This window comes from Struthio camelus, chromosome 22 (assembly GCF_040807025.1).
Source record: "Struthio camelus isolate bStrCam1 chromosome 22, bStrCam1.hap1, whole genome shotgun sequence".
Lineage (NCBI taxonomy): Eukaryota > Metazoa > Chordata > Aves > Struthioniformes > Struthionidae > Struthio > Struthio camelus.
In genome coordinates, this window is record NC_090963.1 from 9012987 (window position 1) to 9078702 (window position 65716).

Here is a 65716-nt window from a genome sequence, read left to right on the forward strand (position 1 = left end):
CGAAGTTGAACAAGCTTCTGCAGAAGCTGGAGCCAGCAGCAAACCCAAGAGTCTGTGAGACCCAAGAGCCATCTCTGACGTGGCCATGTTGGGAACCAGATGTCAAGGTGTCCCTCCCGAGGTGGTCAGAACAGAGAGTCGGGGGCCTGGTTACACTGGGGAAATGAAGTGTCCTGATGGCTCTGATGCCACCCAAGCCCTTGGAGTGATGCTCCAAGCTGAATGGCTGAGCCCAGTCCCCCACCCTGAGAAAGGACCATCCTTGCCACCATGGATTGAGGTTGCTGGTGGCTCTCAGCCTGGCCATGGCCCTCAGCTGTCCTCACTGCTGTCTTCTCCACAGGCATGGCTGGCAGGGAGCACAAGGGCTTGCAGGCCTGGGCTGAAGCAGCTCAGCTGGGAGAGTGTTAGACTGAAGATATAAAGGTCCCTGGTTGAAGCCCTGGGCTGAAGTAGCTCAGCTGGGAGAGTGTTTGAAGATATAAAGGTCCCTAGTTGAAGCCTGGGCTTTAGCAACAGGAGGTTCTTGCTGATTCTTCTTGGTCTTTCGCGGAACTGCTCTGTCTTCTCCCAGCCTGCCCCAACCCTGGTCATATCCCACACAGAATGGAGATGGTCATGTGCCACCCCACAGCTGGGGGGAGAAGGCAGGGCCCAGCGGGATGGGGTTTACCCTTGCTCTGCCCTTTCCCCATCCTGATGTACCTTCGGCCAATGGAGGGGTTTGGGGGGACCATGGAGGATCTTGAAGGGGGAGGAGGACCCAGGTGTCCGCCCCCCTCCACCTGCCATCCCACCTTACACTGTCTATAGCGAACCCAGGTGTTTGGGGACCTTTCTCAATAGTCAACCTCCCCACAACCTGTGTCCCAAAGGACTGAGGCATCCTGGGGACAAGGACATCGAAGGACCTCTGGAGATCAACCTCCTAAGATGAGCGTGCTGGCTGGGGAAGAAATCCCACACAGAGGACGTTTTCTCCCCTGAAATTAAGGGGAAGGGTGGGGGGTGGCCCAGCTGCCTGAGAGCCTGGTAGATGGAGTTGGGTGGGGGCAGCAGGGACACCCGGGTCCTTTGTATGCGGGGAGGAACATTGGGCGGGGTGGGGGGGAGGTGCGCAGAGGCCTGGGTGCCCTGCACAAGCGCTGAGGAAGGGCTGGTGAAGTGCGTGGGCGTCTGCTTGGAGGTGAAGTGCTTGCTCACAGGGCGAGGGGACTTACCCAGATGGGGGTGCCCAGAGCCCTGGGTGCCTGAGGCGCCTGGCTGCCTCATACACAAGAGGAGGGTGTTCAGCTGCAGAGTGCCACCGGGTCGCCTGGGTGCGTCATAGAAGAAAGGGCCGGGGGAGGGGGGCGTTGTCTGGAGACCAGCAGCTGGATGTCCTTGTCCCCAGGATGCCTTCAGGCAGAGGTTGTGGGGGGAGGGGGGTTTGGCTATGGGGGGAGGTGCGCAGACGCCTGGGTCCTCCATAGACAAGGGCAGGTGGGAGGGCGGGGCGGGCCAGGGTGGTCAGACAGCTGGGTGCCCTGGACACAGGTTGCAGGGGAGGTTGGCTATTTGGGGTGGGGTGGGGGGGTGCCGGAGGCCTTGGTCCTGCTGTGGATGAGAGGCTTCACGCCTGGAGGCACCCAAGAGCATGGAAGAGCCACCAGCATGGCCAGCGGTGGGGAGAGCTGGAGGAGGGCTCCAGGGAGGCGGTGAGGGGAGGGAGGCAGGTGGAGAAGGCTTTGTGGCATCCATAAGACAGGCAGGAAGGCGCGGGCGGGCGGGCGGGTGGGCGGCTCACTGGGTGGAGGAAAGAGGCCTGGTGTCCCTGAGGGAGGTGGCCATGGATTTGGGGAGAGTGTTGGAGAGGGAGGCAAGGTGGAGGAGGGGGAAGTGCACAGGGGTAGGGAGGCAGTGGTGAGATGGGCAGAAGGAGTGAGAAGGGCAAGAGGTGCAGGTGGCGCATGGCCGGGACGCCCGGCTCCGCAAAAGAGGCGGGGAAGAGGGGGGGCAGCCCAGTGCCGAAGCCCGGGCTTGAACCAGGGACCTTTAGATCTTCAGTCTAACGCTCTCCCAGCTGAGCTACTTCGGCCTGTCGTGAGCACCAAGCGTGATGGAAGCCGCGGCAGATGCCTGCAGCAGTCCCCGCTCTGCCCGGGGTATGACTGAAACAGCTACAGCTGCTCCGTCGTCCACACAAATACACGAGTCGCCCCATAAGTGCCTTGCAATAGCTGCAGCCGTGGGGAATGGCCAAGGACGGCCAAGAGAGGCATCTGCAGAGCGCGGCTTCCTCCCGTAGGCGTGCTGGGGAAGAAATCCCGCCCAGAGGAGGTTTATGCCCCGAAAGGAAGAGCTCTGAAAGGACGAGCTCACGCCAGTGCCCGTCTGAGACGCGGCGTGGGTGTCGCGGTACAAGGTGGGGAGGAATCCGGCAGTGCCGGTGTGCTGGGCTTGGTCGGTTCTTGCTGTTGAGAGGGACGTGGAGGGTCTGGAGAGGGCCAGAGAGGAACGCCCTGAAGTTGAACGAAGGGAAGGGCCGAGTCCTGCCGCAGGGCAGGGGTAAGCGCAGGCACCGGGCCAGGCTGGGGGGCACGTGGTGGAGAGGAGCTGTGCAGAGAAGGACCTGGGGGGGGTCCTGGTGGACACCAAGCTGGTGACGGAGCACTGGAGCACTGGAGCGGAGCAGGTTGCCCAGCGAGGTGGTGGCAGCTCCAGCCTTGGCGATGTTCCAAAGGCACCTGGGAAACGCGGTGCTGGGCCACCTGCTGTGGGTGACCGTGCTGGAGCGGGAGGTTGGAGGAGGTTGGTCTCCAGAGGTCCCGTCCCACCTGGACGCTCCGGAGATCCGGGGGAGCGGGTGGAGGCTGTGGGGACACGAAGGGGACACGTGGGGACGAGGTTAGGAAGACAGAGGACACAGGGGCCACATGGGGATTGGGGTCAGGCTGAGAGGGACACATTGTGGACGTGTGGGGAGCGGGGGAAGGATGCGGGGACAGGCAGGGGAGCCATGGGGGACACGGGACGAGGCTGAGGACGGGGGGACATGTGGAGACGCGGGGGGAGACTGGGGACAGGGGAGGGGACTTTGGGCAGACTGGGAGGCATTTGGGGTCCCTTCAGCCCACCGCAAAGGCACCGCTGCCCCCCACCCCCGACAGCCTGAGCCGGGGCGCACTCTGGGTGGGGGGCACACCCGCAGGTGTCCTCCTGCACCTGCGGTCACCCAGTGCCCGCTCTGGGTGCCTCCAGTGTGTGGCCGCCGAGGCCCCGGGCCACGGCCACCCAGCGCGAGGTGAGCCCCAGCACATGGGGGTGGCACACACGTGACTCCCGGGGCTGGACCTGCTGGCACCGCCTGTGACACATGGGAGAGGGGCAGGCCGCAGGGGCGACAGGCATGGGATATGGGCGTGACACGGGTGTGCAGCACCTGACCCGCCCCCAGCACCCCGAGGTGACCCTGCCGCGTGCCCTGGGACCCCCTCGAGAGCCAATAAAGAGCCACCCCTCCCCTGCCCAGACACCTGGGCCCTCGGTGTGTGGGGGAAGGGCGGGGGGTGGCCCAGCTGCCTGAGAGCCTGGTAGATGGAGTTGGGTGGGGGCAGCAGGGACACCCGGGTCCTTTGTATGCGGGGAGGAACATTGGGCGGGGTGGGGGGGAGGTGCGCAGAGGCCTGGGTGCCCTGCACAAGCGCTGAGGAAGGGCTGGTGAAGTGCGTGGGCGTCTGCTTGGAGGTGAAGTGCTTGCTCACAGGGCGAGGGGACTTACCCAGATGGGGGTGCCCAGAGCCCTGGGTGCCTGAGGCGCCTGGCTGCCTCATACACAAGAGGAGGGTGTTCAGCTGCAGAGTGCCACCGGGTCGCCTGGGTGCGTCATAGAAGAAAGGGCCGGGGGAGGGGGGCGTTGTCTGGAGACCAGCAGCTGGATGTCCTTGTCCCCAGGATGCCTTCAGGCAGAGGTTGTGGGGGGAGGGGGGTTTGGCTATGGGGGGAGGTGCGCAGACGCCTGGGTCCTCCATAGACAAGGGCAGGTGGGAGGGCGGGGCGGGCCAGGGTGGTCAGACAGCTGGGTGCCCTGGACACAGGTTGCAGGGGAGGTTGGCTATTTGGGGTGGGGTGGGGGGGTGCCGGAGGCCTTGGTCCTGCTGTGGATGAGAGGCTTCACGCCTGGAGGCACCCAAGAGCATGGAAGAGCCACCAGCATGGCCAGCGGTGGGGAGAGCTGGAGGAGGGCTCCAGGGAGGCGGTGAGGGGAGGGAGGCAGGTGGAGAAGGCTTTGTGGCATCCATAAGACAGGCAGGAAGGCGCGGGCGGGCGGGCGGGCGGGCGGCTCACTGGGTGGAGGAAAGAGGCCTGGTGTCCCTGAGGGAGGTGGCCATGGATTTGGGGAGAGTGTTGGAGAGGGAGGCAAGGTGGAGGAGGGGGAAGTGCACAGGGGTAGGGAGGCAGTGGTGAGATGGGCAGAAGGAGTGAGAAGGGCAAGAGGTGCAGGTGGCGCATGGCCGGGACGCCCGGCTCCGCAAAAGAGGCGGGGAAGAGGGGGGGCAGCCCAGTGCCGAAGCCCGGGCTTGAACCAGGGACCTTTAGATCTTCAGTCTAACGCTCTCCCAGCTGAGCTACTTCGGCCTGTCGTGAGCACCAAGCGTGATGGAAGCCGCGGCAGATGCCTGCAGCAGTCCCCGCTCTGCCCGGGGTATGACTGAAACAGCTACAGCTGCTCCGTCGTCCACACAAATACACGAGTCGCCCCATAAGTGCCTTGCAATAGCTGCAGCCGTGGGGAATGGCCAAGGACGGCCAAGAGAGGCATCTGCAGAGCGCGGCTTCCTCCCGTAGGCGTGCTGGGGAAGAAATCCCGCCCAGAGGAGGTTTATGCCCCGAAAGGAAGAGCTCTGAAAGGACGAGCTCACGCCAGTGCCCGTCTGAGACGCGGCGTGGGTGTCGCGGTACAAGGTGGGGAGGAATCCGGCAGTGCCGGTGTGCTGGGCTTGGTCGGTTCTTGCTGTTGAGAGGGACGTGGAGGGTCTGGAGAGGGCCAGAGAGGAACGCCCTGAAGTTGAACGAAGGGAAGGGCCGAGTCCTGCCGCAGGGCAGGGGTAAGCGCAGGCACCGGGCCAGGCTGGGGGGCACGTGGTGGAGAGGAGCTGTGCAGAGAAGGACCTGGGGGGGGTCCTGGTGGACACCAAGCTGGTGACGGAGCACTGGAGCACTGGAGCGGAGCAGGTTGCCCAGCGAGGTGGTGGCAGCTCCAGCCTTGGCGATGTTCCAAAGGCACCTGGGAAACGCGGTGCTGGGCCACCTGCTGTGGGTGACCGTGCTGGAGCAGGAGGTTGGAGGAGGTTGGTCTCCAGAGGTCCCGTCCCACCTGGACGCTCTGGAGATCCGGGGGAGCGGGTGGAGGCTGTGGGGACACGAAGGGGACACGTGGGGACGAGGTTAGGAAGACAGAGGACACAGGGGCCACATGGGGATTGGGGTCAGGCTGAGAGGGACACATTGTGGACGTGTGGGGAGCGGGGGAAGGATGCGGGGACAGGCAGGGGAGCCATGGGGGACACGGGACGAGGCTGAGGACGGGGGGACATGTGGAGACACGGGGGGAGACTGGGGACAGGGGAGGGGACTTTGGGCAGACTGGGAGGCATTTGGGGTCCCTTCAGCCCACCGCAAAGGCACCGCTGCCCCCCACCCCCGACAGCCTGAGCCGGGGCGCACTCTGGGTGGGGGGCACACCCGCAGGTGTCCTCCTGCACCTGCGGTCACCCAGTGCCCGCTCTGGGTGCCTCCAGTGTGTGGCCGCCGAGGCCCCGGGCCACGGCCACCCAGCGCGAGGTGAGCCCCAGCACATGGGGGTGGCACACACGTGACTCCCGGGGCTGGACCTGCTGGCACCGCCTGTGACACATGGGAGAGGGGCAGGCCGCAGGGGCGACAGGCATGGGATATGGGCGTGACACGGGTGTGCAGCACCTGACCCGCCCCCAGCACCCCGAGGTGACCCTGCCGCGTGCCCTGGGACCCCCTCGAGAGCCAATAAAGAGCCACCCCTCCCCTGCCCAGACACCTGGGCCCTCGGTGTGTGGGGGAAGGGCGGGGGGTGGCCCAGCTGCCTGAGAGCCTGGTAGATGGAGTTGGGTGGGGGCAGCAGGGACACCCGGGTCCTTTGTATGCGGGGAGGAACATTGGGCGGGGTGGGGGGGAGGTGCGCAGAGGCCTGGGTGCCCTGCACAAGCGCTGAGGAAGGGCTGGTGAAGTGCGTGGGCGTCTGCTTGGAGGTGAAGTGCTTGCTCACAGGGCGAGGGGACTTACCCAGATGGGGGTGCCCAGAGCCCTGGGTGCCTGAGGCGCCTGGCTGCCTCATACACAAGAGGAGGGTGTTCAGCTGCAGAGTGCCACCGGGTCGCCTGGGTGCGTCATAGAAGAAAGGGCCGGGGGAGGGGGGCGTTGTCTGGAGACCAGCAGCTGGATGTCCTTGTCCCCAGGATGCCTTCAGGCAGAGGTTGTGGGGGGAGGGGGGTTTGGCTATGGGGGGAGGTGCGCAGACGCCTGGGTCCTCCATAGACAAGGGCAGGTGGGAGGGCGGGGCGGGCCAGGGTGGTCAGACAGCTGGGTGCCCTGGACACCGGTTGCAGGGGAGGTTGGCTATTTGGGGTGGGGTGGGGGGGTGCCGGAGGCCTTGGTCCTCTGTGCATGGGGGTGAGGGGGTTTGGCTGGGGGTGGCACGTGGATGCCTTCAACCCTCGGATGCCGGGGTTCCCCCAGACTGCTGGGTCCCTGCCAAAGGAGGGCAGTGGGTGAGCTCTTGGGGGTTGTTTGGATGCACGGTTCCTCCATCCCTGGGGCAAATGGGGCTGGCAGGGGGGGCCGCGGATGCCTGGGTCCCTGCAGCTCCTCGTTCCTCCTGCTGTGGATGAGAGGCTTCACGCCTGGAGGCGCCCAAGAGCATGGAAGAGCCACCAGCATGGCCAGCGGTGGGGAGAGCTGGAGGAGGGCTCCAGGGAGGCGGTGAGGGGAGGGAGGCAGGTGGAGAAGGCTTTGTGGCATCCATAAGACAGGCAGGAAGGCGCGGGCGGGCGGGCGGGCGGGCGGCTCACTGGGTGGAGGAAAGAGGCCTGGTGTCCCTGAGGGAGGTGGCCATGGATTTGGGGAGAGTGTTGGAGAGGGAGGCAAGGTGGAGGAGGGGGAAGTGCACAGGGGTAGGGAGGCAGTGGTGAGATGGGCAGGAGGAGTGAGAAGGGCAAGAGGTGCAGGTGGCGCATGGCCGGGACGCCCGGCTCCGCAAAAGAGGCGGGGAAGAGGGGGGGGCAGCCCAGTGCCGAAGCCCGGGCTTGAACCAGGGACCTTTAGATCTTCAGTCTAACGCTCTCCCAGCTGAGCTACTTCGGCCTGTCGTGAGCACCAAGCGTGATGGAAGCCGCGGCAGATGCCTGCAGCAGTCCCCGCTCTGCCCGGGGTATGACTGAAACAGCTACAGCTGCTCCGTCGTCCACACAAATACACGAGTCGCCCCATAAGTGCCTTGCAATAGCTGCAGCCGTGGGGAATGGCCAAGGACGGCCAAGAGAGGCATCTGCAGAGCGCGGCTTCCTCCCGTAGGCGTGCTGGGGAAGAAATCCCGCCCAGAGGAGGTTTATGCCCCGAAAGGAAGAGCTCTGAAAGGACGAGCTCACGCCAGTGCCCGTCTGAGACGCGGCGTGGGTGTCGCGGTACAAGGTGGGGAGGAATCCGGCAGTGCCGGTGTGCTGGGCTTGGTCGGTTCTTGCTGTTGAGAGGGACGTGGAGGGTCTGGAGAGGGCCAGAGAGGAACGCCCTGAAGTTGAACGAAGGGAAGGGCCGAGTCCTGCCGCAGGGCAGGGGTAAGCGCAGGCACCGGGCCAGGCTGGGGGGCACGTGGTGGAGAGGAGCTGTGCAGAGAAGGACCTGGGGGGGGTCCTGGTGGACACCAAGCTGGTGACGGAGCACTGGAGCACTGGAGCGGAGCAGGTTGCCCAGCGAGGTGGTGGCAGCTCCAGCCTTGGCGATGTTCCAAAGGCACCTGGGAAACGCGGTGCTGGGCCACCTGCTGTGGGTGACCGTGCTGGAGCAGGAGGTTGGAGGAGGTTGGTCTCCAGAGGTCCCGTCCCACCTGGACGCTCCGGAGATCCGGGGGAGCGGGTGGAGGCTGTGGGGACACGAAGGGGACACGTGGGGACGAGGTTAGGAAGACAGAGGACACAGGGGCCACATGGGGATTGGGGTCAGGCTGAGAGGGACACATTGTGGACGTGTGGGGAGCGGGGGAAGGATGCGGGGACAGGCAGGGGAGCCATGGGGGACACGGGACGAGGCTGAGGACGGGGGGACATGTGGAGACGCGGGGGGAGACTGGGGACAGGGGAGGGGACTTTGGGCAGACTGGGAGGCATTTGGGGTCCCTTCAGCCCACCGCAAAGGCACCGCTGCCCCCCACCCCCGACAGCCTGAGCCGGGGCGCACTCTGGGTGGGGGGCACACCCGCAGGTGTCCTCCTGCACCTGCGGTCACCCAGTGCCCGCTCTGGGTGCCTCCAGTGTGTGGCCGCCGAGGCCCCGGGCCACGGCCACCCAGCGCGAGGTGAGCCCCAGCACATGGGGGTGGCACACACGTGACTCCCGGGGCTGGACCTGCTGGCACCGCCTGTGACACATGGGAGAGGGGCAGGCCGCAGGGGCGACAGGCATGGGATATGGGCGTGACACGGGTGTGCAGCACCTGACCCGCCCCCAGCACCCCGAGGTGACCCTGCCGCGTGCCCTGGGACCCCCTCGAGAGCCAATAAAGAGCCACCCCTCCCCTGCCCAGACACCTGGGCCCTCGGTGTGTGGGGGAAGGGCGGGGGGTGGCCCAGCTGCCTGAGAGCCTGGTAGATGGAGTTGGGTGGGGGCAGCAGGGACACCCGGGTCCTTTGTATGCGGGGAGGAACATTGGGCGGGGTGGGGGGGAGGTGCGCAGAGGCCTGGGTGCCCTGCACAAGCGCTGAGGAAGGGCTGGTGAAGTGCGTGGGCGTCTGCTTGGAGGTGAAGTGCTTGCTCACAGGGCGAGGGGACTTACCCAGATGGGGGTGCCCAGAGCCCTGGGTGCCTGAGGCGCCTGGCTGCCTCATACACAAGAGGAGGGTGTTCAGCTGCAGAGTGCCACCGGGTCGCCTGGGTGCGTCATAGAAGAAAGGGCCGGGGGAGGGGGGCGTTGTCTGGAGACCAGCAGCTGGATGTCCTTGTCCCCAGGATGCCTTCAGGCAGAGGTTGTGGGGGGAGGGGGGTTTGGCTATGGGGGGAGGTGCGCAGACGCCTGGGTCCTCCATAGACAAGGGCAGGTGGGAGGGCGGGGCGGGCCAGGGTGGTCAGACAGCTGGGTGCCCTGGACACAGGTTGCAGGGGAGGTTGGCTATTTGGGGTGGGGTGGGGGGGTGCCGGAGGCCTTGGTCCTCTGTGCATGGGGGTGAGGGGGTTTGGCTGGGGGTGGCACGTGGATGCCTTCAACCCTCGGATGCCGGGGTTCCCCCAGACTGCTGGGTCCCTGCCAAAGGAGGGCAGTGGGTGAGCTCTTGGGGGTTGTTTGGATGCACGGTTCCTCCATCCCTGGGGCAAATGGGGCTGGCAGGGGGGGCCGCGGATGCCTGGGTCCCTGCAGCTCCTCGTTCCTCCTGCTGTGGATGAGAGGCTTCACGCCTGGAGGCGCCCAAGAGCATGGAAGAGCCACCAGCATGGCCAGCGGTGGGGAGAGCTGGAGGAGGGCTCCAGGGAGGCGGTGAGGGGAGGGAGGCAGGTGGAGAAGGCTTTGTGGCATCCATAAGACAGGCAGGAAGGCGCGGGCGGGCGGGCGGGCGGGCGGCTCACTGGGTGGAGGAAAGAGGCCTGGTGTCCCTGAGGGAGGTGGCCATGGATTTGGGGAGAGTGTTGGAGAGGGAGGCAAGGTGGAGGAGGGGGAAGTGCACAGGGGTAGGGAGGCAGTGGTGAGATGGGCAGGAGGAGTGAGAAGGGCAAGAGGTGCAGGTGGCGCATGGCCGGGACGCCCGGCTCCGCAAAAGAGGCGGGGAAGAGGGGGGGGCAGCCCAGTGCCGAAGCCCGGGCTTGAACCAGGGACCTTTAGATCTTCAGTCTAACGCTCTCCCAGCTGAGCTACTTCGGCCTGTCGTGAGCACCAAGCGTGATGGAAGCCGCGGCAGATGCCTGCAGCAGTCCCCGCTCTGCCCGGGGTATGACTGAAACAGCTACAGCTGCTCCGTCGTCCACACAAATACACGAGTCGCCCCATAAGTGCCTTGCAATAGCTGCAGCCGTGGGGAATGGCCAAGGACGGCCAAGAGAGGCATCTGCAGAGCGCGGCTTCCTCCCGTAGGCGTGCTGGGGAAGAAATCCCGCCCAGAGGAGGTTTATGCCCCGAAAGGAAGAGCTCTGAAAGGACGAGCTCACGCCAGTGCCCGTCTGAGACGCGGCGTGGGTGTCGCGGTACAAGGTGGGGAGGAATCCGGCAGTGCCGGTGTGCTGGGCTTGGTCGGTTCTTGCTGTTGAGAGGGACGTGGAGGGTCTGGAGAGGGCCAGAGAGGAACGCCCTGAAGTTGAACGAAGGGAAGGGCCGAGTCCTGCCGCAGGGCAGGGGTAAGCGCAGGCACCGGGCCAGGCTGGGGGGCACGTGGTGGAGAGGAGCTGTGCAGAGAAGGACCTGGGGGGGGTCCTGGTGGACACCAAGCTGGTGACGGAGCACTGGAGCACTGGAGCGGAGCAGGTTGCCCAGCGAGGTGGTGGCAGCTCCAGCCTTGGCGATGTTCCAAAGGCACCTGGGAAACGCGGTGCTGGGCCACCTGCTGTGGGTGACCGTGCTGGAGCAGGAGGTTGGAGGAGGTTGGTCTCCAGAGGTCCCGTCCCACCTGGACGCTCCGGAGATCCGGGGGAGCGGGTGGAGGCTGTGGGGACACGAAGGGGACACGTGGGGACGAGGTTAGGAAGACAGAGGACACAGGGGCCACATGGGGATTGGGGTCAGGCTGAGAGGGACACATTGTGGACGTGTGGGGAGCGGGGGAAGGATGCGGGGACAGGCAGGGGAGCCATGGGGGACACGGGACGAGGCTGAGGACGGGGGGACATGTGGAGACGCGGGGGGAGACTGGGGACAGGGGAGGGGACTTTGGGCAGACTGGGAGGCATTTGGGGTCCCTTCAGCCCACCGCAAAGGCACCGCTGCCCCCCACCCCCGACAGCCTGAGCCGGGGCGCACTCTGGGTGGGGGGCACACCCGCAGGTGTCCTCCTGCACCTGCGGTCACCCAGTGCCCGCTCTGGGTGCCTCCAGTGTGTGGCCGCCGAGGCCCCGGGCCACGGCCACCCAGCGCGAGGTGAGCCCCAGCACATGGGGGTGGCACACACGTGACTCCCGGGGCTGGACCTGCTGGCACCGCCTGTGACACATGGGAGAGGGGCAGGCCGCAGGGGCGACAGGCATGGGATATGGGCGTGACACGGGTGTGCAGCACCTGACCCGCCCCCAGCACCCCGAGGTGACCCTGCCGCGTGCCCTGGGACCCCCTCGAGAGCCAATAAAGAGCCACCCCTCCCCTGCCCAGACACCTGGGCCCTCGGTGTGTGGGGGAAGGGCGGGGGGTGGCCCAGCTGCCTGAGAGCCTGGTAGATGGAGTTGGGTGGGGGCAGCAGGGACACCCGGGTCCTTTGTATGCGGGGAGGAACATTGGGCGGGGTGGGGGGGAGGTGCGCAGAGGCCTGGGTGCCCTGCACAAGCGCTGAGGAAGGGCTGGTGAAGTGCGTGGGCGTCTGCTTGGAGGTGAAGTGCTTGCTCACAGGGCGAGGGGACTTACCCAGATGGGGGTGCCCAGAGCCCTGGGTGCCTGAGGCGCCTGGCTGCCTCATACACAAGAGGAGGGTGTTCAGCTGCAGAGTGCCACCGGGTCGCCTGGGTGCGTCATAGAAGAAAGGGCCGGGGGAGGGGGGCGTTGTCTGGAGACCAGCAGCTGGATGTCCTTGTCCCCAGGATGCCTTCAGGCAGAGGTTGTGGGGGGAGGGGGGTTTGGCTATGGGGGGAGGTGCGCAGACGCCTGGGTCCTCCATAGACAAGGGCAGGTGGGAGGGCGGGGCGGGCCAGGGTGGTCAGACAGCTGGGTGCCCTGGACACAGGTTGCAGGGGAGGTTGGCTATTTGGGGTGGGGTGGGGGGGTGCCGGAGGCCTTGGTCCTCTGTGCATGGGGGTGAGGGGGTTTGGCTGGGGGTGGCACGTGGATGCCTTCAACCCTCGGATGCCGGGGTTCCCCCAGACTGCTGGGTCCCTGCCAAAGGAGGGCAGTGGGTGAGCTCTTGGGGGTTGTTTGGATGCACGGTTCCTCCATCCCTGGGGCAAATGGGGCTGGCAGGGGGGGCCGCGGATGCCTGGGTCCCTGCAGCTCCTCGTTCCTCCTGCTGTGGATGAGAGGCTTCACGCCTGGAGGCGCCCAAGAGCATGGAAGAGCCACCAGCATGGCCAGCGGTGGGGAGAGCTGGAGGAGGGCTCCAGGGAGGCGGTGAGGGGAGGGAGGCAGGTGGAGAAGGCTTTGTGGCATCCATAAGACAGGCAGGAAGGCGCGGGTGGGCGGGCGGGCGGGCGGCTCACTGGGTGGAGGAAAGAGGCCTGGTGTCCCTGAGGGAGGTGGCCATGGATTTGGGGAGAGTGTTGGAGAGGGAGGCAAGGTGGAGGAGGGGGAAGTGCACAGGGGTAGGGAGGCAGTGGTGAGATGGGCAGGAGGAGTGAGAAGGGCAAGAGGTGCAGGTGGCGCATGGCCGGGACGCCCGGCTCCGCAAAAGAGGCGGGGAAGAGGGGGGGGCAGCCCAGTGCCGAAGCCCGGGCTTGAACCAGGGACCTTTAGATCTTCAGTCTAACGCTCTCCCAGCTGAGCTACTTCGGCCTGTCGTGAGCACCAAGCGTGATGGAAGCCGCGGCAGATGCCTGCAGCAGTCCCCGCTCTGCCCGGGGTATGACTGAAACAGCTACAGCTGCTCCGTCGTCCACACAAATACACGAGTCGCCCCATAAGTGCCTTGCAATAGCTGCAGCCGTGGGGAATGGCCAAGGACGGCCAAGAGAGGCATCTGCAGAGCGCGGCTTCCTCCCGTAGGCGTGCTGGGGAAGAAATCCCGCCCAGAGGAGGTTTATGCCCCGAAAGGAAGAGCTCTGAAAGGACGAGCTCACGCCAGTGCCCGTCTGAGACGCGGCGTGGGTGTCGCGGTACAAGGTGGGGAGGAATCCGGCAGTGCCGGTGTGCTGGGCTTGGTCGGTTCTTGCTGTTGAGAGGGACGTGGAGGGTCTGGAGAGGGCCAGAGAGGAACGCCCTGAAGTTGAACGAAGGGAAGGGCCGAGTCCTGCCGCAGGGCAGGGGTAAGCGCAGGCACCGGGCCAGGCTGGGGGGCACGTGGTGGAGAGGAGCTGTGCAGAGAAGGACCTGGGGGGGGTCCTGGTGGACACCAAGCTGGTGACGGAGCACTGGAGCACTGGAGCGGAGCAGGTTGCCCAGCGAGGTGGTGGCAGCTCCAGCCTTGGCGATGTTCCAAAGGCACCTGGGAAACGCGGTGCTGGGCCACCTGCTGTGGGTGACCGTGCTGGAGCAGGAGGTTGGAGGAGGTTGGTCTCCAGAGGTCCCGTCCCACCTGGACGCTCCGGAGATCCGGGGGAGCGGGTGGAGGCTGTGGGGACACGAAGGGGACACGTGGGGACGAGGTTAGGAAGACAGAGGACACAGGGGCCACATGGGGATTGGGGTCAGGCTGAGAGGGACACATTGTGGACGTGTGGGGAGCGGGGGAAGGATGCGGGGACAGGCAGGGGAGCCATGGGGGACACGGGACGAGGCTGAGGACGGGGGGACATGTGGAGACACGGGGGGAGACTGGGGACAGGGGAGGGGACTTTGGGCAGACTGGGAGGCATTTGGGGTCCCTTCAGCCCACCGCAAAGGCACCGCTGCCCCCCACCCCCGACAGCCTGAGCCGGGGCGCACTCTGGGTGGGGGGCACACCCGCAGGTGTCCTCCTGCACCTGCGGTCACCCAGTGCCCGCTCTGGGTGCCTCCAGTGTGTGGCCGCCGAGGCCCCGGGCCACGGCCACCCAGCGCGAGGTGAGCCCCAGCACATGGGGGTGGCACACACGTGACTCCCGGGGCTGGACCTGCTGGCACCGCCTGTGACACATGGGAGAGGGGCAGGCCGCAGGGGCGACAGGCATGGGATATGGGCGTGACACGGGTGTGCAGCACCTGACCCGCCCCCAGCACCCCGAGGTGACCCTGCCGCGTGCCCTGGGACCCCCTCGAGAGCCAATAAAGAGCCACCCCTCCCCTGCCCAGACACCTGGGCCCTCGGTGTGTGGGGGAAGGGCGGGGGGTGGCCCAGCTGCCTGAGAGCCTGGTAGATGGAGTTGGGTGGGGGCAGCAGGGACACCCGGGTCCTTTGTATGCGGGGAGGAACATTGGGCGGGGTGGGGGGGAGGTGCGCAGAGGCCTGGGTGCCCTGCACAAGCGCTGAGGAAGGGCTGGTGAAGTGCGTGGGCGTCTGCTTGGAGGTGAAGTGCTTGCTCACAGGGCGAGGGGACTTACCCAGATGGGGGTGCCCAGAGCCCTGGGTGCCTGAGGCGCCTGGCTGCCTCATACACAAGAGGAGGGTGTTCAGCTGCAGAGTGCCACCGGGTCGCCTGGGTGCGTCATAGAAGAAAGGGCCGGGGGAGGGGGGCGTTGTCTGGAGACCAGCAGCTGGATGTCCTTGTCCCCAGGATGCCTTCAGGCAGAGGTTGTGGGGGGAGGGGGGTTTGGCTATGGGGGGAGGTGCGCAGACGCCTGGGTCCTCCATAGACAAGGGCAGGTGGGAGGGCGGGGCGGGCCAGGGTGGTCAGACAGCTGGGTGCCCTGGACACAGGTTGCAGGGGAGGTTGGCTATTTGGGGTGGGGTGGGGGGGTGCCGGAGGCCTTGGTCCTCTGTGCATGGGGGTGAGGGGGTTTGGCTGGGGGTGGCACGTGGATGCCTTCAACCCTCGGATGCCGGGGTTCCCCCAGACTGCTGGGTCCCTGCCAAAGGAGGGCAGTGGGTGAGCTCTTGGGGGTTGTTTGGATGCACGGTTCCTCCATCCCTGGGGCAAATGGGGCTGGCAGGGGGGGCCGCGGATGCCTGGGTCCCTGCAGCTCCTCGTTCCTCCTGCTGTGGATGAGAGGCTTCACGCCTGGAGGCGCCCAAGAGCATGGAAGAGCCACCAGCATGGCCAGCGGTGGGGAGAGCTGGAGGAGGGCTCCAGGGAGGCGGTGAGGGGAGGGAGGCAGGTGGAGAAGGCTTTGTGGCATCCATAAGACAGGCAGGAAGGTGCGGGCGGGCGGGCGGGCGGGCGGGCGGCTCACTGGGTGGAGGAAAGAGGCCTGGTGTCCCTGAGGGAGGTGGCCATGGATTTGGGGAGAGTGTTGGAGAGGGAGGCAAGGTGGAGGAGGGGGAAGTGCACAGGGGTAGGGAGGCAGTGGTGAGATGGGCAGGAGGAGTGAGAAGGGCAAGAGGTGCAGGTGGCGCATGGCCGGGACGCCCGGCTCCGCAAAAGAGGCGGGGAAGAGGGGGGGGCAGCCCAGTGCCGAAGCCCGGGCTTGAACCAGGGACCTTTAGATCTTCAGTCTAACGCTCTCCCAGCTGAGCTACTTCGGCCTGTCGTGAGCACCAAGCGTGATGGAAGCCGCGGCAGATGCCTGCAGCAGTCCCCGCTCTGCCCGGGGTATGACTGAAACAGCTACAGCTGCTCCGTCGTCCACACAAATACACGAGTCGCCCCATAAGTGCCTTGCAATAGCTGCAGCCGTGGGGAATGGCCAAGGACGGCCAAGAGAGGCATCTGCAGAGCGCGGCTTCCTCCCGTAGGCGTGCTGGGGAAGAAATCCCGCCCAGAGGAGGTTTATGCCCCGAAAGGAAGAGCTCTGAAAGGACGAGCTCACGCCAGTGCCCGTCTGAGACGCGGCGTGGGTGTCGCGGTACAAGGTGGGGAGGAATCCGGCAGTGCCGGTGTGCTGGGCTTGGTCGGTTCTTGCTGTTGAGAGGGACGTGGAGGGTCTGGAGAGGGCCAGAGAGGAACGCCCTGAAGTTGAACGAAGGGAAGGGCCGAGTCCTGCCGCAGGGCAGGGGTAAGCGCAGGCACCGGGCCAGGCTGGGGGGCACGTGGTGGAGAGGAGCTGTGCAGAGAAGGACCTGGGGGGGTCCTGGTGGACACCAAGCTGGTGACGGAGCACTGGAGCACTGGAGCGGAGCAGGTTGCCCAGCGAGGTGGTGGCAGCTCCAGCCTTGGCGATGTTCCAAAGGCACCTGGGAAACGCGGTGCTGGGCCACCTGCTGTGGGTGACCGTGCTGGAGCAGGAGGTTGGAGGAGGTTGGTCTCCAGAGGTCCCGTCCCACCTGGACGCTCCGGAGATCCGGGGGAGCGGGTGGAGGCTGTGGGGACACGAAGGGGACACGTGGGGACGAGGTTAGGAAGACAGAGGACACAGGGGCCACATGGGGATTGGGGTCAGGCTGAGAGGGACACATTGTGGACGTGTGGGGAGCGGGGGAAGGATGCGGGGACAGGCAGGGGAGCCATGGGGGACACGGGACGAGGCTGAGGACGGGGGGACATGTGGAGACGCGGGGGGAGACTGGGGACAGGGGAGGGGACTTTGGGCAGACTGGGAGGCATTTGGGGTCCCTTCAGCCCACCGCAAAGGCACCGCTGCCCCCCACCCCCGACAGCCTGAGCCGGGGCGCACTCTGGGTGGGGGGCACACCCGCAGGTGTCCTCCTGCACCTGCGGTCACCCAGTGCCCGCTCTGGGTGCCTCCAGTGTGTGGCCGCCGAGGCCCCGGGCCACGGCCACCCAGCGCGAGGTGAGCCCCAGCACATGGGGGTGGCACACACGTGACTCCCGGGGCTGGACCTGCTGGCACCGCCTGTGACACATGGGAGAGGGGCAGGCCGCAGGGGCGACAGGCATGGGATATGGGCGTGACACGGGTGTGCAGCACCTGACCCGCCCCCAGCACCCCGAGGTGACCCTGCCGCGTGCCCTGGGACCCCCTCGAGAGCCAATAAAGAGCCACCCCTCCCCTGCCCAGACACCTGGGCCCTCGGTGTGTGGGGGAAGGGCGGGGGGTGGCCCAGCTGCCTGAGAGCCTGGTAGATGGAGTTGGGTGGGGGCAGCAGGGACACCCGGGTCCTTTGTATGCGGGGAGGAACATTGGGCGGGGTGGGGGGGAGGTGCGCAGAGGCCTGGGTGCCCTGCACAAGCGCTGAGGAAGGGCTGGTGAAGTGCGTGGGCGTCTGCTTGGAGGTGAAGTGCTTGCTCACAGGGCGAGGGGACTTACCCAGATGGGGGTGCCCAGAGCCCTGGGTGCCTGAGGCGCCTGGCTGCCTCATACACAAGAGGAGGGTGTTCAGCTGCAGAGTGCCACCGGGTCGCCTGGGTGCGTCATAGAAGAAAGGGCCGGGGGAGGGGGGCGTTGTCTGGAGACCAGCAGCTGGATGTCCTTGTCCCCAGGATGCCTTCAGGCAGAGGTTGTGGGGGGAGGGGGGTTTGGCTATGGGGGGAGGTGCGCAGACGCCTGGGTCCTCCATAGACAAGGGCAGGTGGGAGGGCGGGGCGGGCCAGGGTGGTCAGACAGCTGGGTGCCCTGGACACAGGTTGCAGGGGAGGTTGGCTATTTGGGGTGGGGTGGGGGGGTGCCGGAGGCCTTGGTCCTCTGTGCATGGGGGTGAGGGGGTTTGGCTGGGGGTGGCACGTGGATGCCTTCAACCCTCGGATGCCGGGGTTCCCCCAGACTGCTGGGTCCCTGCCAAAGGAGGGCAGTGGGTGAGCTCTTGGGGGTTGTTTGGATGCACGGTTCCTCCATCCCTGGGGCAAATGGGGCTGGCAGGGGGGGCCGCGGATGCCTGGGTCCCTGCAGCTCCTCGTTCCTCCTGCTGTGGATGAGAGGCTTCACGCCTGGAGGCGCCCAAGAGCATGGAAGAGCCACCAGCATGGCCAGCGGTGGGGAGAGCTGGAGGAGGGCTCCAGGGAGGCGGTGAGGGGAGGGAGGCAGGTGGAGAAGGCTTTGTGGCATCCATAAGACAGGCAGGAAGGTGCGGGCGGGCGGGCGGGCGGGCGGGCGGCTCACTGGGTGGAGGAAAGAGGCCTGGTGTCCCTGAGGGAGGTGGCCATGGATTTGGGGAGAGTGTTGGAGAGGGAGGCAAGGTGGAGGAGGGGGAAGTGCACAGGGGTAGGGAGGCAGTGGTGAGATGGGCAGGAGGAGTGAGAAGGGCAAGAGGTGCAGGTGGCGCATGGCCGGGACGCCCGGCTCCGCAAAAGAGGCGGGGAAGAGGGGGGGCAGCCCAGTGCCGAAGCCCGGGCTTGAACCAGGGACCTTTAGATCTTCAGTCTAACGCTCTCCCAGCTGAGCTACTTCGGCCTGTCGTGAGCACCAAGCGTGATGGAAGCCGCGGCAGATGCCTGCAGCAGTCCCCGCTCTGCCCGGGGTATGACTGAAACAGCTACAGCTGCTCCGTCGTCCACACAAATACACGAGTCGCCCCATAAGTGCCTTGCAATAGCTGCAGCCGTGGGGAATGGCCAAGGACGGCCAAGAGAGGCATCTGCAGAGCGCGGCTTCCTCCCGTAGGCGTGCTGGGGAAGAAATCCCGCCCAGAGGAGGTTTATGCCCCGAAAGGAAGAGCTCTGAAAGGACGAGCTCACGCCAGTGCCCGTCTGAGACGCGGCGTGGGTGTCGCGGTACAAGGTGGGGAGGAATCCGGCAGTGCCGGTGTGCTGGGCTTGGTCGGTTCTTGCTGTTGAGAGGGACGTGGAGGGTCTGGAGAGGGCCAGAGAGGAACGCCCTGAAGTTGAACGAAGGGAAGGGCCGAGTCCTGCCGCAGGGCAGGGGTAAGCGCAGGCACCGGGCCAGGCTGGGGGGCACGTGGTGGAGAGGAGCTGTGCAGAGAAGGACCTGGGGGGGGTCCTGGTGGACACCAAGCTGGTGACGGAGCACTGGAGCACTGGAGCGGAGCAGGTTGCCCAGCGAGGTGGTGGCAGCTCCAGCCTTGGCGATGTTCCAAAGGCACCTGGGAAACGCGGTGCTGGGCCACCTGCTGTGGGTGACCGTGCTGGAGCAGGAGGTTGGAGGAGGTTGGTCTCCAGAGGTCCCGTCCCACCTGGACGCTCCGGAGATCCGGGGGAGCGGGTGGAGGCTGTGGGGACACGAAGGGGACACGTGGGGACGAGGTTAGGAAGACAGAGGACACAGGGGCCACATGGGGATTGGGGTCAGGCTGAGAGGGACACATTGTGGACGTGTGGGGAGCGGGGGAAGGATGCGGGGACAGGCAGGGGAGCCATGGGGGACACGGGACGAGGCTGAGGACGGGGGGACATGTGGAGACGCGGGGGGAGACTGGGGACAGGGGAGGGGACTTTGGGCAGACTGGGAGGCATTTGGGGTCCCTTCAGCCCACCGCAAAGGCACCGCTGCCCCCCACCCCCGACAGCCTGAGCCGGGGCGCACTCTGGGTGGGGGGCACACCCGCAGGTGTCCTCCTGCACCTGCGGTCACCCAGTGCCCGCTCTGGGTGCCTCCAGTGTGTGGCCGCCGAGGCCCCGGGCCACGGCCACCCAGCGCGAGGTGAGCCCCAGCACATGGGGGTGGCACACACGTGACTCCCGGGGCTGGACCTGCTGGCACCGCCTGTGACACATGGGAGAGGGGCAGGCCGCAGGGGCGACAGGCATGGGATATGGGCGTGACACGGGTGTGCAGCACCTGACCCGCCCCCAGCACCCCGAGGTGACCCTGCCGCGTGCCCTGGGACCCCCTCGAGAGCCAATAAAGAGCCACCCCTCCCCTGCCCAGACACCTGGGCCCTCGGTGTGTGGGGGAAGGGCGGGGGGTGGCCCAGCTGCCTGAGAGCCTGGTAGATGGAGTTGGGTGGGGGCAGCAGGGACACCCGGGTCCTTTGTATGCGGGGAGGAACATTGGGCGGGGTGGGGGGGAGGTGCGCAGAGGCCTGGGTGCCCTGCACAAGCGCTGAGGAAGGGCTGGTGAAGTGCGTGGGCGTCTGCTTGGAGGTGAAGTGCTTGCTCACAGGGCGAGGGGACTTACCCAGATGGGGGTGCCCAGAGCCCTGGGTGCCTGAGGCGCCTGGCTGCCTCATACACAAGAGGAGGGTGTTCAGCTGCAGAGTGCCACCGGGTCGCCTGGGTGCGTCATAGAAGAAAGGGCCGGGGGAGGGGGGCGTTGTCTGGAGACCAGCAGCTGGATGTCCTTGTCCCCAGGATGCCTTCAGGCAGAGGTTGTGGGGGGAGGGGGGTTTGGCTATGGGGGGAGGTGCGCAGACGCCTGGGTCCTCCATAGACAAGGGCAGGTGGGAGGGCGGGGCGGGCCAGGGTGGTCAGACAGCTGGGTGCCCTGGACACAGGTTGCAGGGGAGGTTGGCTATTTGGGGTGGGGTGGGGGGGTGCCGGAGGCCTTGGTCCTCTGTGCATGGGGGTGAGGGGGTTTGGCTGGGGGTGGCACGTGGATGCCTTCAACCCTCGGATGCCGGGGTTCCCCCAGACTGCTGGGTCCCTGCCAAAGGAGGGCAGTGGGTGAGCTCTTGGGGGTTGTTTGGATGCACGGTTCCTCCATCCCTGGGGCAAATGGGGCTGGCAGGGGGGGCCGCGGATGCCTGGGTCCCTGCAGCTCCTCGTTCCTCCTGCTGTGGATGAGAGGCTTCACGCCTGGAGGCGCCCAAGAGCATGGAAGAGCCACCAGCATGGCCAGCGGTGGGGAGAGCTGGAGGAGGGCTCCAGGGAGGCGGTGAGGGGAGGGAGGCAGGTGGAGAAGGCTTTGTGGCATCCATAAGACAGGCAGGAAGGCGCGGGCGGGCGGGCGGGCGGGCGGCTCACTGGGTGGAGGAAAGAGGCCTGGTGTCCCTGAGGGAGGTGGCCATGGATTTGGGGAGAGTGTTGGAGAGGGAGGCAAGGTGGAGGAGGGGGAAGTGCACAGGGGTAGGGAGGCAGTGGTGAGATGGGCAGGAGGAGTGAGAAGGGCAAGAGGTGCAGGTGGCGCATGGCCGGGACGCCCGGCTCCGCAAAAGAGGCGGGGAAGAGGGGGGGCAGCCCAGTGCCGAAGCCCGGGCTTGAACCAGGGACCTTTAGATCTTCAGTCTAACGCTCTCCCAGCTGAGCTACTTCGGCCTGTCGTGAGCACCAAGCGTGATGGAAGCCGCGGCAGATGCCTGCAGCAGTCCCCGCTCTGCCCGGGGTATGACTGAAACAGCTACAGCTGCTCCGTCGTCCACACAAATACACGAGTCGCCCCATAAGTGCCTTGCAATAGCTGCAGCCGTGGGGAATGGCCAAGGACGGCCAAGAGAGGCATCTGCAGAGCGCGGCTTCCTCCCGTAGGCGTGCTGGGGAAGAAATCCCGCCCAGAGGAGGTTTATGCCCCGAAAGGAAGAGCTCTGAAAGGACGAGCTCACGCCAGTGCCCGTCTGAGACGCGGCGTGGGTGTCGCGGTACAAGGTGGGGAGGAATCCGGCAGTGCCGGTGTGCTGGGCTTGGTCGGTTCTTGCTGTTGAGAGGGACGTGGAGGGTCTGGAGAGGGCCAGAGAGGAACGCCCTGAAGTTGAACGAAGGGAAGGGCCGAGTCCTGCCGCAGGGCAGGGGTAAGCGCAGGCACCGGGCCAGGCTGGGGGGCACGTGGTGGAGAGGAGCTGTGCAGAGAAGGACCTGGGGGGGGTCCTGGTGGACACCAAGCTGGTGACGGAGCACTGGAGCACTGGAGCGGAGCAGGTTGCCCAGCGAGGTGGTGGCAGCTCCAGCCTTGGCGATGTTCCAAAGGCACCTGGGAAACGCGGTGCTGGGCCACCTGCTGTGGGTGACCGTGCTGGAGCAGGAGGTTGGAGGAGGTTGGTCTCCAGAGGTCCCGTCCCACCTGGACGCTCCGGAGATCCGGGGGAGCGGGTGGAGGCTGTGGGGACACGAAGGGGACACGTGGGGACGAGGTTAGGAAGACAGAGGACACAGGGGCCACATGGGGATTGGGGTCAGGCTGAGAGGGACACATTGTGGACGTGTGGGGAGCGGGGGAAGGATGCGGGGACAGGCAGGGGAGCCATGGGGGACACGGGACGAGGCTGAGGACGGGGGGACATGTGGAGACACGGGGGGAGACTGGGGACAGGGGAGGGGACTTTGGGCAGACTGGGAGGCATTTGGGGTCCCTTCAGCCCACCGCAAAGGCACCGCTGCCCCCCACCCCCGACAGCCTGAGCCGGGGCGCACTCTGGGTGGGGGGCACACCCGCAGGTGTCCTCCTGCACCTGCGGTCACCCAGTGCCCGCTCTGGGTGCCTCCAGTGTGTGGCCGCCGAGGCCCCGGGCCACGGCCACCCAGCGCGAGGTGAGCCCCAGCACATGGGGGTGGCACACACGTGACTCCCGGGGCTGGACCTGCTGGCACCGCCTGTGACACATGGGAGAGGGGCAGGCCGCAGGGGCGACAGGCATGGGATATGGGCGTGACACGGGTGTGCAGCACCTGACCCGCCCCCAGCACCCCGAGGTGACCCTGCCGCGTGCCCTGGGACCCCCTCGAGAGCCAATAAAGAGCCACCCCTCCCCTGCCCAGACACCTGGGCCCTCGGTGTGTGGGGGAAGGGCGGGGGGTGGCCCAGCTGCCTGAGAGCCTGGTAGATGGAGTTGGGTGGGGGCAGCAGGGACACCCGGGTCCTTTGTATGCGGGGAGGAACATTGGGCGGGGTGGGGGGGAGGTGCGCAGAGGCCTGGGTGCCCTGCACAAGCGCTGAGGAAGGGCTGGTGAAGTGCGTGGGCGTCTGCTTGGAGGTGAAGTGCTTGCTCACAGGGCGAGGGGACTTACCCAGATGGGGGTGCCCAGAGCCCTGGGTGCCTGAGGCGCCTGGCTGCCTCATACACAAGAGGAGGGTGTTCAGCTGCAGAGTGCCACCGGGTCGCCTGGGTGCGTCATAGAAGAAAGGGCCGGGGGAGGGGGGCGTTGTCTGGAGACCAGCAGCTGGATGTCCTTGTCCCCAGGATGCCTTCAGGCAGAGGTTGTGGGGGGAGGGGGGTTTGGCTATGGGGGGAGGTGCGCAGACGCCTGGGTCCTCCATAGACAAGGGCAGGTGGGAGGGCGGGGCGGGCCAGGGTGGTCAGACAGCTGGGTGCCCTGGACACCGGTTGCAGGGGAGGTTGGCTATTTGGGGTGGGGTGGGGGGGTGCCGGAGGCCTTGGTCCTCTGTGCATGGGGGTGAGGGGGTTTGGCTGGGGGTGGCACGTGGATGCCTTCAACCCTCGGATGCCGGGGTTCCCCCAGACTGCTGGGTCCCTGCCAAAGGAGGGCAGTGGGTGAGCTCTTGGGGGTTGTTTGGATGCACGGTTCCTCCATCCCTGGGGCAAATGGGGCTGGCAGGGGGGGCCGCGGATGCCTGGGTCCCTGCAGCTCCTCGTTCCTCCTGCTGTGGATGAGAGGCTTCACGCCTGGAGGCACCCAAGAGCATGGAAGAGCCACCAGCATGGCCAGCGGTGGGGAGAGCTGGAGGAGGGCTCCAGGGAGGCGGTGAGGGGAGGGAGGCAGGTGGAGAAGGCTTTGTGGCATCCATAAGACAGGCAGGAAGGCGCGGGCGGGCGGGCGGGCGGGCGGGCGGCTCACTGGGTGGAGGAAAGAGGCCTGGTGTCCCTGAGGGAGGTGGCCATGGATTTGGGGAGAGTGTTGGAGAGGGAGGCAAGGTGGAGGAGGGGGAAGTGCACAGGGGTAGGGAGGCAGTGGTGAGATGGGCAGGAGGAGTGAGAAGGGCAAGAGGTGCAGGTGGCGCATGGCCGGGACGCCCGGCTCCGCAAAAGAGGCGGGGAAGAGGGGGGGGCAGCCCAGTGCCGAAGCCCGGGCTTGAACCAGGGACCTTTAGATCTTCAGTCTAACGCTCTCCCAGCTGAGCTACTTCGGCCTGTCGTGAGCACCAAGCGTGATGGAAGCCGCGGCAGATGCCTGCAGCAGTCCCCGCTCTGCCCGGGGTATGACTGAAACAGCTACAGCTGCTCCGTCGTCCACACAAATACACGAGTCGCCCCATAAGTGCCTTGCAATAGCTGCAGCCGTGGGGAATGGCCAAGGACGGCCAAGAGAGGCATCTGCAGAGCGTGGCTTCCTCCCGTAGGCGTGCTGGGGAAGAAATCCCGCCCAGAGGAGGTTTATGCCCCGAAAGGAAGAGCTCTGAAAGGACGAGCTCACGCCAGTGCCCGTCTGAGACGCGGCGTGGGTGTCGCGGTACAAGGTGGGGAGGAATCCGGCAGTGCCGGTGTGCTGGGCTTGGTCGGTTCTTGCTGTTGAGAGGGACGTGGAGGGTCTGGAGAGGGCCAGAGAGGAATGCCCTGAAGTTGAACGAAGGGAAGGGCCGAGTCCTGCCGCAGGGCAGGGGTAAGCGCAGGCACCGGGCCAGGCTGGGGGGCACGTGGTGGAGAGGAGCTGTGCAGAGAAGGACCTGGGGGGGGTCCTGGTGGACACCAAGCTGGTGACGGAGCACTGGAGCACTGGAGTGGAGCAGGTTGCCCAGCGAGGTGGTGGCAGCTCCAGCCTTGGCGATGTTCCAAAGGCACCTGGGAAACGCGGTGCTGGGCCACCTGCTGTGGGTGACCGTGCTGGAGCAGGAGGTTGGAGGAGGTTGGTCTCCAGAGGTCCCGTCCCACCTGGACGCTCCGGAGATCCGGGGGAGCGGGTGGAGGCTGTGGGGACACGAAGGGGACACGTGGGGACGAGGTTAGGAAGACAGAGGACACAGGGGCCACATGGGGATTGGGGTCAGGCTGAGAGGGACACATTGTGGACGTGTGGGGAGCGGGGGAAGGATGCGGGGACAGGCAGGGGAGCCATGGGGGACACGGGACGAGGCTGAGGACGGGGGGACATGTGGAGACGCGGGGGGAGACTGGGGACAGGGGAGGGGACTTTGGGCAGACTGGGAGGCATTTGGGGTCCCTTCAGCCCACCGCAAAGGCACCGCTGCCCCCCACCCCCGACAGCCTGAGCCGGGGCGCACTCTGGGTGGGGGGCACACCCGCAGGTGTCCTCCTGCACCTGCGGTCACCCAGTGCCCGCTCTGGGTGCCTCCAGTGTGTGGCCGCCGAGGCCCCGGGCCACGGCCACCCAGCGCGAGGTGAGCCCCAGCACATGGGGGTGGCACACACGTGACTCCCGGGGCTGGACCTGCTGGCACCGCCTGTGACACATGGGAGAGGGGCAGGCCGCAGGGGCGACAGGCATGGGATATGGGCGTGACACGGGTGTGCAGCACCTGACCCGCCCCCAGCACCCCGAGGTGACCCTGCCGCGTGCCCTGGGACCCCCTCGAGAGCCAATAAAGAGCCACCCCTCCCCTGCCCAGACACCTGGGCCCTCGGTGTGTGGGGGAAGGGCGGGGGGTGGCCCAGCTGCCTGAGAGCCTGGTAGATGGAGTTGGGTGGGGGCAGCAGGGACACCCGGGTCCTTTGTATGCGGGGAGGAACATTGGGCGGGGTGGGGGGGAGGTGCGCAGAGGCCTGGGTGCCCTGCACAAGCGCTGAGGAAGGGCTGGTGAAGTGCGTGGGCGTCTGCTTGGAGGTGAAGTGCTTGCTCACAGGGCGAGGGGACTTACCCAGATGGGGGTGCCCAGAGCCCTGGGTGCCTGAGGCGCCTGGCTGCCTCATACACAAGAGGAGGGTGTTCAGCTGCAGAGTGCCACCGGGTCGCCTGGGTGCGTCATAGAAGAAAGGGCCGGGGGAGGGGGGCGTTGTCTGGAGACCAGCAGCTGGATGTCCTTGTCCCCAGGATGCCTTCAGGCAGAGGTTGTGGGGGGAGGGGGGTTTGGCTATGGGGGGAGGTGCGCAGACGCCTGGGTCCTCCATAGACAAGGGCAGGTGGGAGGGCGGGGCGGGCCAGGGTGGTCAGACAGCTGGGTGCCCTGGACACAGGTTGCAGGGGAGGTTGGCTATTTGGGGTGGGGTGGGGGGGTGCCGGAGGCCTTGGTCCTCTGTGCATGGGGGTGAGGGGGTTTGGCTGGGGGTGGCACGTGGATGCCTTCAACCCTCGGATGCCGGGGTTCCCCCAGACTGCTGGGTCCCTGCCAAAGGAGGGCAGTGGGTGAGCTCTTGGGGGTTGTTTGGATGCACGGTTCCTCCATCCCTGGGGCAAATGGGGCTGGCAGGGGGGGCCGCGGATGCCTGGGTCCCTGCAGCTCCTCGTTCCTCCTGCTGTGGATGAGAGGCTTCACGCCTGGAGGCACCCAAGAGCATGGAAGAGCCACCAGCATGGCCAGCGGTGGGGAGAGCTGGAGGAGGGCTCCAGGGAGGCGGTGAGGGGAGGGAGGCAGGTGGAGAAGGCTTTGTGGCATCCATAAGACAGGCAGGAAGGCGCGGGCGGGCGGGCGGGCGGGCGGGCGGCTCACTGGGTGGAGGAAAGAGGCCTGGTGTCCCTGAGGGAGGTGGCCATGGATTTGGGGAGAGTGTTGGAGAGGGAGGCAAGGTGGAGGAGGGGGAAGTGCACAGGGGTAGGGAGGCAGTGGTGAGATGGGCAGGAGGAGTGAGAAGGGCAAGAGGTGCAGGTGGCGCATGGCCGGGACGCCCGGCTCCGCAAAAGAGGCGGGGAAGAGGGGGGGCAGCCCAGTGCCGAAGCCCGGGCTTGAACCAGGGACCTTTAGATCCCGGGCTTGAACCAGGGACCTTTAGATCTTCAGTCTAACGCTCTCCCAGCTGAGCTACTTCGGCCTGTCGTGAGCACCAAGCGTGATGGAAGCCGCGGCAGATGCCTGCAGCAGTCCCCGCTCTGCCCGGGGTATGACTGAAACAGCTACAGCTGCTCCGTCGTCCACACAAATACACGAGTCGCCCCATAAGTGCCTTGCAATAGCTGCAGCCGTGGGGAATGGCCAAGGACGGCCAAGAGAGGCATCTGCAGAGCGCGGCTTCCTCCCGTAGGCGTGCTGGGGAAGAAATCCCGCCCAGAGGAGGTTTATGCCCCGAAAGGAAGAGCTCTGAAAGGACGAGCTCACGCTAGTGCCCGTCTGAGACGCGGCGTGGGTGTCGCGGTACAAGGTGGGGAGGAATCCGGCAGTGCCGGTGTGCTGGGCTTGGTCGGTTCTTGCTGTTGAGAGGGACGTGGAGGGTCTGGAGAGGGCCAGAGAGGAACGCCCTGAAGTTGAACGAAGGGAAGGGCCGAGTCCTGCCGCAGGGCAGGGGTAAGCGCAGGCACCGGGCCAGGCTGGGGGGCACGTGGTGGAGAGGAGCTGTGCAGAGAAGGACCTGGGGGGGGTCCTGGTGGACACCAAGCTGGTGACGGAGCACTGGAGCACTGGAGCGGAGCAGGTTGCCCAGCGAGGTGGTGGCAGCTCCAGCCTTGGCGATGTTCCAAAGGCACCTGGGAAACGCGGTGCTGGGCCACCTGCTGTGGGTGACCGTGCTGGAGCGGGAGGTTGGAGGAGGTTGGTCTCCAGAGGTCCCGTCCCACCTGGACGCTCCGGAGATCCGGGGGAGCGGGTGGAGGCTGTGGGGACACGAAGGGGACACGTGGGGACGAGGTTAGGAAGACAGAGGACACAGGGGCCACATGGGGATTGGGGTCAGGCTGAGAGGGACACATTGTGGACGTGTGGGGAGCGGGGGAAGGATGCGGGGACAGGCAGGGGAGCCATGGGGGACACGGGACGAGGCTGAGGACGGGGGGACATGTGGAGACGCGGGGGGAGACTGGGGACAGGGGAGGGGACTTTGGGCAGACTGGGAGGCATTTGGGGTCCCTTCAGCCCACCGCAAAGGCACCGCTGCCCCCCACCCCCGACAGCCTGAGCCGGGGCGCACTCTGGGTGGGGGGCACACCCGCAGGTGTCCTCCTGCACCTGCGGTCACCCAGTGCCCGCTCTGGGTGCCTCCAGTGTGTGGCCGCCGAGGCCCCGGGCCACGGCCACCCAGCGCGAGGTGAGCCCCAGCACATGGGGGTGGCACACACGTGACTCCCGGGGCTGGACCTGCTGGCACCGCCTGTGACACATGGGAGAGGGGCAGGCCGCAGGGGCGACAGGCATGGGATATGGGCGTGACACGGGTGTGCAGCACCTGACCCGCCCCCAGCACCCCGAGGTGACCCTGCCGCGTGCCCTGGGACCCCCTCGAGAGCCAATAAAGAGCCACCCCTCCCCTGCCCAGACACCTGGGCCCTCGGTGTGTGGGGGAAGGGCGGGGGGTGGCCCAGCTGCCTGAGAGCCTGGTAGATGGAGTTGGGTGGGGGCAGCAGGGACACCCGGGTCCTTTGTATGCGGGGAGGAACATTGGGCGGGGTGGGGGGGAGGTGCGCAGAGGCCTGGGTGCCCTGCACAAGCGCTGAGGAAGGGCTGGTGAAGTGCGTGGGCGTCTGCTTGGAGGTGAAGTGCTTGCTCACAGGGCGAGGGGACTTACCCAGATGGGGGTGCCCAGAGCCCTGGGTGCCTGAGGCGCCTGGCTGCCTCATACACAAGAGGAGGGTGTTCAGCTGCAGAGTGCCACCGGGTCGCCTGGGTGCGTCATAGAAGAAAGGGCCGGGGGAGGGGGGCGTTGTCTGGAGACCAGCAGCTGGATGTCCTTGTCCCCAGGATGCCTTCAGGCAGAGGTTGTGGGGGGAGGGGGGTTTGGCTATGGGGGGAGGTGCGCAGACGCCTGGGTCCTCCATAGACAAGGGCAGGTGGGAGGGCGGGGCGGGCCAGGGTGGTCAGACAGCTGGGTGCCCTGGACACAGGTTGCAGGGGAGGTTGGCTATTTGGGGTGGGGTGGGGGGGTGCCGGAGGCCTTGGTCCTCTGTGCATGGGGGTGAGGGGGTTTGGCTGGGGGTGGCACGTGGATGCCTTCAACCCTCGGATGCCGGGGTTCCCCCAGACTGCTGGGTCCCTGCCAAAGGAGGGCAGTGGGTGAGCTCTTGGGGGTTGTTTGGATGCACGGTTCCTCCATCCCTGGGGCAAATGGGGCTGGCAGGGGGGGCCGCGGATGCCTGGGTCCCTGCAGCTCCTCGTTCCTCCTGCTGTGGATGAGAGGCTTCACGCCTGGAGGCGCCCAAGAGCATGGAAGAGCCACCAGCATGGCCAGCGGTGGGGAGAGCTGGAGGAGGGCTCCAGGGAGGCGGTGAGGGGAGGGAGGCAGGTGGAGAAGGCTTTGTGGCATCCATAAGACAGGCAGGAAGGCGCGGGCGGGTGGGCGGGCGGCTCACTGGGTGGAGGAAAGAGGCCTGGTGTCCCTGAGGGAGGTGGCCATGGATTTGGGGAGAGTGTTGGAGAGGGAGGCAAGGTGGAGGAGGGGGAAGTGCACAGGGGTAGGGAGGCAGTGGTGAGATGGGCAGGAGGAGTGAGAAGGGCAAGAGGTGCAGGTGGCGCATGGCCGGGACGCCCGGCTCCGCAAAAGAGGCGGGGAAGAGGGGGGGCAGCCCAGTGCCGAAGCCCGGGCTTGAACCGGGGACCTTTAGATCTTCAGTCTAACGCTCTCCCAGCTGAGCTACTTCGGCCTGTCGTGAGCACCAAGCGTGATGGAAGCCGCGGCAGATGCCTGCAGCAGTCCCCGCTCTGCCCGGGGTATGACTGAAACAGCTACAGCTGCTCCGTCGTCCACACAAATACACGAGTCGCCCCATAAGTGCCTTGCAATAGCTGCAGCCGTGGGGAATGGCCAAGGACGGCCAAGAGAGGCATCTGCAGAGCGCGGCTTCCTCCCGTAGGCGTGCTGGGGAAGAAATCCCGCCCAGAGGAGGTTTATGCCCCGAAAGGAAGAGCTCTGAAAGGACGAGCTCACGCCAGTGCCCGTCTGAGACGCGGCGTGGGTGTCGCGGTACAAGGTGGGGAGGAATCCGGCAGTGCCGGTGTGCTGGGCTTGGTCGGTTCTTGCTGTTGAGAGGGACGTGGAGGGTCTGGAGAGGGCCAGAGAGGAACGCCCTGAAGTTGAACGAAGGGAAGGGCCGAGTCCTGCCGCAGGGCAGGGGTAAGCGCAGGCACCGGGCCAGGCTGGGGGGCACGTGGTGGAGAGGAGCTGTGCAGAGAAGGACCTGGGGGGGGTCCTGGTGGACACCAAGCTGGTGACGGAGCACTGGAGCACTGGAGCGGAGCAGGTTGCCCAGCGAGGTGGTGGCAGCTCCAGCCTTGGCGATGTTCCAAAGGCACCTGGGAAACGCGGTGCTGGGCCACCTGCTGTGGGTGACCGTGCTGGAGCGGGAGGTTGGAGGAGGTTGGTCTCCAGAGGTCCCGTCCCACCTGGACGCTCCGGAGATCCGGGGGAGCGGGTGGAGGCTGTGGGGACACGAAGGGGACACGTGGGGACGAGGTTAGGAAGACAGAGGACACAGGGGCCACATGGGGATTGGGGTCAGGCTGAGAGGGACACATTGTGGACGTGTGGGGAGCGGGGGAAGGATGCGGGGACAGGCAGGGGAGCCATGGGGGACACGGGACGAGGCTGAGGACGGGGGGACATGTGGAGACGCGGGGGGAGACTGGGGACAGGGGAGGGGACTTTGGGCAGACTGGGAGGCATTTGGGGTCCCTTCAGCCCACCGCAAAGGCACCGCTGCCCCCCACCCCCGACAGCCTGAGCCGGGGCGCACTCTGGGTGGGGGGCACACCCGCAGGTGTCCTCCTGCACCTGCGGTCACCCAGTGCCCGCTCTGGGTGCCTCCAGTGTGTGGCCGCCGAGGCCCCGGGCCACGGCCACCCAGCGCGAGGTGAGCCCCAGCACATGGGGGTGGCACACACGTGACTCCCGGGGCTGGACCTGCTGGCACCGCCTGTGACACATGGGAGAGGGGCAGGCCGCAGGGGCGACAGGCATGGGATATGGGCGTGACACGGGTGTGCAGCACCTGACCCGCCCCCAGCACCCCGAGGTGACCCTGCCGCGTGCCCTGGGACCCCCTCGAGAGCCAATAAAGAGCCACCCCTCCCCTGCCCAGACACCTGGGCCCTCGGTGTGTGGGGGAAGGGCGGGGGGTGGCCCAGCTGCCTGAGAGCCTGGTAGATGGAGTTGGGTGGGGGCAGCAGGGACACCCGGGTCCTTTGTATGCGGGGAGGAACATTGGGCGGGGTGGGGGGGAGGTGCGCAGAGGCCTGGGTGCCCTGCACAAGCGCTGAGGAAGGGCTGGTGAAGTGCGTGGGCGTCTGCTTGGAGGTGAAGTGCTTGCTCACAGGGCGAGGGGACTTACCCAGATGGGGGTGCCCAGAGCCCTGGGTGCCTGAGGCGCCTGGCTGCCTCATACACAAGAGGAGGGTGTTCAGCTGCAGAGTGCCACCGGGTCGCCTGGGTGCGTCATAGAAGAAAGGGCCGGGGGAGGGGGGCGTTGTCTGGAGACCAGCAGCTGGATGTCCTTGTCCCCAGGATGCCTTCAGGCAGAGGTTGTGGGGGGAGGGGGGTTTGGCTATGGGGGGAGGTGCGCAGACGCCTGGGTCCTCCATAGACAAGGGCAGGTGGGAGGGCGGAGCGGGCCAGGGTGGTCAGACAGCTGGGTGCCCTGGACACAGGTTGCAGGGGAGGTTGGCTATTTGGGGTGGGGTGGGGGGGTGCCGGAGGCCTTGGTCCTCTGTGCATGGGGGTGAGGGGGTTTGGCTGGGGGTGGCACGTGGATGCCTTCAACCCTCGGATGCCGGGGTTCCCCCAGACTGCTGGGTCCCTGCCAAAGGAGGGCAGTGGGTGAGCTCTTGGGGGTTGTTTGGATGCACGGTTCCTCCATCCCTGGGGCAAATGGGGCTGGCAGGGGGGGCCGCGGATGCCTGGGTCCCTGCAGCTCCTCGTTCCTCCTGCTGTGGATGAGAGGCTTCACGCCTGGAGGCGCCCAAGAGCATGGAAGAGCCACCAGCATGGCCAGCGGTGGGGAGAGCTGGAGGAGGGCTCCAGGGAGGCGGTGAGGGGAGGGAGGCAGGTGGAGAAGGCTTTGTGGCATCCATAAGACAGGCAGGAAGGCGCGGGCGGGTGGGCGGGCGGCTCACTGGGTGGAGGAAAGAGGCCTGGTGTCCCTGAGGGAGGTGGCCATGGATTTGGGGAGAGTGTTGGAGAGGGAGGCAAGGTGGAGGAGGGGGAAGTGCACAGGGGTAGGGAGGCAGTGGTGAGATGGGCAGGAGGAGTGAGAAGGGCAAGAGGTGCAGGTGGCGCATGGCCGGGACGCCCGGCTCCGCAAAAGAGGCGGGGAAGAGGGGGGGCAGCCCAGTGCCGAAGCCCGGGCTTGAACCAGGGACCTTTAGATCCCGGGCTTGAACCAGGGACCTTTAGATCTTCAGTCTAACGCTCTCCCAGCTGAGCTACTTCGGCCTGTCGTGAGCACCAAGCGTGATGGAAGCCGCGGCAGATGCCTGCAGCAGTCCCCGCTCTGCCCGGGGTATGACTGAAACAGCTACAGCTGCTCCGTCGTCCACACAAATACACGAGTCGCCCCATAAGTGCCTTGCAATAGCTGCAGCCGTGGGGAATGGCCAAGGACGGCCAAGAGAGGCATCTGCAGAGCGCGGCTTCCTCCCGTAGGCGTGCTGGGGAAGAAATCCCGCCCAGAGGAGGTTTATGCCCCGAAAGGAAGAGCTCTGAAAGGACGAGCTCACGCCAGTGCCCGTCTGAGACGCGGCGTGGGTGTCGCGGTACAAGGTGGGGAGGAATCCGGCAGTGCCGGTGTGCTGGGCTTGGTCGGTTCTTGCTGTTGAGAGGGACGTGGAGGGTCTGGAGAGGGCCAGAGAGGAACGCCCTGAAGTTGAACGAAGGGAAGGGCCGAGTCCTGCCGCAGGGCAGGGGTAAGCGCAGGCACCGGGCCAGGCTGGGGGGCACGTGGTGGAGAGGAGCTGTGCAGAGAAGGACCTGGGGGGGGTCCTGGTGGACACCAAGCTGGTGACGGAGCACTGGAGCACTGGAGCGGAGCAGGTTGCCCAGCGAGGTGGTGGCAGCTCCAGCCTTGGCGATGTTCCAAAGGCACCTGGGAAACGCGGTGCTGGGCCACCTGCTGTGGGTGACCGTGCTGGAGCAGGAGGTTGGAGGAGGTTGGTCTCCAGAGGTCCCGTCCCACCTGGACGCTCCGGAGATCCGGGGGAGCGGGTGGAGGCTGTGGGGACACGAAGGGGACACGTGGGGACGAGGTTAGGAAGACAGAGGACACAGGGGCCACATGGGGATTGGGATCAGGCTGAGAGGGACACATTGTGGACGTGTGGGGAGCGGGGGAAGGATGCGGGGACAGGCAGGGGAGCCATGGGGGACACGGGACGAGGCTGAGGACGGGGGGACATGTGGAGACGCGGGGGGAGACTGGGGACAGGGGAGGGGACTTTGGGCAGACTGGGAGGCATTTGGGGTCCCTTCAGCCCACCGCAAAGGCACCGCTGCCCCCCACCCCCGACAGCCTGAGCCGGGGCGCACTCTGGGTGGGGGGCACACCCGCAGGTGTCCTCCTGCACCTGCGGTCACCCAGTGCCCGCTCTGGGTGCCTCCAGTGTGTGGCCGCCGAGGCCCCGGGCCACGGCCACCCAGCGCGAGGTGAGCCCCAGCACATGGGGGTGGCACACACGTGACTCCCGGGGCTGGACCTGCTGGCACCGCCTGTGACACATGGGAGAGGGGCAGGCCGCAGGGGCGACAGGCATGGGATATGGGCGTGACACGGGTGTGCAGCACCTGACCCGCCCCCAGCACCCCGAGGTGACCCTGCCGCGTGCCCTGGGACCCCCTCGAGAGCCAATAAAGAGCCACCCCTCCCCTGCCCAGACACCTGGGCCCTCGGTGTGTGGGGGAAGGGCGGGGGGTGGCCCAGCTGCCTGAGAGCCTGGTAGATGGAGTTGGGTGGGGGCAGCAGGGACACCCGGGTCCTTTGTATGCGGGGAGGAACATTGGGCGGGGTGGGGGGGAGGTGCGCAGAGGCCTGGGTGCCCTGCACAAGCGCTGAGGAAGGGCTGGTGAAGTGCGTGGGCGTCTGCTTGGAGGTGAAGTGCTTGCTCACAGGGCGAGGGGACTTACCCAGATGGGGGTGCCCAGAGCCCTGGGTGCCTGAGGCGCCTGGCTGCCTCATACACAAGAGGAGGGTGTTCAGCTGCAGAGTGCCACCGGGTCGCCTGGGTGCGTCATAGAAGAAAGGGCCGGGGGAGGGGGGCGTTGTCTGGAGACCAGCAGCTGGATGTCCTTGTCCCCAGGATGCCTTCAGGCAGAGGTTGTGGGGGGAGGGGGGTTTGGCTATGGGGGGAGGTGCACAGACGCCTGGGTCCTCCATAGACAAGGGCAGGTGGGAGGGCGGAGCGGGCCAGGGTGGTCAGACAGCTGGGTGCCCTGGACACAGGTTGCAGGGGAGGTTGGCTATTTGGGGTGGGGTGGGGGGGTGCCGGAGGCCTTGGTCCTCTGTGCATGGGGGTGAGGGGGTTTGGCTGGGGGTGGCACGTGGATGCCTTCAACCCTCGGATGCCGGGGTTCCCCCAGACTGCTGGGTCCCTGCCAAAGGAGGGCAGTGGGTGAGCTCTTGGGGGTTGTTTGGATGCACGGTTCCTCCATCCCTGGGGCAAATGGGGCTGGCAGGGGGGGCCGCGGATGCCTGGGTCCCTGCAGCTCCTCGTTCCTCCTGCTGTGGATGAGAGGCTTCACGCCTGGAGGCGCCCAAGAGCATGGAAGAGCCACCAGCATGGCCAGCGGTGGGGAGAGCTGGAGGAGGGCTCCAGGGAGGCGGTGAGGGGAGGGAGGCAGGTGGAGAAGGCTTTGTGGCATCCATAAGACAGGCAGGAAGGCGCGGGCGGGCGGGCGGGCGGGCGGGCGGCTCACTGGGTGGAGGAAAGAGGCCTGGTGTCCCTGAGGGAGGTGGCCATGGATTTGGGGAGAGTGTTGGAGAGGGAGGCAAGGTGGAGGAGGGGGAAGTGCACAGGGGTAGGGAGGCAGTGGTGAGATGGGCAGGAGGAGTGAGAAGGGCAAGAGGTGCAGGTGGCGCATGGCCGGGACGCCCGGCTCCGCAAAAGAGGCGGGGAAGAGGGGGGGCAGCCCAGTGCCGAAGCCCGGGCTTGAACCAGGGACCTTTAGATCTTCAGTCTAACGCTCTCCCAGCTGAGCTACTTCGGCCTGTCGTGAGCACCAAGCGTGATGGAAGCCGCGGCAGATGCCTGCAGCAGTCCCCGCTCTGCCCGGGGTATGACTGAAACAGCTACAGCTGCTCCGTCGTCCACACAAATACACGAGTCGCCCCATAAGTGCCTTGCAATAGCTGCAGCCGTGGGGAATGGCCAAGGACGGCCAAGAGAGGCATCTGCAGAGCGCGGCTTCCTCCCGTAGGCGTGCTGGGGAAGAAATCCCGCCCAGAGGAGGTTTATGCCCCGAAAGGAAGAGCTCTGAAAGGACGAGCTCACGCCAGTGCCCGTCTGAGACGCGGCGTGGGTGTCGCGGTACAAGGTGGGGAGGAATCCGGCAGTGCCGGTGTGCTGGGCTTGGTCGGTTCTTGCTGTTGAGAGGGACGTGGAGGGTCTGGAGAGGGCCAGAGAGGAACGCCCTGAAGTTGAACGAAGGGAAGGGCCGAGTCCTGCCGCAGGGCAGGGGTAAGCGCAGGCACCGGGCCAGGCTGGGGGGCACGTGGTGGAGAGGAGCTGTGCAGAGAAGGACCTGGGGGGGGTCCTGGTGGACACCAAGCTGGTGACGGAGCACTGGAGCACTGGAGCGGAGCAGGTTGCCCAGCGAGGTGGTGGCAGCTCCAGCCTTGGCGATGTTCCAAAGGCACCTGGGAAACGCGGTGCTGGGCCACCTGCTGTGGGTGACCGTGCTGGAGCGGGAGGTTGGAGGAGGTTGGTCTCCAGAGGTCCCGTCCCACCTGGACGCTCCGGAGATCCGGGGGAGCGGGTGGAGGCTGTGGGGACACGAAGGGGACACGTGGGGACGAGGTTAGGAAGACAGAGGACACAGGGGCCACATGGGGATTGGGGTCAGGCTGAGAGGGACACATTGTGGACGTGTGGGGAGCGGGGGAAGGATGCGGGGACAGGCAGGGGAGCCATGGGGGACACGGGACGAGGCTGAGGACGGGGGGACATGTGGAGACGCGGGGGGAGACTGGGGACAGGGGAGGGGACTTTGGGCAGACTGGGAGGCATTTGGGGTCCCTTCAGCCCACCGCAAAGGCACCGCTGCCCCCCACCCCCGACAGCCTGAGCCGGGGCGCACTCTGGGTGGGGGGCACACCCGCAGGTGTCCTCCTGCACCTGCGGTCACCCAGTGCCCGCTCTGGGTGCCTCCAGTGTGTGGCCGCCGAGGCCCCGGGCCACGGCCACCCAGCGCGAGGTGAGCCCCAGCACATGGGGGTGGCACACACGTGACTCCCGGGGCTGGACCTGCTGGCACCGCCTGTGACACATGGGAGAGGGGCAGGCCGCAGGGGCGACAGGCATGGGATATGGGCGTGACACGGGTGTGCAGCACCTGACCCGCCCCCAGCACCCCGAGGTGACCCTGCCGCGTGCCCTGGGACCCCCTCGAGAGCCAATAAAGAGCCACCCCTCCCCTGCCCAGACACCTGGGCCCTCGGTGTGTGGGGGAAGGGCGGGGGGTGGCCCAGCTGCCTGAGAGCCTGGTAGATGGAGTTGGGTGGGGGCAGCAGGGACACCCGGGTCCTTTGTATGCGGGGAGGAACATTGGGCGGGGTGGGGGGGAGGTGCGCAGAGGCCTGGGTGCCCTGCACAAGCGCTGAGGAAGGGCTGGTGAAGTGCGTGGGCGTCTGCTTGGAGGTGAAGTGCTTGCTCACAGGGCGAGGGGACTTACCCAGATGGGGGTGCCCAGAGCCCTGGGTGCCTGAGGCGCCTGGCTGCCTCATACACAAGAGGAGGGTGTTCAGCTGCAGAGTGCCACCGGGTCGCCTGGGTGCGTCATAGAAGAAAGGGCCGGGGGAGGGGGGCGTTGTCTGGAGACCAGCAGCTGGATGTCCTTGTCCCCAGGATGCCTTCAGGCAGAGGTTGTGGGGGGAGGGGGGTTTGGCTATGGGGGGAGGTGCGCAGACGCCTGGGTCCTCCATAGACAAGGGCAGGTGGGAGGGCGGAGCGGGCCAGGGTGGTCAGACAGCTGGGTGCCCTGGACACAGGTTGCAGGGGAGGTTGGCTATTTGGGGTGGGGTGGGGGGGTGCCGGAGGCCTTGGTCCTCTGTGCATGGGGGTGAGGGGGTTTGGCTGGGGGTGGCACGTGGATGCCTTCAACCCTCGGATGCCGGGGTTCCCCCAGACTGCTGGGTCCCTGCCAAAGGAGGGCAGTGGGTGAGCTCTTGGGGGTTGTTTGGATGCACGGTTCCTCCATCCCTGGGGCAAATGGGGCTGGCAGGGGGGGCCGCGGATGCCTGGGTCCCTGCAGCTCCTCGTTCCTCCTGCTGTGGATGAGAGGCTTCACGCCTGGAGGCGCCCAAGAGCATGGAAGAGCCACCAGCATGGCCAGCGGTGGGGAGAGCTGGAGGAGGGCTCCAGGGAGGCGGTGAGGGGAGGGAGGCAGGTGGAGAAGGCTTTGTGGCATCCATAAGACAGGCAGGAAGGCGCGGGCGGGTGGGCGGGCGGCTCACTGGGTGGAGGAAAGAGGCCTGGTGTCCCTGAGGGAGGTGGCCATGGATTTGGGGAGAGTGTTGGAGAGGGAGGCAAGGTGGAGGAGGGGGAAGTGCACAGGGGTAGGGAGGCAGTGGTGAGATGGGCAGGAGGAGTGAGAAGGGCAAGAGGTGCAGGTGGCGCATGGCCGGGACGCCCGGCTCCGCAAAAGAGGCGGGGAAGAGGGGGGGCAGCCCAGTGCCGAAGCCCGGGCTTGAACCAGGGACCTTTAGATCCCGGGCTTGAACCAGGGACCTTTAGATCTTCAGTCTAACGCTCTCCCAGCTGAGCTACTTCGGCCTGTCGTGAGCACCAAGCGTGATGGAAGCCGCGGCAGATGCCTGCAGCAGTCCCCGCTCTGCCCGGGGTATGACTGAAACAGCTACAGCTGCTCCGTCGTCCACACAAATACACGAGTCGCCCCATAAGTGCCTTGCAATAGCTGCAGCCGTGGGGAATGGCCAAGGACGGCCAAGAGAGGCATCTGCAGAGCGCGGCTTCCTCCCGTAGGCGTGCTGGGGAAGAAATCCCGCCCAGAGGAGGTTTATGCCCCGAAAGGAAGAGCTCTGAAAGGACGAGCTCACGCCAGTGCCCGTCTGAGACGCGGCGTGGGTGTCGCGGTACAAGGTGGGGAGGAATCCGGCAGTGCCGGTGTGCTGGGCTTGGTCGGTTCTTGCTGTTGAGAGGGACGTGGAGGGTCTGGAGAGGGCCAGAGAGGAACGCCCTGAAGTTGAACGAAGGGAAGGGCCGAGTCCTGCCGCAGGGCAGGGGTAAGCGCAGGCACCAGGCCAGGCTGGGGGGCACGTGGTGGAGAGGAGCTGTGCAGAGAAGGACCTGGGGGGGGTCCTGGTGGACACCAAGCTGGTGACGGAGCACTGGAGCACTGGAGCGGAGCAGGTTGCCCAGCGAGGTGGTGGCAGCTCCAGCCTTGGCGATGTTCCAAAGGCACCTGGGAAACGCGGTGCTGGGCCACCTGCTGTGGGTGACCGTGCTGGAGCGGGAGGTTGGAGGAGGTTGGTCTCCAGAGGTCCCGTCCCACCTGGACGCTCCGGAGATCCGGGGGAGCGGGTGGAGGCTGTGGGGACACGAAGGGGACACGTGGGGACGAGGTTAGGAAGACAGAGGACACAGGGGCCACATGGGGATTGGGGTCAGGCTGAGAGGGACACATTGTGGACGTGTGGGGAGCGGGGGAAGGATGCGGGGACAGGCAGGGGAGCCATGGGGGACACGGGACGAGGCTGAGGACGGGGGGACATGTGGAGACGCGGGGGGAGACTGGGGACAGGGGAGGGGACTTTGGGCAGACTGGGAGGCATTTGGGGTCCCTTCAGCCCACCGCAAAGGCACCGCTGCCCCCCACCCCCGACAGCCTGAGCCGGGGCGCACTCTGGGTGGGGGGCACACCCGCAGGTGTCCTCCTGCACCTGCGGTCACCCAGTGCCCGCTCTGGGTGCCTCCAGTGTGTGGCCGCCGAGGCCCCGGGCCACGGCCACCCAGCGCGAGGTGAGCCCCAGCACATGGGGGTGGCACACACGTGACTCCCGGGGCTGGACCTGCTGGCACCGCCTGTGACACATGGGAGAGGGGCAGGCCGCAGGGGCGACAGGCATGGGATATGGGCGTGACACGGGTGTGCAGCACCTGACCCGCCCCCAGCACCCCGAGGTGACCCTGCCGCGTGCCCTGGGACCCCCTCGAGAGCCAATAAAGAGCCACCCCTCCCCTGCCCAGACACCTGGGCCCTCGGTGTGTGGGGGAAGGGCGGGGGGTGGCCCAGCTGCCTGAGAGCCTGGTAGATGGAGTTGGGTGGGGGCAGCAGGGACACCCGGGTCCTTTGTATGCGGGGAGGAACATTGGGCGGGGTGGGGGGGAGGTGCGCAGAGGCCTGGGTGCCCTGCACAAGCGCTGAGGAAGGGCTGGTGAAGTGCGTGGGCGTCTGCTTGGAGGTGAAGTGCTTGCTCACAGGGCGAGGGGACTTACCCAGATGGGGGTGCCCAGAGCCCTGGGTGCCTGAGGCGCCTGGCTGCCTCATACACAAGAGGAGGGTGTTCAGCTGCAGAGTGCCACCGGGTCGCCTGGGTGCGTCATAGAAGAAAGGGCCGGGGGAGGGGGGCGTTGTCTGGAGACCAGCAGCTGGATGTCCTTGTCCCCAGGATGCCTTCAGGCAGAGGTTGTGGGGGGAGGGGGGTTTGGCTATGGGGGGAGGTGCGCAGACGCCTGGGTCCTCCATAGACAAGGGCAGGTGGGAGGGCGGAGCGGGCCAGGGTGGTCAGACAGCTGGGTGCCCTGGACACAGGTTGCAGGGGAGGTTGGCTATTTGGGGTGGGGTGGGGGGGTGCCGGAGGCCTTGGTCCTCTGTGCATGGGGGTGAGGGGGTTTGGCTGGGGGTGGCACGTGGATGCCTTCAACCCTCGGATGCCGGGGTTCCCCCAGACTGCTGGGTCCCTGCCAAAGGAGGGCAGTGGGTGAGCTCTTGGGGGTTGTTTGGATGCACGGTTCCTCCATCCCTGGGGCAAATGGGGCTGGCAGGGGGGGCCGCGGATGCCTGGGTCCCTGCAGCTCCTCGTTCCTCCTGCTGTGGATGAGAGGCTTCACGCCTGGAGGCGCCCAAGAGCATGGAAGAGCCACCAGCATGGCCAGCGGTGGGGAGAGCTGGAGGAGGGCTCCAGGGAGGCGGTGAGGGGAGGGAGGCAGGTGGAGAAGGCTTTGTGGCATCCATAAGACAGGCAGGAAGGCGCGGGCGGGTGGGCGGGCGGCTCACTGGGTGGAGGAAAGAGGCCTGGTGTCCCTGAGGGAGGTGGCCATGGATTTGGGGAGAGTGTTGGAGAGGGAGGCAAGGTGGAGGAGGGGGAAGTGCACAGGGGTAGGGAGGCAGTGGTGAGATGGGCAGGAGGAGTGAGAAGGGCAAGAGGTGCAGGTGGCGCATGGCCGGGACGCCCGGCTCCGCAAAAGAGGCGGGGAAGAGGGGGGGCAGCCCAGTGCCGAAGCCCGGGCTTGAACCAGGGACCTTTAGATCCCGGGCTTGAACCAGGGACCTTTAGATCTTCAGTCTAACGCTCTCCCAGCTGAGCTACTTCGGCCTGTCGTGAGCACCAAGCGTGATGGAAGCCGCGGCAGATGCCTGCAGCAGTCCCCGCTCTGCCCGGGGTATGACTGAAACAGCTACAGCTGCTCCGTCGTCCACACAAATACACGAGTCGCCCCATAAGTGCCTTGCAATAGCTGCAGCCGTGGGGAATGGCCAAGGACGGCCAAGAGAGGCATCTGCAGAGCGCGGCTTCCTCCCGTAGGCGTGCTGGGGAAGAAATCCCGCCCAGAGGAGGTTTATGCCCCGAAAGGAAGAGCTCTGAAAGGACGAGCTCACGCCAGTGCCCGTCTGAGACGCGGCGTGGGTGTCGCGGTACAAGGTGGGGAGGAATCCGGCAGTGCCGGTGTGCTGGGCTTGGTCGGTTCTTGCTGTTGAGAGGGACGTGGAGGGTCTGGAGAGGGCCAGAGAGGAACGCCCTGAAGTTGAACGAAGGGAAGGGCCGAGTCCTGCCGCAGGGCAGGGGTAAGCGCAGGCACCGGGCCAGGCTGGGGGGCACGTGGTGGAGAGGAGCTGTGCAGAGAAGGACCTGGGGGGGGTCCTGGTGGACACCAAGCTGGTGACGGAGCACTGGAGCACTGGAGCGGAGCAGGTTGCCCAGCGAGGTGGTGGCAGCTCCAGCCTTGGCGATGTTCCAAAGGCACCTGGGAAACGCGGTGCTGGGCCACCTGCTGTGGGTGACCGTGCTGGAGCGGGAGGTTGGAGGAGGTTGGTCTCCAGAGGTCCCGTCCCACCTGGACGCTCCGGAGATCCGGGGGAGCGGGTGGAGGCTGTGGGGACACGAAGGGGACACGTGGGGACGAGGTTAGGAAGACAGAGGACACAGGGGCCACATGGGGATTGGGGTCAGGCTGAGAGGGACACATTGTGGACGTGTGGGGAGCGGGGGAAGGATGCGGGGACAGGCAGGGGAGCCATGGGGGACACGGGACGAGGCTGAGGACGGGGGGACATGTGGAGACGCGGGGGGAGACTGGGGACAGGGGAGGGGACTTTGGGCAGACTGGGAGGCATTTGGGGTCCCTTCAGCCCACCGCAAAGGCACCGCTGCCCCCCACCCCCGACAGCCTGAGCCGGGGCGCACTCTGGGTGGGGGGCACACCCGCAGGTGTCCTCCTGCACCTGCGGTCACCCAGTGCCCGCTCTGGGTGCCTCCAGTGTGTGGCCGCCGAGGCCCCGGGCCACGGCCACCCAGCGCGAGGTGAGCCCCAGCACATGGGGGTGGCACACACGTGACTCCCGGGGCTGGACCTGCTGGCACCGCCTGTGACACATGGGAGAGGGGCAGGCCGCAGGGGCGACAGGCATGGGATATGGGCGTGACACGGGTGTGCAGCACCTGACCCGCCCCCAGCACCCCGAGGTGACCCTGCCGCGTGCCCTGGGACCCCCTCGAGAGCCAATAAAGAGCCACCCCTCCCCTGCCCAGACACCTGGGCCCTCGGTGTGTGGGGGAAGGGCGGGGGGTGGCCCAGCTGCCTGAGAGCCTGGTAGATGGAGTTGGGTGGGGGCAGCAGGGACACCCGGGTCCTTTGTATGCGGGGAGGAACATTGGGCGGGGTGGGGGGGAGGTGCGCAGAGGCCTGGGTGCCCTGCACAAGCGCTGAGGAAGGGCTGGTGAAGTGCGTGGGCGTCTGCTTGGAGGTGAAGTGCTTGCTCACAGGGCGAGGGGACTTACCCAGATGGGGGTGCCCAGAGCCCTGGGTGCCTGAGGCGCCTGGCTGCCTCATACACAAGAGGAGGGTGTTCAGCTGCAGAGTGCCACCGGGTCGCCTGGGTGCGTCATAGAAGAAAGGGCCGGGGGAGGGGGGCGTTGTCTGGAGACCAGCAGCTGGATGTCCTTGTCCCCAGGATGCCTTCAGGCAGAGGTTGTGGGGGGAGGGGGGTTTGGCTATGGGGGGAGGTGCGCAGACGCCTGGGTCCTCCATAGACAAGGGCAGGTGGGAGGGCGGAGCGGGCCAGGGTGGTCAGACAGCTGGGTGCCCTGGACACAGGTTGCAGGGGAGGTTGGCTATTTGGGGTGGGGTGGGGGGGTGCCGGAGGCCTTGGTCCTCTGTGCATGGGGGTGAGGGGGTTTGGCTGGGGGTGGCACGTGGATGCCTTCAACCCTCGGATGCCGGGGTTCCCCCAGACTGCTGGGTCCCTGCCAAAGGAGGGCAGTGGGTGAGCTCTTGGGGGTTGTTTGGATGCACGGTTCCTCCATCCCTGGGGCAAATGGGGCTGGCAGGGGGGGCCGCGGATGCCTGGGTCCCTGCAGCTCCTCGTTCCTCCTGCTGTGGATGAGAGGCTTCACGCCTGGAGGCGCCCAAGAGCATGGAAGAGCCACCAGCATGGCCAGCGGTGGGGAGAGCTGGAGGAGGGCTCCAGGGAGGCGGTGAGGGGAGGGAGGCAGGTGGAGAAGGCTTTGTGGCATCCATAAGACAGGCAGGAAGGCGCGGGCGGGTGGGCGGGCGGCTCACTGGGTGGAGGAAAGAGGCCTGGTGTCCCTGAGGGAGGTGGCCATGGATTTGGGGAGAGTGTTGGAGAGGGAGGCAAGGTGGAGGAGGGGGAAGTGCACAGGGGTAGGGAGGCAGTGGTGAGATGGGCAGGAGGAGTGAGAAGGGCAAGAGGTGCAGGTGGCGCATGGCCGGGACGCCCGGCTCCGCAAAAGAGGCGGGGAAGAGGGGGGGGCAGCCCAGTGCCGAAGCCCGGGCTTGAACCAGGGACCTTTAGATCCCGGGCTTGAACCAGGGACCTTTAGATCTTCAGTCTAACGCTCTCCCAGCTGAGCTACTTCGGCCTGTCGTGAGCACCAAGCGTGATGGAAGCCGCGGCAGATGCCTGCAGCAGTCCCCGCTCTGCCCGGGGTATGACTGAAACAGCTACAGCTGCTCCGTCGTCCACACAAATACACGAGTCGCCCCATAAGTGCCTTGCAATAGCTGCAGCCGTGGGGAATGGCCAAGGACGGCCAAGAGAGGCATCTGCAGAGCGCGGCTTCCTCCCGTAGGCGTGCTGGGGAAGAAATCCCGCCCAGAGGAGGTTTATGCCCCGAAAGGAAGAGCTCTGAAAGGACGAGCTCACGCCAGTGCCCGTCTGAGACGCGGCGTGGGTGTCGCGGTACAAGGTGGGGAGGAATCCGGCAGTGCCGGTGTGCTGGGCTTGGTCGGTTCTTGCTGTTGAGAGGGACGTGGAGGGTCTGGAGAGGGCCAGAGAGGAACGCCCTGAAGTTGAACGAAGGGAAGGGCCGAGTCCTGCTGCAGGGCAGGGGTAAGCGCAGGCACCGGGCCAGGCTGGGGGGCACGTGGTGGAGAGGAGCTGTGCAGAGAAGGACCTGGGGGGGGTCCTGGTGGACACCAAGCTGGTGACGGAGCACTGGAGCACTGGAGCGGAGCAGGTTGCCCAGCGAGGTGGTGGCAGCTCCAGCCTTGGCGATGTTCCAAAGGCACCTGGGAAACGCGGTGCTGGGCCACCTGCTGTGGGTGACCGTGCTGGAGCAGGAGGTTGGAGGAGGTTGGTCTCCAGAGGTCCCGTCCCACCTGGACGCTCCGGAGATCCGGGGGAGCGGGTGGAGGCTGTGGGGACACGAAGGGGACACGTGGGGACGAGGTTAGGAAGACAGAGGACACAGGGGCCACATGGGGATTGGGGTCAGGCTGAGAGGGACACATTGTGGACGTGTGGGGAGCGGGGGAAGGATGCGGGGACAGGCAGGGGAGCCATGGGGGACACGGGACGAGGCTGAGGACGGGGGGACATGTGGAGACGCGGGGGGAGACTGGGGACAGGGGAGGGGACTTTGGGCAGACTGGGAGGCATTTGGGGTCCCTTCAGCCCACCGCAAAGGCACCGCTGCCCCCCACCCCCGACAGCCTGAGCCGGGGCGCACTCTGGGTGGGGGGCACACCCGCAGGTGTCCTCCTGCACCTGCGGTCACCCAGTGCCCGCTCTGGGTGCCTCCAGTGTGTGGCCGCCGAGGCCCCGGGCCACGGCCACCCAGCGCGAGGTGAGCCCCAGCACATGGGGGTGGCACACACGTGACTCCCGGGGCTGGACCTGCTGGCACCGCCTGTGACACATGGGAGAGGGGCAGGCCGCAGGGGCGACAGGCATGGGATATGGGCGTGACACGGGTGTGCAGCACCTGACCCGCCCCCAGCACCCCGAGGTGACCCTGCCGCGTGCCCTGGGACCCCCTCGAGAGCCAATAAAGAGCCACCCCTCCCCTGCCCAGACACCTGGGCCCTCGGTGTGTGGGGGAAGGGCGGGGGGTGGCCCAGCTGCCTGAGAGCCTGGTAGATGGAGTTGGGTGGGGGCAGCAGGGACACCCGGGTCCTTTGTATGCGGGGAGGAACATTGGGCGGGGTGGGGGGGAGGTGCGCAGAGGCCTGGGTGCCCTGCACAAGCGCTGAGGAAGGGCTGGTGAAGTGCGTGGGCGTCTGCTTGGAGGTGAAGTGCTTGCTCACAGGGCGAGGGGACTTACCCAGATGGGGGTGCCCAGAGCCCTGGGTGCCTGAGGCGCCTGGCTGCCTCATACACAAGAGGAGGGTGTTCAGCTGCAGAGTGCCACCGGGTCGCCTGGGTGCGTCATAGAAGAAAGGGCCGGGGGAGGGGGGCGTTGTCTGGAGACCAGCAGCTGGATGTCCTTGTCCCCAGGATGCCTTCAGGCAGAGGTTGTGGGGGGAGGGGGGTTTGGCTATGGGGGGAGGTGCGCAGACGCCTGGGTCCTCCATAGACAAGGGCAGGTGGGAGGGCGGGGCGGGCCAGGGTGGTCAGACAGCTGGGTGCCCTGGACACAGGTTGCAGGGGAGGTTGGCTATTTGGGGTGGGGTGGGGGGGTGCCGGAGGCCTTGGTCCTCTGTGCATGGGGGTGAGGGGGTTTGGCTGGGGGTGGCACGTGGATGCCTTCAACCCTCGGATGCCGGGGTTCCCCCAGACTGCTGGGTCCCTGCCAAAGGAGGGCAGTGGGTGAGCTCTTGGGGGTTGTTTGGATGCACGGTTCCTCCATCCCTGGGGCAAATGGGGCTGGCAGGGGGGGCCGCGGATGCCTGGGTCCCTGCAGCTCCTCGTTCCTCCTGCTGTGGATGAGAGGCTTCACGCCTGGAGGCGCCCAAGAGCATGGAAGAGCCACCAGCATGGCCAGCGGTGGGGAGAGCTGGAGGAGGGCTCCAGGGAGGCGGTGAGGGGAGGGAGGCAGGTGGAGAAGGCTTTGTGGCATCCATAAGACAGGCAGGAAGGCGCGGGCGGGCGGGCGGGCGGGCGGGCGGCTCACTGGGTGGAGGAAAGAGGCCTGGTGTCCCTGAGGGAGGTGGCCATGGATTTGGGGAGAGTGTTGGAGAGGGAGGCAAGGTGGAGGAGGGGGAAGTGCACAGGGGTAGGGAGGCAGTGGTGAGATGGGCAGGAGGAGTGAGAAGGGCAAGAGGTGCAGGTGGCGCATGGCCGGGACGCCCGGCTCCGCAAAAGAGGCGGGGAAGAGGGGGGGGCAGCCCAGTGCCGAAGCCCGGGCTTGAACCAGGGACCTTTAGATCTTCAGTCTAACGCTCTCCCAGCTGAGCTACTTCGGCCTGTCGTGAGCACCAAGCGTGATGGAAGCCGCGGCAGATGCCTGCAGCAGTCCCCGCTCTGCCCGGGGTATGACTGAAACAGCTACAGCTGCTCCGTCGTCCACACAAATACACGAGTCGCCCCATAAGTGCCTTGCAATAGCTGCAGCCGTGGGGAATGGCCAAGGACGGCCAAGAGAGGCATCTGCAGAGCGCGGCTTCCTCCCGTAGGCGTGCTGGGGAAGAAATCCCGCCCAGAGGAGGTTTATGCCCCGAAAGGAAGAGCTCTGAAAGGACGAGCTCACGCCAGTGCCCGTCTGAGACGCGGCGTGGGTGTCGCGGTACAAGGTGGGGAGGAATCCGGCAGTGCCGGTGTGCTGGGCTTGGTCGGTTCTTGCTGTTGAGAGGGACGTGGAGGGTCTGGAGAGGGCCAGAGAGGAACGCCCTGAAGTTGAACGAAGGGAAGGGCCGAGTCCTGCCGCAGGGCAGGGGTAAGCGCAGGCACCGGGCCAGGCTGGGGGGCACGTGGTGGAGAGGAGCTGTGCAGAGAAGGACCTGGGGGGGGTCCTGGTGGACACCAAGCTGGTGACGGAGCACTGGAGCACTGGAGCGGAGCAGGTTGCCCAGCGAGGTGGTGGCAGCTCCAGCCTTGGCGATGTTCCAAAGGCACCTGGGAAACGCGGTGCTGGGCCACCTGCTGTGGGTGACCGTGCTGGAGCGGGAGGTTGGAGGAGGTTGGTCTCCAGAGGTCCCGTCCCACCTGGACGCTCCGGAGATCCGGGGGAGCGGGTGGAGGCTGTGGGGACACGAAGGGGACACGTGGGGACGAGGTTAGGAAGACAGAGGACACAGGGGCCACATGGGGATTGGGGTCAGGCTGAGAGGGACACATTGTGGACGTGTGGGGAGCGGGGGAAGGATGCGGGGACAGGCAGGGGAGCCATGGGGGACACGGGACGAGGCTGAGGACGGGGGGACATGTGGAGACGCGGGGGGAGACTGGGGACAGGGGAGGGGACTTTGGGCAGACTGGGAGGCATTTGGGGTCCCTTCAGCCCACCGCAAAGGCACCGCTGCCCCCCACCCCCGACAGCCTGAGCCGGGGCGCACTCTGGGTGGGGGGCACACCCGCAGGTGTCCTCCTGCACCTGCGGTCACCCAGTGCCCGCTCTGGGTGCCTCCAGTGTGTGGCCGCCGAGGCCCCGGGCCACGGCCACCCAGCGCGAGGTGAGCCCCAGCACATGGGGGTGGCACACACGTGACTCCCGGGGCTGGACCTGCTGGCACCGCCTGTGACACATGGGAGAGGGGCAGGCCGCAGGGGCGACAGGCATGGGATATGGGCGTGACACGGGTGTGCAGCACCTGACCCGCCCCCAGCACCCCGAGGTGACCCTGCCGCGTGCCCTGGGACCCCCTCGAGAGCCAATAAAGAGCCACCCCTCCCCTGCCCAGACACCTGGGCCCTCGGTGTGTGGGGGAAGGGCGGGGGGTGGCCCAGCTGCCTGAGAGCCTGGTAGATGGAGTTGGGTGGGGGCAGCAGGGACACCCGGGTCCTTTGTATGCGGGGAGGAACATTGGGCGGGGTGGGGGGGAGGTGCGCAGAGGCCTGGGTGCCCTGCACAAGCGCTGAGGAAGGGCTGGTGAAGTGCGTGGGCGTCTGCTTGGAGGTGAAGTGCTTGCTCACAGGGCGAGGGGACTTACCCAGATGGGGGTGCCCAGAGCCCTGGGTGCCTGAGGCGCCTGGCTGCCTCATACACAAGAGGAGGGTGTTCAGCTGCAGAGTGCCACCGGGTCGCCTGGGTGCGTCATAGAAGAAAGGGCCGGGGGAGGGGGGCGTTGTCTGGAGACCAGCAGCTGGATGTCCTTGTCCCCAGGATGCCTTCAGGCAGAGGTTGTGGGGGGAGGGGGGTTTGGCTATGGGGGGAGGTGCGCAGACGCCTGGGTCCTCCATAGACAAGGGCAGGTGGGAGGGCGGGGCGGGCCAGGGTGGTCAGACAGCTGGGTGCCCTGGACACCGGTTGCAGGGGAGGTTGGCTATTTGGGGTGGGGTGGGGGGGTGCCGGAGGCCTTGGTCCTCTGTGCATGGGGGTGAGGGGGTTTGGCTGGGGGTGGCACGTGGATGCCTTCAACCCTCGGATGCCGGGGTTCCCCCAGACTGCTGGGTCCCTGCCAAAGGAGGGCAGTGGGTGAGCTCTTGGGGGTTGTTTGGATGCACGGTTCCTCCATCCCTGGGGCAAATGGGGCTGGCAGGGGGGGCCGCGGATGCCTGGGTCCCTGCAGCTCCTCGTTCCTCCTGCTGTGGATGAGAGGCTTCACGCCTGGAGGCGCCCAAGAGCATGGAAGAGCCACCAGCATGGCCAGCGGTGGGGAGAGCTGGAGGAGGGCTCCAGGGAGGCGGTGAGGGGAGGGAGGCAGGTGGAGAAGGCTTTGTGGCATCCATAAGACAGGCAGGAAGGCGCGGGCGGGCGGGCGGGCGGGCGGGCGGCTCACTGGGTGGAGGAAAGAGGCCTGGTGTCCCTGAGGGAGGTGGCCATGGATTTGGGGAGAGTGTTGGAGAGGGAGGCAAGGTGGAGGAGGGGGAAGTGCACAGGGGTAGGGAGGCAGTGGTGAGATGGGCAGGAGGAGTGAGAAGGGCAAGAGGTGCAGGTGGCGCATGGCCGGGACGCCCGGCTCCGCAAAAGAGGCGGGGAAGAGGGGGGGCAGCCCAGTGCCGAAGCCCGGGCTTGAACCAGGGACCTTTAGATCTTCAGTCTAACGCTCTCCCAGCTGAGCTACTTCGGCCTGTCGTGAGCACCAAGCGTGATGGAAGCCGCGGCAGATGCCTGCAGCAGTCCCCGCTCTGCCCGGGGTATGACTGAAACAGCTACAGCTGCTCCGTCGTCCACACAAATACACGAGTCGCCCCATAAGTGCCTTGCAATAGCTGCAGCCGTGGGGAATGGCCAAGGACGGCCAAGAGAGGCATCTGCAGAGCGCGGCTTCCTCCCGTAGGCGTGCTGGGGAAGAAATCCCGCCCAGAGGAGGTTTATGCCCCGAAAGGAAGAGCTCTGAAAGGACGAGCTCACGCCAGTGCCCGTCTGAGACGCGGCGTGGGTGTCGCGGTACAAGGTGGGGAGGAATCCGGCAGTGCCGGTGTGCTGGGCTTGGTCGGTTCTTGCTGTTGAGAGGGACGTGGAGGGTCTGGAGAGGGCCAGAGAGGAACGCCCTGAAGTTGAACGAAGGGAAGGGCCGAGTCCTGCCGCAGGGCAGGGGTAAGCGCAGGCACCGGGCCAGGCTGGGGGGCACGTGGTGGAGAGGAGCTGTGCAGAGAAGGACCTGGGGGGGGTCCTGGTGGACACCAAGCTGGTGACGGAGCACTGGAGCACTGGAGCGGAGCAGGTTGCCCAGCGAGGTGGTGGCAGCTCCAGCCTTGGCGATGTTCCAAAGGCACCTGGGAAACGCGGTGCTGGGCCACCTGCTGTGGGTGACCGTGCTGGAGCAGGAGGTTGGAGGAGGTTGGTCTCCAGAGGTCCCGTCCCACCTGGACGCTCCGGAGATCCGGGGGAGCGGGTGGAGGCTGTGGGGACACGAAGGGGACACGTGGGGACGAGGTTAGGAAGACAGAGGACACAGGGGCCACATGGGGATTGGGGTCAGGCTGAGAGGGACACATTGTGGACGTGTGGGGAGCGGGGGAAGGATGCGGGGACAGGCAGGGGAGCCATGGGGGACACGGGACGAGGCTGAGGACGGGGGGACATGTGGAGACGCGGGGGGAGACTGGGGACAGGGGAGGGGACTTTGGGCAGACTGGGAGGCATTTGGGGTCCCTTCAGCCCACCGCAAAGGCACCGCTGCCCCCCACCCCCGACAGCCTGAGCCGGGGCGCACTCTGGGTGGGGGGCACACCCGCAGGTGTCCTCCTGCACCTGCGGTCACCCAGTGCCCGCTCTGGGTGCCTCCAGTGTGTGGCCGCCGAGGCCCCGGGCCACGGCCACCCAGCGCGAGGTGAGCCCCAGCACATGGGGGTGGCACACACGTGACTCCCGGGGCTGGACCTGCTGGCACCGCCTGTGACACATGGGAGAGGGGCAGGCCGCAGGGGCGACAGGCATGGGATATGGGCGTGACACGGGTGTGCAGCACCTGACCCGCCCCCAGCACCCCGAGGTGACCCTGCCGCGTGCCCTGGGACCCCCTCGAGAGCCAATAAAGAGCCACCCCTCCCCTGCCCAGACACCTGGGCCCTCGGTGTGTGGGGGAAGGGCGGGGGGTGGCCCAGCTGCCTGAGAGCCTGGTAGATGGAGTTGGGTGGGGGCAGCAGGGACACCCGGGTCCTTTGTATGCGGGGAGGAACATTGGGCGGGGTGGGGGGGAGGTGCGCAGAGGCCTGGGTGCCCTGCACAAGCGCTGAGGAAGGGCTGGTGAAGTGCGTGGGCGTCTGCTTGGAGGTGAAGTGCTTGCTCACAGGGCGAGGGGACTTACCCAGATGGGGGTGCCCAGAGCCCTGGGTGCCTGAGGCGCCTGGCTGCCTCATACACAAGAGGAGGGTGTTCAGCTGCAGAGTGCCACCGGGTCGCCTGGGTGCGTCATAGAAGAAAGGGCCGGGGGAGGGGGGCGTTGTCTGGAGACCAGCAGCTGGATGTCCTTGTCCCCAGGATGCCTTCAGGCAGAGGTTGTGGGGGGAGGGGGGTTTGGCTATGGGGGGAGGTGCGCAGACGCCTGGGTCCTCCATAGACAAGGGCAGGTGGGAGGGCGGGGCGGGCCAGGGTGGTCAGACAGCTGGGTGCCCTGGACACAGGTTGCAGGGGAGGTTGGCTATTTGGGGTGGGGTGGGGGGGTGCCGGAGGCCTTGGTCCTCTGTGCATGGGGGTGAGGGGGTTTGGCTGGGGGTGGCACGTGGATGCCTTCAACCCTCGGATGCCGGGGTTCCCCCAGACTGCTGGGTCCCTGCCAAAGGAGGGCAGTGGGTGAGCTCTTGGGGGTTGTTTGGATGCACGGTTCCTCCATCCCTGGGGCAAATGGGGCTGGCAGGGGGGGCCGCGGATGCCTGGGTCCCTGCAGCTCCTCGTTCCTCCTGCTGTGGATGAGAGGCTTCACGCCTGGAGGCGCCCAAGAGCATGGAAGAGCCACCAGCATGGCCAGCGGTGGGGAGAGCTGGAGGAGGGCTCCAGGGAGGCGGTGAGGGGAGGGAGGCAGGTGGAGAAGGCTTTGTGGCATCCATAAGACAGGCAGGAAGGCGCGGGCGGGCGGGCGGGCGGCTCACTGGGTGGAGGAAAGAGGCCTGGTGTCCCTGAGGGAGGTGGCCATGGATTTGGGGAGAGTGTTGGAGAGGGAGGCAAGGTGGAGGAGGGGGAAGTGCACAGGGGTAGGGAGGCAGTGGTGAGATGGGCAGGAGGAGTGAGAAGGGCAAGAGGTGCAGGTGGCGCATGGCCGGGACGCCCGGCTCCGCAAAAGAGGCGGGGAAGAGGGGGGCAGCCCAGTGCCGAAGCCCGGGCTTGAACCAGGGACCTTTAGATCTTCAGTCTAACGCTCTCCCAGCTGAGCTACTTCGGCCTGTCGTGAGCACCAAGCGTGATGGAAGCCGCGGCAGATGCCTGCAGCAGTCCCCGCTCTGCCCGGGGTATGACTGAAACAGCTACAGCTGCTCCGTCGTCCACACAAATACACGAGTCGCCCCATAAGTGCCTTGCAATAGCTGCAGCCGTGGGGAATGGCCAAGGACGGCCAAGAGAGGCATCTGCAGAGCGCGGCTTCCTCCCGTAGGCGTGCTGGGGAAGAAATCCCGCCCAGAGGAGGTTTATGCCCCGAAAGGAAGAGCTCTGAAAGGACGAGCTCACGCCAGTGCCCGTCTGAGACGCGGCGTGGGTGTCGCGGTACAAGGTGGGGAGGAATCTGGCAGTGCCGGTGTGCTGGGCTTGGTCGGTTCTTGCTGTTGAGAGGGACGTGGAGGGTCTGGAGAGGGCCAGAGAGGAACGCCCTGAAGTTGAACGAAGGGAAGGGCCGAGTCCTGCCGCAGGGCAGGGGTAAGCGCAGGCACCGGGCCAGGCTGGGGGGCACGTGGTGGAGAGGAGCTGTGCAGAGAAGGACCTGGGGGGGGTCCTGGTGGACACCAAGCTGGTGACGGAGCACTGGAGCACTGGAGCGGAGCAGGTTGCCCAGCGAGGTGGTGGCAGCTCCAGCCTTGGCGATGTTCCAAAGGCACCTGGGAAACGCGGTGCTGGGCCACCTGCTGTGGGTGACCGTGCTGGAGCAGGAGGTTGGAGGAGGTTGGTCTCCAGAGGTCCCGTCCCACCTGGACGCTCCGGAGATCCGGGGGAGCGGGTGGAGGCTGTGGGGACACGAAGGGGACACGTGGGGACGAGGTTAGGAAGACAGAGGACACAGGGGCCACATGGGGATTGGGGTCAGGCTGAGAGGGACACATTGTGGACGTGTGGGGAGCGGGGGAAGGATGCGGGGACAGGCAGGGGAGCCATGGGGGACACGGGACGAGGCTGAGGACGGGGGGACATGTGGAGACGCGGGGGGAGACTGGGGACAGGGGAGGGGACTTTGGGCAGACTGGGAGGCATTTGGGGTCCCTTCAGCCCACCGCAAAGGCACCGCTGCCCCCCACCCCCGACAGCCTGAGCCGGGGCGCACTCTGGGTGGGGGGCACACCTGCAGGTGTCCTCCTGCACCTGCGGTCACCCAGTGCCCGCTCTGGGTGCCTCCAGTGTGTGGCCGCCGAGGCCCCGGGCCACGGCCACCCAGCGCGAGGTGAGCCCCAGCACATGGGGGTGGCACACACGTGACTCCCGGGGCTGGACCTGCTGGCACCGCCTGTGACACATGGGAGAGGGGCAGGCCGCAGGGGCGACAGGCATGGGATATGGGCGTGACACGGGTGTGCAGCACCTGACCCGCCCCCAGCACCCCGAGGTGACCCTGCCGCGTGCCCTGGGACCCCCTCGAGAGCCAATAAAGAGCCACCCCTCCCCTGCCCAGACACCTGGGCCCTCGGTGTGTGGGGGAAGGGCGGGGGGTGGCCCAGCTGCCTGAGAGCCTGGTAGATGGAGTTGGGTGGGGGCAGCAGGGACACCCGGGTCCTTTGTATGCGGGGAGGAACATTGGGCGGGGTGGGGGGGAGGTGCGCAGAGGCCTGGGTGCCCTGCACAAGCGCTGAGGAAGGGCTGGTGAAGTGCGTGGGCGTCTGCTTGGAGGTGAAGTGCTTGCTCACAGGGCGAGGGGACTTACCCAGATGGGGGTGCCCAGAGCCCTGGGTGCCTGAGGCGCCTGGCTGCCTCATACACAAGAGGAGGGTGTTCAGCTGCAGAGTGCCACCGGGTCGCCTGGGTGCGTCATAGAAGAAAGGGCCGGGGGAGGGGGGCGTTGTCTGGAGACCAGCAGCTGGATGTCCTTGTCCCCAGGATGCCTTCAGGCAGAGGTTGTGGGGGGAGGGGGGTTTGGCTATGGGGGGAGGTGCGCAGACGCCTGGGTCCTCCATAGACAAGGGCAGGTGGGAGGGCGGGGCGGGCCAGGGTGGTCAGACAGCTGGGTGCCCTGGACACAGGTTGCAGGGGAGGTTGGCTATTTGGGGTGGGGTGGGGGGGTGCCGGAGGCCTTGGTCCTCTGTGCATGGGGGTGAGGGGGTTTGGCTGGGGGTGGCACGTGGATGCCTTCAACCCTCGGATGCCGGGGTTCCCCCAGACTGCTGGGTCCCTGCCAAAGGAGGGCAGTGGGTGAGCTCTTGGGGGTTGTTTGGATGCACGGTTCCTCCATCCCTGGGGCAAATGGGGCTGGCAGGGGGGGCCGCGGATGCCTGGGTCCCTGCAGCTCCTCGTTCCTCCTGCTGTGGATGAGAGGCTTCACGCCTGGAGGCGCCCAAGAGCATGGAAGAGCCACCAGCATGGCCAGCGGTGGGGAGAGCTGGAGGAGGGCTCCAGGGAGGCGGTGAGGGGAGGGAGGCAGGTGGAGAAGGCTTTGTGGCATCCATAAGACAGGCAGGAAGGCGCGGGCGGGCGGGCGGGCGAGCGGGCGGCTCACTGGGTGGAGGAAAGAGGCCTGGTGTCCCTGAGGGAGGTGGCCATGGATTTGGGGAGAGTGTTGGAGAGGGAGGCAAGGTGGAGGAGGGGGAAGTGCACAGGGGTAGGGAGGCAGTGGTGAGATGGGCAGGAGGAGTGAGAAGGGCAAGAGGTGCAGGTGGCGCATGGCCGGGACGCCCGGCTCCGCAAAAGAGGCGGGGAAGAGGGGGGGCAGCCCAGTGCCGAAGCCCGGGCTTGAACCAGGGACCTTTAGATCCCGGGCTTGAACCAGGGACCTTTAGATCTTCAGTCTAACGCTCTCCCAGCTGAGCTACTTCGGCCTGTCGTGAGCACCAAGCGTGATGGAAGCCGCGGCAGATGCCTGCAGCAGTCCCCGCTCTGCCCGGGGTATGACTGAAACAGCTACAGCTGCTCCGTCGTCCACACAAATACACGAGTCGCCCCATAAGTGCCTTGCAATAGCTGCAGCCGTGGGGAATGGCCAAGGACGGCCAAGAGAGGCATCTGCAGAGCGCGGCTTCCTCCCGTAGGCGTGCTGGGGAAGAAATCCCGCCCAGAGGAGGTTTATGCCCCGAAAGGAAGAGCTCTGAAAGGACGAGCTCACGCCAGTGCCCGTCTGAGACGCGGCGTGGGTGTCGCGGTACAAGGTGGGGAGGAATCCGGCAGTGCCGGTGTGCTGGGCTTGGTCGGTTCTTGCTGTTGAGAGGGACGTGGAGGGTCTGGAGAGGGCCAGAGAGGAACGCCCTGAAGTTGAACGAAGGGAAGGGCCGAGTCCTGCCGCAGGGCAGGGGTAAGCGCAGGCACCGGGCCAGGCTGGGGGGCACGTGGTGGAGAGGAGCTGTGCAGAGAAGGACCTGGGGGGGGTCCTGGTGGACACCAAGCTGGTGACGGAGCACTGGAGCACTGGAGCGGAGCAGGTTGCCCAGCGAGGTGGTGGCAGCTCCAGCCTTGGCGATGTTCCAAAGGCACCTGGGAAACGCGGTGCTGGGCCACCTGCTGTGGGTGACCGTGCTGGAGCAGGAGGTTGGAGGAGGTTGGTCTCCAGAGGTCCCGTCCCACCTGGACGCTCCGGAGATCCGGGGGAGCGGGTGGAGGCTGTGGGGACACGAAGGGGACACGTGGGGACGAGGTTAGGAAGACAGAGGACACAGGGGCCACATGGGGATTGGGGTCAGGCTGAGAGGGACACATTGTGGACGTGTGGGGAGCGGGGGAAGGATGCGGGGACAGGCAGGGGAGCCATGGGGGACACGGGACGAGGCTGAGGACGGGGGGACATGTGGAGACGCGGGGGGAGACTGGGGACAGGGGAGGGGACTTTGGGCAGACTGGGAGGCATTTGGGGTCCCTTCAGCCCACCGCAAAGGCACCGCTGCCCCCCACCCCCGACAGCCTGAGCCGGGGCGCACTCTGGGTGGGGGGCACACCCGCAGGTGTCCTCCTGCACCTGCGGTCACCCAGTGCCCGCTCTGGGTGCCTCCAGTGTGTGGCCGCCGAGGCCCCGGGCCACGGCCACCCAGCGCGAGGTGAGCCCCAGCACATGGGGGTGGCACACACGTGACTCCCGGGGCTGGACCTGCTGGCACCGCCTGTGACACATGGGAGAGGGGCAGGCCGCAGGGGCGACAGGCATGGGATATGGGCGTGACACGGGTGTGCAGCACCTGACCCGCCCCCAGCACCCCGAGGTGACCCTGCCGCGTGCCCTGGGACCCCCTCGAGAGCCAATAAAGAGCCACCCCTCCCCTGCCCAGACACCTGGGCCCTCGGTGTGTGGGGGAAGGGCGGGGGGTGGCCCAGCTGCCTGAGAGCCTGGTAGATGGAGTTGGGTGGGGGCAGCAGGGACACCCGGGTCCTTTGTATGCGGGGAGGAACATTGGGCGGGGTGGGGGGGAGGTGCGCAGAGGCCTGGGTGCCCTGCACAAGCGCTGAGGAAGGGCTGGTGAAGTGCGTGGGCGTCTGCTTGGAGGTGAAGTGCTTGCTCACAGGGCGAGGGGACTTACCCAGATGGGGGTGCCCAGAGCCCTGGGTGCCTGAGGCGCCTGGCTGCCTCATACACAAGAGGAGGGTGTTCAGCTGCAGAGTGCCACCGGGTCGCCTGGGTGCGTCATAGAAGAAAGGGCCGGGGGAGGGGGGCGTTGTCTGGAGACCAGCAGCTGGATGTCCTTGTCCCCAGGATGCCTTCAGGCAGAGGTTGTGGGGGGAGGGGGGTTTGGCTATGGGGGGAGGTGCGCAGACGCCTGGGTCCTCCATAGACAAGGGCAGGTGGGAGGGCGGGGCGGGCCAGGGTGGTCAGACAGCTGGGTGCCCTGGACACAGGTTGCAGGGGAGGTTGGCTATTTGGGGTGGGGTGGGGGGGTGCCGGAGGCCTTGGTCCTCTGTGCATGGGGGTGAGGGGGTTTGGCTGGGGGTGGCACGTGGATGCCTTCAACCCTCGGATGCCGGGGTTCCCCCAGACTGCTGGGTCCCTGCCAAAGGAGGGCAGTGGGTGAGCTCTTGGGGGTTGTTTGGATGCACGGTTCCTCCATCCCTGGGGCAAATGGGGCTGGCAGGGGGGGCCGCGGATGCCTGGGTCCCTGCAGCTCCTCGTTCCTCCTGCTGTGGATGAGAGGCTTCACGCCTGGAGGCGCCCAAGAGCATGGAAGAGCCACCAGCATGGCCAGCGGTGGGGAGAGCTGGAGGAGGGCTCCAGGGAGGCGGTGAGGGGAGGGAGGCAGGTGGAGAAGGCTTTGTGGCATCCATAAGACAGGCAGGAAGGCGCGGGCGGGCGGGCGGGCGGCTCACTGGGTGGAGGAAAGAGGCCTGGTGTCCCTGAGGGAGGTGGCCATGGATTTGGGGAGAGTGTTGGAGAGGGAGGCAAGGTGGAGGAGGGGGAAGTGCACAGGGGTAGGGAGGCAGTGGTGAGATGGGCAGGAGGAGTGAGAAGGGCAAGAGGTGCAGGTGGCGCATGGCCGGGACGCCCGGCTCCGCAAAAGAGGCGGGGAAGAGGGGGGCAGCCCAGTGCCGAAGCCCGGGCTTGAACCAGGGACCTTTAGATCTTCAGTCTAACGCTCTCCCAGCTGAGCTACTTCGGCCTGTCGTGAGCACCAAGCGTGACGGAAGCCGCGGCAGATGCCTGCAGCAGTCCCCGCTCTGCCCGGGGTATGACTGAAACAGCTACAGCTGCTCCGTCGTCCACACAAATACACGAGTCGCCCCATAAGTGCCTTGCAATAGCTGCAGCCGTGGGGAATGGCCAAGGACGGCCAAGAGAGGCATCTGCAGAGCGCGGCTTCCTCCCGTAGGCGTGCTGGGGAAGAAATCCCGCCCAGAGGAGGTTTATGCCCCGAAAGGAAGAGCTCTGAAAGGACGAGCTCACGCCAGTGCCCGTCTGAGACGCGGCGTGGGTGTCGCGGTACAAGGTGGGGAGGAATCCGGCAGTGCCGGTGTGCTGGGCTTGGTCGGTTCTTGCTGTTGAGAGGGACGTGGAGGGTCTGGAGAGGGCCAGAGAGGAACGCCCTGAAGTTGAACGAAGGGAAGGGCCGAGTCCTGCCGCAGGGCAGGGGTAAGCGCAGGCACCGGGCCAGGCTGGGGGGCACGTGGTGGAGAGGAGCTGTGCAGAGAAGGACCTGGGGGGGGTCCTGGTGGACACCAAGCTGGTGACGGAGCACTGGAGCACTGGAGCGGAGCAGGTTGCCCAGCGAGGTGGTGGCAGCTCCAGCCTTGGCGATGTTCCAAAGGCACCTGGGAAACGCGGTGCTGGGCCACCTGCTGTGGGTGACCGTGCTGGAGCAGGAGGTTGGAGGAGGTTGGTCTCCAGAGGTCCCGTCCCACCTGGACGCTCCGGAGATCCGGGGGAGCGGGTGGAGGCTGTGGGGACACGAAGGGGACACGTGGGGACGAGGTTAGGAAGACAGAGGACACAGGGGCCACATGGGGATTGGGGTCAGGCTGAGAGGGACACATTGTGGACGTGTGGGGAGCGGGGGAAGGATGCGGGGACAGGCAGGGGAGCCATGGGGGACACGGGACGAGGCTGAGGACGGGGGGACATGTGGAGACGCGGGGGGAGACTGGGGACAGGGGAGGGGACTTTGGGCAGACTGGGAGGCATTTGGGGTCCCTTCAGCCCACCGCAAAGGCACCGCTGCCCCCCACCCCCGACAGCCTGAGCCGGGGCGCACTCTGGGTGGGGGGCACACCCGCAGGTGTCCTCCTGCACCTGCGGTCACCCAGTGCCCGCTCTGGGTGCCTCCAGTGTGTGGCCGCCGAGGCCCCGGGCCACGGCCACCCAGCGCGAGGTGAGCCCCAGCACATGGGGGTGGCACACACGTGACTCCCGGGGCTGGACCTGCTGGCACCGCCTGTGACACATGGGAGAGGGGCAGGCCGCAGGGGCGACAGGCATGGGATATGGGCGTGACACGGGTGTGCAGCACCTGACCCGCCCCCAGCACCCCGAGGTGACCCTGCCGCGTGCCCTGGGACCCCCTCGAGAGCCAATAAAGAGCCACCCCTCCCCTGCCCAGACACCTGGGCCCTCGGTGTGTGGGGGAAGGGCGGGGGGTGGCCCAGCTGCCTGAGAGCCTGGTAGATGGAGTTGGGTGGGGGCAGCAGGGACACCCGGGTCCTTTGTATGCGGGGAGGAACATTGGGCGGGGTGGGGGGGAGGTGCGCAGAGGCCTGGGTGCCCTGCACAAGCGCTGAGGAAGGGCTGGTGAAGTGCGTGGGCGTCTGCTTGGAGGTGAAGTGCTTGCTCACAGGGCGAGGGGACTTACCCAGATGGGGGTGCCCAGAGCCCTGGGTGCCTGAGGCGCCTGGCTGCCTCATACACAAGAGGAGGGTGTTCAGCTGCAGAGTGCCACCGGGTCGCCTGGGTGCGTCATAGAAGAAAGGGCCGGGGGAGGGGGGCGTTGTCTGGAGACCAGCAGCTGGATGTCCTTGTCCCCAGGATGCCTTCAGGCAGAGGTTGTGGGGGGAGGGGGGTTTGGCTATGGGGGGAGGTGCGCAGACGCCTGGGTCCTCCATAGACAAGGGCAGGTGGGAGGGCGGGGCGGGCCAGGGTGGTCAGACAGCTGGGTGCCCTGGACACAGGTTGCAGGGGAGGTTGGCTATTTGGGGTGGGGTGGGGGGGTGCCGGAGGCCTTGGTCCTCTGTGCATGGGGGTGAGGGGGTTTGGCTGGGGGTGGCACGTGGATGCCTTCAACCCTCGGATGCCGGGGTTCCCCCAGACTGCTGGGTCCCTGCCAAAGGAGGGCAGTGGGTGAGCTCTTGGGGGTTGTTTGGATGCACGGTTCCTCCATCCCTGGGGCAAATGGGGCTGGCAGGGGGGGCCGCGGATGCCTGGGTCCCTGCAGCTCCTCGTTCCTCCTGCTGTGGATGAGAGGCTTCACGCCTGGAGGCGCCCAAGAGCATGGAAGAGCCACCAGCATGGCCAGCGGTGGGGAGAGCTGGAGGAGGGCTCCAGGGAGGCGGTGAGGGGAGGGAGGCAGGTGGAGAAGGCTTTGTGGCATCCATAAGACAGGCAGGAAGGCGCGGGCGGGCGGGCGGGCGGCTCACTGGGTGGAGGAAAGAGGCCTGGTGTCCCTGAGGGAGGTGGCCATGGATTTGGGGAGAGTGTTGGAGAGGGAGGCAAGGTGGAGGAGGGGGAAGTGCACAGGGGTAGGGAGGCAGTGGTGAGATGGGCAGGAGGAGTGAGAAGGGCAAGAGGTGCAGGTGGCGCATGGCCGGGACGCCCGGCTCCGCAAAAGAGGCGGGGAAGAGGGGGGCAGCCCAGTGCCGAAGCCCGGGCTTGAACCAGGGACCTTTAGATCTTCAGTCTAACGCTCTCCCAGCTGAGCTACTTCGGCCTGTCGTGAGCACCAAGCGTGACGGAAGCCGCGGCAGATGCCTGCAGCAGTCCCCGCTCTGCCCGGGGTATGACTGAAACAGCTACAGCTGCTCCGTCGTCCACACAAATACACGAGTCGCCCCATAAGTGCCTTGCAATAGCTGCAGCCGTGGGGAATGGCCAAGGACGGCCAAGAGAGGCATCTGCAGAGCGCGGCTTCCTCCCGTAGGCGTGCTGGGGAAGAAATCCCGCCCAGAGGAGGTTTATGCCCCGAAAGGAAGAGCTCTGAAAGGACGAGCTCACGCCAGTGCCCGTCTGAGACGCGGCGTGGGTGTCGCGGTACAAGGTGGGGAGGAATCCGGCAGTGCCGGTGTGCTGGGCTTGGTCGGTTCTTGCTGTTGAGAGGGACGTGGAGGGTCTGGAGAGGGCCAGAGAGGAACGCCCTGAAGTTGAACGAAGGGAAGGGCCGAGTCCTGCCGCAGGGCAGGGGTAAGCGCAGGCACCGGGCCAGGCTGGGGGGCACGTGGTGGAGAGGAGCTGTGCAGAGAAGGACCTGGGGGGGGTCCTGGTGGACACCAAGCTGGTGACGGAGCACTGGAGCACTGGAGCGGAGCAGGTTGCCCAGCGAGGTGGTGGCAGCTCCAGCCTTGGCGATGTTCCAAAGGCACCTGGGAAACGCGGTGCTGGGCCACCTGCTGTGGGTGACCGTGCTGGAGCAGGAGGTTGGAGGAGGTTGGTCTCCAGAGGTCCCGTCCCACCTGGACGCTCCGGAGATCCGGGGGAGCGGGTGGAGGCTGTGGGGACACGAAGGGGACACGTGGGGACGAGGTTAGGAAGACAGAGGACACAGGGGCCACATGGGGATTGGGGTCAGGCTGAGAGGGACACATTGTGGACGTGTGGGGAGCGGGGGAAGGATGCGGGGACAGGCAGGGGAGCCATGGGGGACACGGGACGAGGCTGAGGACGGGGGGACATGTGGAGACGCGGGGGGAGACTGGGGACAGGGGAGGGGACTTTGGGCAGACTGGGAGGCATTTGGGGTCCCTTCAGCCCACCGCAAAGGCACCGCTGCCCCCCACCCCCGACAGCCTGAGCCGGGGCGCACTCTGGGTGGGGGGCACACCTGCAGGTGTCCTCCTGCACCTGCGGTCACCCAGTGCCCGCTCTGGGTGCCTCCAGTGTGTGGCCGCCGAGGCCCCGGGCCACGGCCACCCAGCGCGAGGTGAGCCCCAGCACATGGGGGTGGCACACACGTGACTCCCGGGGCTGGACCTGCTGGCACCGCCTGTGACACATGGGAGAGGGGCAGGCCGCAGGGGCGACAGGCATGGGATATGGGCGTGACACGGGTGTGCAGCACCTGACCCGCCCCCAGCACCCCGAGGTGACCCTGCCGCGTGCCCTGGGACCCCCTCGAGAGCCAATAAAGAGCCACCCCTCCCCTGCCCAGACACCTGGGCCCTCGGTGTGTGGGGGAAGGGCGGGGGGTGGCCCAGCTGCCTGAGAGCCTGGTAGATGGAGTTGGGTGGGGGCAGCAGGGACACCCGGGTCCTTTGTATGCGGGGAGGAACATTGGGCGGGGTGGGGGGGAGGTGCGCAGAGGCCTGGGTGCCCTGCACAAGCGCTGAGGAAGGGCTGGTGAAGTGCGTGGGCGTCTGCTTGGAGGTGAAGTGCTTGCTCACAGGGCGAGGGGACTTACCCAGATGGGGGTGCCCAGAGCCCTGGGTGCCTGAGGCGCCTGGCTGCCTCATACACAAGAGGAGGGTGTTCAGCTGCAGAGTGCCACCGGGTCGCCTGGGTGCGTCATAGAAGAAAGGGCCGGGGGAGGGGGGCGTTGTCTGGAGACCAGCAGCTGGATGTCCTTGTCCCCAGGATGCCTTCAGGCAGAGGTTGTGGGGGGAGGGGGGGTTGGCTATGGGGGGAGGTGCGCAGACGCCTGGGTCCTCCATAGACAAGGGCAGGTGGGAGGGCGGGGCGGGCCAGGGTGGTCAGACAGCTGGGTGCCCTGGACACAGGTTGCAGGGGAGGTTGGCTATTTGGGGTGGGGTGGGGGGGTGCCGGAGGCCTTGGTCCTCTGTGCATGGGGGTGAGGGGGTTTGGCTGGGGGTGGCACGTGGATGCCTTCAACCCTCGGATGCCGGGGTTCCCCCAGACTGCTGGGTCCCTGCCAAAGGAGGGCAGTGGGTGAGCTCTTGGGGGTTGTTTGGATGCACGGTTCCTCCATCCCTGGGGCAAATGGGGCTGGCAGGGGGGGCCGCGGATGCCTGGGTCCCTGCAGCTCCTCGTTCCTCCTGCTGTGGATGAGAGGCTTCACGCCTGGAGGCGCCCAAGAGCATGGAAGAGCCACCAGCATGGCCAGCGGTGGGGAGAGCTGGAGGAGGGCTCCAGGGAGGCGGTGAGGGGAGGGAGGCAGGTGGAGAAGGCTTTGTGGCATCCATAAGACAGGCAGGAAGGCGCGGGCGGGCGGGCGGGCGAGCGGGCGGCTCACTGGGTCGAGGAAAGAGGCCTGGTGTCCCTGAGGGAGGTGGCCATGGATTTGGGGAGAGTGTTGGAGAGGGAGGCAAGGTGGAGGAGGGGGAAGTGCACAGGGGTAGGGAGGCAGTGGTGAGATGGGCAGGAGGAGTGAGAAGGGTAAGAGGTGCAGGTGGCGCATGGCCGGGACGCCCGGCTCCGCAAAAGAGGCGGGGAAGAGGGGGGGCAGCCCAGTGCCGAAGCCCGGGCTTGAACCAGGGACCTTTAGATCCCGGGCTTGAACCAGGGACCTTTAGATCTTCAGTCTAACGCTCTCCCAGCTGAGCTACTTCGGCCTGTCGTGAGCACCAAGCGTGATGGAAGCCGCGGCAGATGCCTGCAGCAGTCCCCGCTCTGCCCGGGGTATGACTGAAACAGCTACAGCTGCTCCGTCGTCCACACAAATACACGAGTCGCCCCATAAGTGCCTTGCAATAGCTGCAGCCGTGGGGAATGGCCAAGGACGGCCAAGAGAGGCATCTGCAGAGCGCGGCTTCCTCCCGTAGGCGTGCTGGGGAAGAAATCCCGCCCAGAGGAGGTTTATGCCCCGAAAGGAAGAGCTCTGAAAGGACGAGCTCACGCCAGTGCCCGTCTGAGACGCGGCGTGGGTGTCGCGGTACAAGGTGGGGAGGAATCCGGCAGTGCCGGTGTGCTGGGCTTGGTCGGTTCTTGCTGTTGAGAGGGACGTGGAGGGTCTGGAGAGGGCCAGAGAGGAACGCCCTGAAGTTGAACGAAGGGAAGGGCCGAGTCCTGCCGCAGGGCAGGGGTAAGCGCAGGCACCGGGCCAGGCTGGGGGGCACGTGGTGGAGAGGAGCTGTGCAGAGAAGGACCTGGGGGGGGTCCTGGTGGACACCAAGCTGGTGACGGAGCACTGGAGCACTGGAGCGGAGCAGGTTGCCCAGCGAGGTGGTGGCAGCTCCAGCCTTGGCGATGTTCCAAAGGCACCTGGGAAACGCGGTGCTGGGCCACCTGCTGTGGGTGACCGTGCTGGAGCAGGAGGTTGGAGGAGGTTGGTCTCCAGAGGTCCCGTCCCACCTGGACGCTCCGGAGATCCGGGGGAGCGGGTGGAGGCTGTGGGGACACGAAGGGGACACGTGGGGACGAGGTTAGGAAGACAGAGGACACAGGGGCCACATGGGGATTGGGGTCAGGCTGAGAGGGACACATTGTGGACGTGTGGGGAGCGGGGGAAGGATGCGGGGACAGGCAGGGGAGCCATGGGGGACACGGGACGAGGCTGAGGACGGGGGGACATGTGGAGACGCGGGGGGAGACTGGGGACAGGGGAGGGGACTTTGGGCAGACTGGGAGGCATTTGGGGTCCCTTCAGCCCACCGCAAAGGCACCGCTGCCCCCCACCCCCGACAGCCTGAGCCGGGGCGCACTCTGGGTGGGGGGCACACCCGCAGGTGTCCTCCTGCACCTGCGGTCACCCAGTGCCCGCTCTGGGTGCCTCCAGTGTGTGGCCGCCGAGGCCCCGGGCCACGGCCACCCAGCGCGAGGTGAGCCCCAGCACATGGGGGTGGCACACACGTGACTCCCGGGGCTGGACCTGCTGGCACCGCCTGTGACACATGGGAGAGGGGCAGGCCGCAGGGGCGACAGGCATGGGATATGGGCGTGACACGGGTGTGCAGCACCTGACCCGCCCCCAGCACCCCGAGGTGACCCTGCCGCGTGCCCTGGGACCCCCTCGAGAGCCAATAAAGAGCCACCCCTCCCCTGCCCAGACACCTGGGCCCTCGGTGTGTGGGGGAAGGGCGGGGGGTGGCCCAGCTGCCTGAGAGCCTGGTAGATGGAGTTGGGTGGGGGCAGCAGGGACACCCGGGTCCTTTGTATGCGGGGAGGAACATTGGGCGGGGTGGGGGGGAGGTGCGCAGAGGCCTGGGTGCCCTGCACAAGCGCTGAGGAAGGGCTGGTGAAGTGCGTGGGCGTCTGCTTGGAGGTGAAGTGCTTGCTCACAGGGCGAGGGGACTTACCCAGATGGGGGTGCCCAGAGCCCTGGGTGCCTGAGGCGCCTGGCTGCCTCATACACAAGAGGAGGGTGTTCAGCTGCAGAGTGCCACCGGGTCGCCTGGGTGCGTCATAGAAGAAAGGGCCGGGGGAGGGGGGCGTTGTCTGGAGACCAGCAGCTGGATGTCCTTGTCCCCAGGATGCCTTCAGGCAGAGGTTGTGGGGGGAGGGGGGTTTGGCTATGGGGGGAGGTGCGCAGACGCCTGGGTCCTCCATAGACAAGGGCAGGTGGGAGGGCGGGGCGGGCCAGGGTGGTCAGACAGCTGGGTGCCCTGGACACAGGTTGCAGGGGAGGTTGGCTATTTGGGGTGGGGTGGGGGGGTGCCGGAGGCCTTGGTCCTCTGTGCATGGGGGTGAGGGGGTTTGGCTGGGGGTGGCACGTGGATGCCTTCAACCCTCGGATGCCGGGGTTCCCCCAGACTGCTGGGTCCCTGCCAAAGGAGGGCAGTGGGTGAGCTCTTGGGGGTTGTTTGGATGCACGGTTCCTCCATCCCTGGGGCAAATGGGGCTGGCAGGGGGGGCCGCGGATGCCTGGGTCCCTGCAGCTCCTCGTTCCTCCTGCTGTGGATGAGAGGCTTCACGCCTGGAGGCGCCCAAGAGCATGGAAGAGCCACCAGCATGGCCAGCGGTGGGGAGAGCTGGAGGAGGGCTCCAGGGAGGCGGTGAGGGGAGGGAGGCAGGTGGAGAAGGCTTTGTGGCATCCATAAGACAGGCAGGAAGGCGCGGGCGGGCGGGCGGGCGGGCGGCTCACTGGGTGGAGGAAAGAGGCCTGGTGTCCCTGAGGGAGGTGGCCATGGATTTGGGGAGAGTGTTGGAGAGGGAGGCAAGGTGGAGGAGGGGGAAGTGCACAGGGGTAGGGAGGCAGTGGTGAGATGGGCAGGAGGAGTGAGAAGGGCAAGAGGTGCAGGTGGCGCATGGCCGGGACGCCCGGCTCCGCAAAAGAGGCGGGGAAGAGGGGGGGCAGCCCAGTGCCGAAGCCCGGGCTTGAACCAGGGACCTTTAGATCTTCAGTCTAACGCTCTCCCAGCTGAGCTACTTCGGCCTGTCGTGAGCACCAAGCGTGATGGAAGCCGCGGCAGATGCCTGCAGCAGTCCCCGCTCTGCCCGGGGTATGACTGAAACAGCTACAGCTGCTCCGTCGTCCACACAAATACACGAGTCGCCCCATAAGTGCCTTGCAATAGCTGCAGCCGTGGGGAATGGCCAAGGACGGCCAAGAGAGGCATCTGCAGAGCGCGGC

The 65716-nt window shown here is 66.7% G+C and overlaps 17 non-coding genes across 17 annotated transcripts; all 17 read right to left on the bottom strand.

Annotated features, from left to right (window-relative positions):
* Positions 1-2004: 2004 nt before the first annotated feature.
* On the bottom strand, positions 2005-2077 carry TRNAF-GAA (transfer RNA phenylalanine (anticodon GAA)). Its single transcript has one exon. It is a non-coding gene; the product is annotated as a tRNA-Phe (tRNA).
* A 2467-nt stretch (positions 2078-4544) lies between these two features.
* On the bottom strand, positions 4545-4617 carry TRNAF-GAA (transfer RNA phenylalanine (anticodon GAA)). The gene has a single exon. It is a non-coding gene; the product is annotated as a tRNA-Phe (tRNA).
* Positions 4618-7304: 2687 nt separating this feature from the next.
* On the bottom strand, positions 7305-7377 carry TRNAF-GAA (transfer RNA phenylalanine (anticodon GAA)). The gene has a single exon. It is a non-coding gene; the product is annotated as a tRNA-Phe (tRNA).
* A 2687-nt stretch (positions 7378-10064) lies between these two features.
* On the bottom strand, positions 10065-10137 carry TRNAF-GAA (transfer RNA phenylalanine (anticodon GAA)). Its single transcript has one exon. It is a non-coding gene; the product is annotated as a tRNA-Phe (tRNA).
* Positions 10138-12824: 2687 nt separating this feature from the next.
* TRNAF-GAA (transfer RNA phenylalanine (anticodon GAA)) lies at positions 12825-12897 on the bottom strand. Its single transcript has one exon. It is a non-coding gene; the product is annotated as a tRNA-Phe (tRNA).
* A 2691-nt stretch (positions 12898-15588) lies between these two features.
* TRNAF-GAA (transfer RNA phenylalanine (anticodon GAA)) lies at positions 15589-15661 on the bottom strand. Its single transcript has one exon. It is a non-coding gene; the product is annotated as a tRNA-Phe (tRNA).
* Positions 15662-18350: 2689 nt separating this feature from the next.
* On the bottom strand, positions 18351-18423 carry TRNAF-GAA (transfer RNA phenylalanine (anticodon GAA)). Its single transcript has one exon. It is a non-coding gene; the product is annotated as a tRNA-Phe (tRNA).
* Positions 18424-21109: 2686 nt separating this feature from the next.
* Positions 21110-21182, bottom strand: TRNAF-GAA (transfer RNA phenylalanine (anticodon GAA)). The gene has a single exon. It is a non-coding gene; the product is annotated as a tRNA-Phe (tRNA).
* Positions 21183-23873: 2691 nt separating this feature from the next.
* TRNAF-GAA (transfer RNA phenylalanine (anticodon GAA)) lies at positions 23874-23946 on the bottom strand. Its single transcript has one exon. It is a non-coding gene; the product is annotated as a tRNA-Phe (tRNA).
* Positions 23947-29419: 5473 nt separating this feature from the next.
* On the bottom strand, positions 29420-29492 carry TRNAF-GAA (transfer RNA phenylalanine (anticodon GAA)). Its single transcript has one exon. It is a non-coding gene; the product is annotated as a tRNA-Phe (tRNA).
* Positions 29493-34965: 5473 nt separating this feature from the next.
* Positions 34966-35038, bottom strand: TRNAF-GAA (transfer RNA phenylalanine (anticodon GAA)). The gene has a single exon. It is a non-coding gene; the product is annotated as a tRNA-Phe (tRNA).
* Positions 35039-46079: 11041 nt separating this feature from the next.
* TRNAF-GAA (transfer RNA phenylalanine (anticodon GAA)) lies at positions 46080-46152 on the bottom strand. The gene has a single exon. It is a non-coding gene; the product is annotated as a tRNA-Phe (tRNA).
* A 2690-nt stretch (positions 46153-48842) lies between these two features.
* Positions 48843-48915, bottom strand: TRNAF-GAA (transfer RNA phenylalanine (anticodon GAA)). The gene has a single exon. It is a non-coding gene; the product is annotated as a tRNA-Phe (tRNA).
* A 2681-nt stretch (positions 48916-51596) lies between these two features.
* On the bottom strand, positions 51597-51669 carry TRNAF-GAA (transfer RNA phenylalanine (anticodon GAA)). Its single transcript has one exon. It is a non-coding gene; the product is annotated as a tRNA-Phe (tRNA).
* A 5472-nt stretch (positions 51670-57141) lies between these two features.
* Positions 57142-57214, bottom strand: TRNAF-GAA (transfer RNA phenylalanine (anticodon GAA)). Its single transcript has one exon. It is a non-coding gene; the product is annotated as a tRNA-Phe (tRNA).
* A 2681-nt stretch (positions 57215-59895) lies between these two features.
* On the bottom strand, positions 59896-59968 carry TRNAF-GAA (transfer RNA phenylalanine (anticodon GAA)). The gene has a single exon. It is a non-coding gene; the product is annotated as a tRNA-Phe (tRNA).
* Positions 59969-65445: 5477 nt separating this feature from the next.
* On the bottom strand, positions 65446-65518 carry TRNAF-GAA (transfer RNA phenylalanine (anticodon GAA)). The gene has a single exon. It is a non-coding gene; the product is annotated as a tRNA-Phe (tRNA).
* Between the last annotated feature and the right edge of the window lie 198 nt (positions 65519-65716).